We start from the raw sequence: 72,089 nt of genomic DNA on the forward strand, positions 1-72,089 counted from the left end.
CTCTGCAGTGCACAGCAGACCACCACAATTCATGAGACCTTTGCTGGGGCATACTGAAGGGCTTCATTGGGCCAATCTAGGCATCTGAATCTCATCTTCCGCAGCACAGTGGTATGCCCGATGATCACTTGCTTGGACCCATGGCAGGTATTGTACTTCTCCTCTGCTGTAGTGAGTGAGTTACTCACAGGTGTGAGAGGCCTGTCTTCAATGGCTAGCTGTTGACCCATTGATCCCTGAAGGTGATCAGGGTGCCAAAACAGGTCTGGCATCTGGGACTGGCAAAGTATGTAGGTGTTGAGGCCGCTTCCTGGGAGTCAGCTGTACAGCTGAAGGATTCACTTTTGATGGTTGCTGACTAGTTGGATATCGATGAAATGGAATCACTTCCTGTTAATTAAAGCTGCTGGCTGGTCCTTAGGAGCCTTGATGGTGACATGCGTGCCATTGATGACACCTTGCACATGGGGGAATCCAGCAATGGCCCCAAAGTCGATTGGCCTCTCCACCAGACTGGTTTGGTTCGATAGTACACATAGTCATCGGCCCTCTTGTACAAATTATTGGTCACCTCCTTGATGCAGCAATGAGCTACAGCCTGGGAGATGCCTCATATCTCCCCAGTGGATCTGGACAGAGCCAGATACAAAATTGTTGAGAGCTACAGTGATCTTCAGAGCCACTGGCATTGGGTGTCCACCAATCCCTATGGGTCTGAAGCATGGAACAGAGATCAGTGATTACCTCCGTGAAGAACCTCAGTCCGTGCTGACACTGACACTCGGACATCTGGAGATAATTCAGCCTTGTACAGCAGATCGTTTTTCCTGGGAAAAGCCCTTCTTTGAGCAGGAGGCAGATGGCGCATCCCTCAGAGCCCTTATCTGGTGTGCATACCCAGATACTAGCCCTCTTGCTGTTTCTTATTTTCTTGATGTGCCGTCTCCAATGCATAGACCTCCCAATCAGTACTGGCACCTTTACATGCCTCCTGTCGGCATCCGGCAATGCCCTCCATAGACCACACTTCAGGCCACTATATATTGGATCCCTGCATGTCTGGCTGGCAGAAGCAACTGTATTCTCACCTCCTTGCCATCTCCTTTAACCAGGTGAGACTCTGTAGTGACATGGTTCCATAAGGCACTGATAAAATTGGAAAAGTGTCATGTTTAACAAATTTATTAGAGTTCTTTGAAGAAGTAACATATGCTGTGGATAAAGAGAAACTGGTAGAGTACTGTATTTAGATTTGCAGAAGGCACTTGATAAGGTGCCACATCAAAGGCTATTATGAAAAATAAAAGCTCATGGTGTAGGGGGTAACACATTGGCATGGACAGAAGATTGATGAGCTGACAGTAAACAGAGGGTAAACTTATATAAATGACTTGGTTGAAGGTTGAAATGTGGTTGCTAAATTTGCTGATAACACAAAGATAGGTAGGATAATAAGATGTGAAGAAGACACAAGGAAGCCACAAAGGGATATATATATATGTATAGGTTAAGTGAGTGGGCAAAGACCTAGCACATGGAGTATAATGTGAGAAAGTGTGAAATTGTCCATTTCGGCAGGAAAAATAAAAAAGAAGCGTATTATCAAAATAGTGGCTGAGCTCTGAGATGCAGAGGGGTCTAGGGGTCTGAGTGCATGAATCACAAAAGGCTAGTTTGCAGGTACAGCAAGTAATTAGAAAAGCTAATAGAATGTTAGCATTTATTGCAAGAGGAATTGAATGCAAAAGTAGGGAGGTTATGCTTCAGTTGTACAGGGCATTGGTGAGACTACATCTGGAATACTGTGTACAGTATTGGTCTCCTTATTTAAGGAAGGATGTAAATGCATTGGAAGCAGTGCAGAGAAGGTTTGCTAAGCTAATACCTGAAATGGGCGGGTTGTCTTATGAGGAAAGGTTAGACAGGCTAGGCTTATATCCGCTGGAGATTAGAAGAGTAAGAGGCAACCTGATTGAAACATATAAGATCCTGAGGGGTCGATGTGGAGAGGATGTTTCCTCTTGTGGGAGAATCTAGTACGAGGGGCCACTAAAAATAAGGGGTCACCCATTTAGGACAAAGATGAGGACAAATTTTTTCTCTCAGAGGGTCATGAGTCTTTGGAATTGTCTTCCTCAAATGTTTTGGAAGCAGAGTCCTTGAATATTTTTAAGGCACAGCTGGTTAGATTCTTGATAAGCAAGGGGGTGAAAGGTTATTGTTGAGTATGCAGGAATGTGGGATTGAGGTTACAATCAGATCAGCCATGATCTTATTGAATGGCGGAGCAGGCTCGAAGGGCTGAGTGGCATACTCCTGCTCCTAATTTGTATGTTCGTACGTATCTTCATATGTAAAATTCAAGCAAATTGCTGTTTTAACTACCTAACTTAATGTCCCACCACATTTTTGTCAGACGTCCACCCTCCGTGGTTCTTGCCGCTAATAAAATTGGGAACCAAAGTCACAATGTTGAATTTCCGGCCGAACACATTTCCACCACAATTTACTGTTTCTTCAACGTCACACCCTGCTCTCAGTCAAATTCAGGAAAATTCATTGGTCTAGTGATCTCCTGGCCCCTGCAGAAGATGATTTCCCTTCCTGCCCACCACTAAAGTCCCCAATACAGTATCTCAGAATCTGGAAGCCTCCCTCTGACTTGCTCTGATTTTTTCCTGCTCAAAGCTTTTCCTAGCTACTTCCAGCACCTTTTGCAGCCAGACTGCTCATCCCTTTAAGAAGTACAAACTGCCTTTGTGAAGTACAGGCTAGTTATAAGTCATGCTATCTTGCACGCATCTGGTCCCCTGCTGAGTGTGCAGTTTTAACGCTGGACTGCACACCACAATCATGGAGATGAAGTAGGTAACACGAAGTTTGAATGCTCCCTGTATCACTTCCATCAGGCTTGAGGTAAATGCACATCACAATCCCCAGACCCGCTAACGGACCTTATCCAATTTTTAGCCCTGTTTCCTGAAACGCAAAGGTAGCTCCAAATTTGGAAAACTGTCGCTGATAGCAAAAATTATGTCATTCCATATGGTGGGCTTGCCATTCAAGCCCATAAGGAGTCACAAGTTAATAAATGAATATCTATGTAAAGTAGAAAGAGGATATAATATATGGGGATTTGAAGTAGAGTTGTACCTGCAAGACATAGCTACTACAAAACAATTCACGTAAACTGCATTGAAACAGAGAACTTAACAGGCTGTAGCAAGTAAGGTGTTGAAATAAAATTATCAGGGTTATGCAAACATATTATATATGCTACAATGCAAGAGTGAATTCACTGCAGGAAGGAAATGTTATAGACCAAATCATTCTGTCTCAAATCTTAGTGCTCTTATGTTTAAAAGTAACATTTTTAACTAATAAGAATGTGCACTGAAGGTAGCTATGTCATGTAAGGATAAAAACATGTGTACAGTCTGAAATGGACTGTGCCAATGATAAAATCATGCAAATAAGTGGAGGTCATTCAGCCCATCGTGTCTGCACCAGTTCTCTGAAAGAACCACCAATATCTCCACAGCTCTACCTTTTCCCCATACCTCCGAAAATATTTCCTTCTTTAAGTATTTGTCCAATTCTCTCTTGAAAGTTATTATTGAATCTGCTTTCAGCACCCACTTTCAGACAGTGAATTCCAGATCGTCACAAGTAGTTGAGTTTTAAACAAAATTCTCTTCATGTTCCCTCATGGCTTCATTTGCAAATTATGCAAAATTTGCCTTTTCGCTGTCGAGAGTGTGGGTCTGGGGAGTCCCTGGACTAATCTTATAATTTAATCCAATACACCCTTGGAAGACCAGATCAGAAATCTCATCAACTGAGTGACGACATGAGTTCTTATGAGCTACTGTAAAGGACCAAGGATTTAACCAGAATGAGCTAATTAAGGTAATGATTGCCTTAATTAAAGGTCCATTTTTGTTTCTTTCAGAATTGAAGGCTTAAATGTTTACGTTTTGCTTTGGTCTTGGGATAGAGCTCTTGGTGCCTTTCAGAGTGGCTACCAGTTGTTCTCATATCCAATGGCAGGGCAGCACCTTTAAAGTACCTGTGTGGTCCACCTTGACCACATGAATGACTCTGTGATTTGGGATAGGGTCTGCGGCCTTCAGTTTGGAGTTCTGCTCCATCCCATCTGTGCCAGCAGAGCAAGCCCACAAAAATTGTACCACTCAGTCCAAACTTTAAAAAATAACCTGTCAAAACTGCTGTCAAAACCGCCTGAAACAAAAACCTTTACTTTACTTGCTGATTCAATTTACATCAATTGAAAATCAATGGTGTCCCTTTGAATGATAACATTGCTTTAGTGCAAAAACAATCATCTCACCAAATGCTTTCTTGGACAGGGAACAGCACATTCTTGCCAAAATTCGCTAGAAATATTGTTTGTCCAGATTTGCAAAGCATTACATTTCATTTCATTTTAGTATTGTGCTGAATCCTTGCAACATTCTTGTGCTGATTCTCCAAGTCGTAGGAACATAGAAACAAGAGTAGGCCATTCAGCCCATCGAGCCTGCTCTGCCATTCAAACAGATCCTGACTGATCATCTATCTCAATGCCACTTTCCCACGCTAACTCCATATCCCTTGATGTCATCAGTATCCAGAAATCTATTGATTTCTGTCTTGAACATGCTCAATGATTGAGCTACCACGGCCCTCTGAGGTAGAAAATTCCAAAGATTCACCACCCTCTGAGTAAAGAAATTACCCCTCATCTCAGTCGTAAATGGCCTACCCTTTATTCTGAGACTGTGGCTAGAATGTTACCACCCCATTGTAGCGGGGGCAGGGCCGTAAAATGCGGCAAGCCATTCTAAACTCCATTGACTTCGGTGGGAATGTAAAATATCACTGCCGTAAAATTCTGCCCCGTGTCCTCTGGCTCTAGACTCACCAGCCAGAGGATACATCCTATCCACATCCACCCTGTCATGCCCTGTAAGAAATTTTTAAGTTTCAATAAGATCACCTCTCATTCAATCTCATGGTCCCCTTTTGATTTCTGCTCATTGTTGGGAGCCTGGGATCACTGAATTTACTTTACAGTATAGCACGATAGATATACGTCTTGAAATGGCACCATGAAATATTATGGCAACACAAGTAGAATTAAATGAGTTAAGTATATTAATACAAAAGCAAAAACTGCGGATGCTGGAAATCTGAAACAAAAACAGAAAATGCTGGAAAAACTCAGCAGGCCTGACAGCATCTGTGGAGAGAGAAAAACAAAGTTAACATTTCGAGTCCGTATGACCCTTCTTCAGAGTTAGTTCAGAATCAGTATTGTTACAAACATCTAGTTGTATGATTCAATTTTACTTAGGGATATAACTTTTAGTTTGGGGATTTGGGGATACATGTTTATGAGATATGGCATTAAGCTAGTAGTACTTACTTTGTTTAACTCTTGTACAGTAAAGATTTTTGTTTAAATTATGAAATCTTATGGCATAATTCGTTCAGTTAATAACTGGGAGTTTGATTTTTTTTTAAAGTTACTGTTCTCTATCGAGATTTTAACAATATGCTGGTTGAGGATGAGTAGCAGGGAAGGCCAACAAGGTCTGGAGACCCAGAAGGCCATATCTGCTTGAAGTTATGTTAAAGAACTCCTAGAAGGGCTCTGCAGCATCTTCTGTGAAGATTTGCAAATTGCCTCAAGAAACATGCCAGCACATAGTTCACAAAGTTGATACACTGCTTCATTTCTTGGTGATTAGATTCTTCTATAGAGCAATGACTCTTCAGCTGGCTTCTGCCTTGCAAGAAGCAAATTGTCCAGTTACTTATGTTTGATGCAAAACCAGAACTGAGTGAGCAAGCCATTAGTTTTCATCAGACCGCAGTGTTCCTAAGAATGTTTGGATCAAGATCCCAGAAGCTAAAATTTTTCTTAGATCAAAATAGGTGAAAGGGAGATTTAATAGCGGTGTTCAAAACTATGAGCAGGTTTGATGGAATAGATGGGGAAAAACTGTTTTCACTGACAGGAGGATTGGATTGAAGATAATAGGCAAAAAAGCTAGTGGGGAGATGAAGAGAATTTTTTAAATTATTGCTATGATCTGGGCTACCTGAAAGGATCATGGAAGTAAATATAATAGTAACTTCTAAAAGGGAATTAAAAATCTACTTGAAAAGAAAAATGCGCAGAATTGTGAGGAAAAGCAGGGGAGTGGCACTAATTGGATAGCTCTTTCAAAGAGCTGGCATAGATATGATGGGTTGAAGTGCCCCTTTTCATGCTGTGTCAATGTATGATTCTATAAATGGAATGCACTCATGTGGTCAAAGGAACCTCTATTTTTAACATGCACCATTATATGAACTGGGAGGGTTTTCACTGTTTTAATGATTAATGTGCAACTACGGGCACTGGTTTCTGCCTGTCAATGCCTAGCATGCAGGAAGCTGCAGTGATGCCTTCATACTTTGGCAGTCCAGTGTCCCTCTACTCTTACAAATTGAAGAGCAATGTGCTATCTGGCTTCTTGGACACAAAGGGCAATTCTTCTGTGGCCACTGACATATTGAGGAGTACCACCAATGAGCTAGAGAAATGCTACATTGAAGATCACATCTGCACCTAAATTCAAATTGAATAAGCCAGGGGCATGTCAAAATGATGATTCAGGTGCCTAGATTGGGCAAGGGGTCCCCTCTATTATATTCCCATTACTGTGCCTCGAATTATGATGACACACTCTGTACTTCATCATTTCATTCTTCAGTGGGGCACGGAAAATCTGCAGCTAAATCCCCTGAGTCTGAGAAGCCCAGAAAGGAAGAAGAGGCTTCAGGGCCTCAAGCAGTAAGAGACAGAGAAAGTTGAATGAAAGATAGATTCAGGACGCATCAAGCACTGTGTACTCCAACTCTTACCATCCCACCTCTGAAATAACCACCAATTTTCCCCACACAATCCTTCAAGAAACTACTTAAAAGAATAATTCACATGAAAGTCCCAAGGCCATAATATATTTTTTTCATTCCAGAAGCAATTACTGTTTTATTCACAATATTCAGAAACATGATCCAAATCTGACAAATTTTAAGGACTTCAAGACAGTGTGAAAATTAAAAAGTTAAAAACATTTCACTGAAAATCACCTTACACTTACAATGTGACTTTTCTAATTCTCTCTTTACCTGAATCTAACATTTCTCTGTACCATCTGGGGATGGACAACAACACAGCATGACTGAAGTGTCTTAGGACTGTGATGGAGCCCATGACAGTCTGTTTGTCTCTATTTGGAATTTCAGCAACCCTAACCTGCTGACTTTCTTCCTTCAACAAAGGCACTTGTGGAGTATGAGCAGAGAAATCACTCAAGCTGCTTTCCTGAGGGAAGGCAGAGTACTTGGAGTCATCTACTGCTTTTTCATTAGCAATGGAATTAGGATACCGCTTGTCAGAGATCAACAGGAGAACTGACTTTGTGGAATTCTTATTATCCATGAGGTAGATCATAAAAAGAGGCTAAAGAGAGGTGGCTAAGAGTTAAAGAAAGAGAGGGAAAGAGAGGAAAGAGATGAGAGCAAAATGTGTATCAATCTTCAATCAGTAATACTGTGTGGGAAAATCATCTGGCCCTGTCATTTATACCTGCACCATTTGTGGCAAGCACCATTGCTTGAGAATTGGGCTCAGTTATTGCAACATGGCAAAGTGATTGAATTGCTTTGGCACTTGGCATCTTCTTTCAAGTCAGGCAGTTCCATTTATGGTCATGCTAAATATCCTGAAACCTTTACAAAATGGTGCCCTGGTGATTTTGGAATGTGTTATATATTTGTCTCTTCAGTCTTTCCATTTGGCAATTCAAGACTTGAATACCACCTGTCAATTTTTGGATATTACTGGAGATGATCTGCCTTCAGGCTTTTTAAGTTTTGTGGGACACAAACAGGGGACTTTCTCCTCCCGTATCTTTTTTCTCATGACAGAGAAAGCATGAGAATGAAACCTTGTTACTTTCTGGCAAAGGCACATTGATTTGACAGCTGCTGGAGAACTTTTAGCAGATCTGATATGGGGCTTCCATAGAGAGAATGGGGCAAGTTTCCACAGCTATAAAATTTGCTTCTATGTGAAAGAGTCTATTTAAATGGGCATTAACTTCACAAGTTTTCATCCTTATGCATGCAACTGCACTTTTAAGGTGAACATCAATTTGGAGTCTATAAAGTGTCTAAAATACAATAACAACTGCTTGCTGCTATCAAACTGCTTTGCTGATCTTTTGAGGTCATTAAACCGCTTTCTGCACTGGAGACGGCTACTGAGACACATACTGCCTGTGCCACCCAGGCTGGGCTATTCCTATGCCTATTCTTATGTTCTTTTGCTCTAAGAAAAAAATATGCCAATCAATAACATAGCAAGATCTTAGATAGTATATTTGCTTTTATTCATTCATGGGATGTGGGTATCACTGACTAAGCCAGCATTTATTGCTCATCCCTAATTGCCTTCGAAAAAGGTGGTGGTGAGCTGCCTTCTGCAGCCCATGTGGTGTAGGTGCACCTACAATGCTGTTAGGATGGGCGTTCTGGGATTTTGACCCAGCCAACAGTGAAGGAATGGTGATATATTTCCAAGTCAGGATGGGTTGTGACTTGGAGGGGAGCTTGCAGATGGTGATGTTCCAATGCATCTGCTGCCCTTATCTAGGTGGTAGAGGTTTGGAAGATGCTGCCAAAGAGCCTTGGTGAGTTGCTGCAGTGCATCTTGTAGATGCGCGAGATGAATTACTTTCCACAGGACTCCCAGCCTCTCGCCTGCCCTTGTAGTCACAGTATCTATATGGCTGGCCCAGTACAGTTTCTGGTCAATGGTAATCCCCAAGTTGTTAATAGTGGGGAATTCAGCAATGGCAATGCCATTGAATGTCAAGGGGAAATGGGTAGATTTTCTCTTATTGGAGATGGCCATTGCCTGGCACTTGTGTATCATGAATGTTACTTGCCAATTATCAGCCCAAGCCTGAATGTTGTCCAGGCCTTGCTGCATTTGGACATAGATTGCTTCAGTGTCTGAGGAGTCACGAGTGGTGCTGAACATTGTGCAATCATCAGTGAACATTCCTCCTTATGGCCTTATGATGGAGGGAAGGTCATTGATGAAACAGCTGAAGACGGTTGGGCCTAGGACACTACCCTGAGAAACTCCTGCAGCGATGTCCTGGGTCTGACAAGATTGACCTACAACAACCACAGCCATCTTCCTTTGTGCTAGGTATGATTCCAACCAGCTGAGAGTTTTCCCCCTGATTCCCATTACCTTCAGTTTTGCTCGGGCTCCTTAATGTCACACTTGGTCAACTGCTCTCTTGGTATCAAGGGCAGTAACTCTCACCTTGCTCTTGAGTTCAGTTCTTCTGTCAGTGTTTGGGTCATGGCCGTAATGAGGTCGGGAGCTGAATGGCCCTGACGGAACCTAAACTGAATGTCAGTGAGCAGGTTATTGCTGAATAAGCGCCACTTGATAGCACTGTCGACAACATCTTCCATCGCTTTACTGATGATGAAGAGTAGACTGATGGGGTGGTAATTGGCCAGGTTGAATTTGGCCTGCTTTTTATGTACCTGGGCAATTTTCCACATTGCTGGCTAGATGCTAGTGTTGTCACTTTACTGGAACAGTTTGCCTAGGGGCATGGCTAGTTCAGGAGCACGTCTTCAGTGCTATTGCTGGAATGTTGTCAGGGTCCATAGCCTTTGCATAATCCAATGCCTTCAGCCATTTCTTGATATCATGCAGAGTGAATTGAACTGGCTGAAGACTGGCAACAGTGATGCTGGGGCTCCTGAGGAGGACACTGAGATGGATCATCCACTTGGCACTTCTGGCTGAAGCTTGTTGCAAGTTCTGCAGCCTTATCTTTTGCGCTGCTGTGCTGGGCTGCCCCATCATTGAGGATGGGGACATTTGTGGAGCCTCCTCCACCTGTTCTTTGTTTAATTGTCCACCACCATTCACGACTGGATGTGGCAAGACTGCAGGGCTTAGAGCTGATCCATTTGTTGTGGGATCACTTAGCTTTGTCTATCGCATGCTGCTTCCGCTGTTTGGCATGCAAGTAGTCCTGTTTTGTAGCTTCAAAGGATTGATATCTCATTTATAGGTATGCCTGGTGTTGCTGGCATGCACTCCTGCACTCTTCATTATGAAATATAGTATAAATAAATTAACAGTTATTTAGATTTTTCTCTTTCATTTTGCTTTAAAACCATGTACAGCTTTGCATTTTTTATACCCATTGTTGCTGAGTAGTGTCCACATAGTACACCACCAAAGTGAACGCTAGAGAAAGAAACTCAAAAACAGAGTTCAAATAGCAGTAACTTTGAACACAGTCCTGAAAATCTGCCCTCTGTGATTTTGAATGTTATGTTTGCATCTATAGTCTGCTTTACCCTGTGGTACATGAATGACTGAGCTTTGATATATCAAAGAACAACACCTTCAAACACCACGTCCTCTTTTCACTGCCTTTTATTAAGGGAAAAGTAGCTGTAGCATTTGGGATCCATGTAACACAGTGGTGCTCAGCAGCTTAAATAAATTCACTGCTCATCAATTTCTGACTCTTAAGCCTCATTCCCTGAGGTTTTGTCAGCTGGTTGAAAATCACATGATTTTGGGCGCTTCACCTTTCAGTCAGTGGAGCTAGTTGACAACACTGTAATGGATTTCTGGGAAGGCATGAATATGTCAAGCAGGGGAGGTTCTCTGACTTTTGCTCAGAGCTGGAGTCCATGCTGCTAAGTGTTACAGATGTCAAGTAAGCATGAAGTACAATGATGGATCTAAAAATACTCCACCAAATGTCACGCTCTGTGGTACATCATTAGCCATGCCTGCATCCATCAGCTCAACACAGTTTTCATGCATTTTGCATTTCAATTATACACTGTAGAGAGCAAAAGAAAGAAGAATTTAATATGTATTCCTGCACCTGGATCGCGATATAAGTTTACTATGTATCAAATCTGATATGTTTTGTATTGAACAAAGAATTTCTTCATTTCTGATTTGTACAAAGCCTTAAGTATCTTAAATGTATTGCAATCCAGATGACAATACACTTTCTGTAGATATTTTCAAAACATTAGGATAAGCATATATAGGACAGATCCTGAATATTATTAGTATCAAATCATTATCTTTGTTGTATATTTCATGTTCACAAATTGTGATGTTGTAATTTATATCATGTTTTATTATTGAAGAAATTAGTCAACATCAGCAAGCAGAAGCAGAATGCATAGTTAAAAACCAAAAACATTGCTTCAGTGAGTATCGAAGTTTCCATTTTTAATGGATGTAAAGTGTTCAAAATATAAAAGCTGGTAGATAAAAGGTCATCCCTAGGCTCGCGTAATCTGGTCTTGGCTGGACCACTGTTTGGAGCGTTTCTTGCTGATTGTGTCCTCCATGCCAAGAAAGAGAAGGTAGGATCAGGCACAATTCTGCAGAAGCATGCCTTCTGCTTTCCAGACTAATGGCAGCTGTGGCCAGTTTTGTCACTCAGGCCATTCGCCTCTCCTAACTTGATAAAAAAAACAGCAGTAGGGACAACAAAGAGAAAATGGAAAATGTGAAAAAGTGTAAAATGTGCAATGCAATTGCAATGGAATTATCTCCTTGGCCATCTCTGTAAAGTGGAAGTTTACCAGTTACACAGTAATACTGATGACAGGTCTTTATAAAAGCAATTCTAGGTGAATGTATTGCAATTTAAAAAAAATTTTTAAGTATTGTGCAGATATAGGAACGTAAGAGGAGTCAGCTTTTTAATACATCAACCTTGTTTCACCGCTCAATTATATCATAGCAGATTTGCAACCTAACTCTATATGCTTACTTTTTCTTCATAACCGTTGATATCTTTGGTTTACAAAAGCCTATCACTGTCAAACTTAAAAGTGATCTAAAATGAATTCTCATTTGCAGAAGAAAGTGCCAAACTTCTACCATTCTTTGTGTTTGGATTGTTTCCTAACTTCACTTCTGAAAGGCCTAGATCTAATTTTTAGTCTATATCTCTGAGACCTGAACTCCTCACCAGTGGAAATAGTTTCTCTCGATCTACCTACCTATCAATTTTCCTTGAAAAAGCTTCAATCAAATCACCCCATAACCTGCTAAATTCCAGAAAATATGACCACTAGGCTATGGGCCTAGTGCTGGACAATGGGATTAGAATAGTTAGGTACTTGTTTGACCGGCACAGACTCAATGGGCTGAATGGCCTTTTTCTGTGCTGTAGACCTCTATGACTCTATAGTTTGTGTAACCTCTCCTTGTAATTAGCCCTTGGAGCCCAGAGGCTAGATTTTCCTCTTCAAGGTTGAAATCGCGAGTCAGGCCATTTCCCGACATTACATTCCCCCTTCTTAATTCACCCCAGATACTCATCATATTTTCACCCTGCGGAGTCAAGGCCACCTGCTTCCAAAGTCAGCCCAAGGCAGGCGGGTGCCCATGTGGGCACATTAGAAGGCCTGCCTCCATTCACTGGAACATAAGCCCAGTTCTGTATACAAAGGTTAGGCACTGTCCCTTTGCAAGCTTAAATAAACAATCCCTGCTGAGTGGAATAGATTAGTGGGGCTAGGAGCTCACCAAATATGCATAATGGGATTCCAAAGCACAGCTGTATCAACAAAACCTCCAGAGCTCAGTACATGAAAGACTTTTGAAACAGTGGAAAAGATGATCATTTTCTCCCCTGCTTCAAAAAGCTGTAAAGAAGGCTGAACTGATTACATTAAAGTAATGGAACAGATAAGCATCTGCTTCACTGTTTCAAAAGGCTGAAACAATGGCTGGACTGTGCTTTAATCTTTACATCAATTCACAGTGTACAATAACACATCTCAATACTTTTGAATGCAGAAGAGCACTATAGCCACTGGATAATGTACTCTAATGCATCTGGACATTTTCACAATGCTGGTCAATTTAAATTATCTTTTAAGAACAAAGTACCAACATCAATCACCACATTTAAAACATAGACCAAGCAATTTAACTAGCAGCCTTAAAATTATTCAATGACCCTGCCTTCACCAGTCCCTGGGGAAGAGACATCCACAAACTCATGACGCTCAAATAAAAAAATTCTCCTCTCCATCTTAAATGGGAGCAGCCCTTATTTTAACTGTGTTCCCTAGTTCTAGTCTATCCCGCACTAGGAAACACCTTTTCAGCATTCACCCTATCAAGCTCCCTCAGGATCTTATATGTTTTAATAAGATCATCTCTTCTAAACTCCACTGGATACAGGCCCAACCTGTCTAACCTTTCCTCATAGGATAACCCCCTCATCCCAGTAATCAGTTGAGTGAACCTTTTCTGAACTGCTTCTAACACGATTAGGTCCTTTCTTAAATAAGGAGAATAAAAGTATACACTGTACTCTAGATGTGGTCTCATCAATACCCTATTCAACTTTAGTAAAACATCTCTACTTTTATATTTCATTCCCCTTGCAATACATAACAAGGCAGGGTCATTGAATAATTTGCCTTTCTAATCACTTGCTGTACCTGCATACTAACTTTTTGTGATTTATGTACTAGGAGACCCAAATCCCTCTATGCCTCAGAATTCTGCAATCTCTCTCCATTTAAATGCTGCTTTTCTAGTCTTCCTGGCAAAGTGAACAAGTTTACATTCTCCCACATTATACTCCACTTGCCAAATTTTTGCCCACTGACTTAACCTATCTACACCATTTTGCAGTTTTTCCTTTACATGTGGTGCCTGAAACACACGTTCTGACCATTACTCTACTCTCTCCTCTTTTGCTTGTTTAAGACAGGGCTGGGCAACCAACGGCCTGTGGGCTGGATCTGGCCCGCTGCTCAATTTCATCCTGCCCACAGCAAGATTTCTAAAAATATAGACCTATGACAGTAGCGCCTTCAAAATAGCCTTTATCATCATTCTTATGAATTTGCTTTGGGTAAAAGTATCAGTTAAAATACTATAATAATATTTAGCAATATAATATTCAAATTCAGCCATTGCATTAAAAATGTGGGTGTGTCAAACGTTTCTGCAATCCTTCTAAAAAAAATTAAGTTGATTGTTATGTGTGTGTGGCCTGCGACTGATTTTGTCTACGTGTCAGTGGCCCATGATAAGAGAAAGGTTCCCCACCCTGGTTTAAGAGCGTTTATTTACACAACTTTTCCACCTGAGCTCTCCTCCAGCATTTACTCATTTAGTTTCCTGATGATGGTCCTATTTATCCTTTCCAGCATAACCCTGGTCCCAGCCTGGTACAGGCAGAGTCCATCCCAATAGGAAGTTTATTTTAGTCTCAACAAGTGTTGCATGAAATAGGACCCCTCTTTTCCATTACACTCCTTCAGCCACATTTTTATCTTCATAATTTGCCCCACACCAATTTGCATGTGTTTTAGATAATAATCTAAGTGCAGTTTTTTAATTTAGCTCCTGATTCCTGGTACTCTACAGGCAGGCATCCTTGCCTACTTTTTCCTATGTTTTAGGTCCTAACATGAACCACAATCACTGGGTCGTCCCCTCCCTCTTCAATATACCTGCAAGCCATTTTGAAATTTCCCTCACCCTGGCACCAAGAAGGCACTTTGGGTCACTTGATTAGTCCCCCCCATTATTGAATACCCTGGGTTACTACGTTACATCTACCTTCTTTCTTCTCCATGCTTTGGGCAGTTCCTTCTCCAAACTTCCATGATCGGTATTCTGGCCGTCCTTATTCTTATCCTCATTAGGTAATAAGTCTATTCTGCCTGTTGGAAAAGATCAGTTTCTGTAGATCCTTGTTCTCTATCCATTGTGTCTATGCCAGCTGTCTGAGGAGGCAATTCACCTAGTGCCATTACCCCACTCTTCTTAGCCCTGCATATTCTTCCTTTACAGATAATAATCCAATTCCCTCTTGAATGCCTTAATTGAACCTACCTCCAGCACACTTTCAATCAGTGCTTTCTAGATCCGAACCACTTGCTACGTGAAAAAGCTTTTCCTCATGTCACCATTGCTTCTTTTGCCAAGTACCTTAAATCTGTGCCCAATTGTTCCCAATCCTTCAACCAATGGGAACATTTTTTCCCTATCTACTCGGTCCAGACCCTCATGATTTTGAATACCTCTATCAAGTTTCCTCTCATCTTCTCTTCTCCGAGGAAAACAGTCCGAACTTGTCCAATCTATCTATGTAACTAAAGTTCCTCATCCCTGGAACCATTCTCTTGACTCTTTTTTGCACTCTCTCCTTCACATCCTTCCAAAAGTAAAACACCCAAACTGGACAAAAGGAGTGACATCAAGTCAATAATTTCCCTGCTTTGTTGCACTGTTGAAGTCTGCAGAAATGGAAATCTTTTGAAATCAATTGAACTGACAGGAAATTGTCCTTTTACCCAATAGTCTGGCTGCAAAAACTCTTGAAAAAGTTATGCCTTTTTCAAGGAGGTGCACCTGGGCTTTAATGCTATACTGAGTCATATTATGCTGAATAATCTTTCTGATCCTGGAAAACAATATTTTTTAGATGTAATTAGTTGTAATTAAAACTAATTAAAATGTCATTTTTTCCATAATACTAAAAATCCACAGCCTTTTAATATAATAAAAATATTTTAAAATTTCTGATGTTTCAGCTTTGAAATATGTTCCAATTTTTATTTCACTCTGCAAAATTTATAAAAAATGAAGGATAATCAGAACAGGTCTTGCATATCTTGACTTAATATGCCTGAATTTGATAGTGACCTGGATTATGCAGTCAGTGGCGAAGTGACAGCCAGCTCAGTGTTCTTAATTCTGAATGCTGGTGTATCAGACTGCTCCCATTTTGAACCATGTTGATTTCTTTTGATTTTTTCTCAGGAAGTGGGCAATGCTGCAAGGCTGCTTTTACATACCACCAGCCCCACCCCCTTGCACCTAAAAAACACAGCTACCTGACTGCCCCTGTCAAGGTCACAGTTCATCTGACCCTTGAACCCTTACACTAATGTTGGTTCCACAATTGTCCAAACTAGTTTAAGAAGAACCATAATTTGGCTAAATTTCAATGACATTGATGCCACGTAAGTCAATTATACAAAATTGTTCATATTCCTCTTTATACAACTGGAATTATCACTCAATTCTGCTGGTATTTACAAACTCAGGCCAAACAGTGCAAAAAAAACCCAAAGAATTTCAAGCACAAGTTACATTAAGTGTAAATAAAGTTACTGCAATCTCTTGCACGGGGGTTAAAACAAATTGTGTTAGAAACCAGCCCCACCTACAAAACTGGCCATGCCCAGAGATTGAATGAATCACTCTGGTAAGTATCTGCTAATTGTGCTCCTTTGCATGCCTTCAAAAGGCTCTGAAAGTTAAGCAACAAAAAACTACTGTGGATGCTGGAAATCCAAAACAAAAACAGAATTACCTGGAAAAACTCAGCAGGTCTGGCAGCATCGGTGGAGAAGAAAAGAGTCGACGTTTCGAGTCCTCACGACCCTTCAATAGAACTGAGTAACAGTTCCGCCGTCTTCGTCTCCATGCTCACTTCTTTGGGCAGGAGTCCTCTCCCCGTTCAACGGATCCTTTTACCCACCTCCAATATTCTCCCTCCACCTGGACCCCTCCCTCTGGATTCTTACCTTCTCTTGATCTTTTCATTGAGAACTGTCGGCGTGACATTAGCCGTCTCAATTTCTCTGCTCCTCTCACCCATTCTAATCTGTCTCTCTCTGAACTTACTGCACTCCGTTCTCCCAGGTCCAACCCCAATATTGTCATCAAACCTGCTCTTACTCAGTTCTGTTGAAGGGTCATGAGGACTCAAAACGTCGACTCTTTTCTTCTCCACCGATGCTGCCAGACCTGCTGAGTTTTTCCAGGTAATTCTGTTTTTGTTCTGAAAGTTAAGCTGTGTATTTTAGGTGCAAGGGAACTAATAGGCACCTTTTAGAAGCTTGCAATTACTTTTTAAACATTTATTAAGAAACTGACTGCAGTACCCAAATAAAGATAGTAAATGGGTCAGCATAATTTTTAAAGCCATTTTCATTTATCTTAAATCAGGTTATGCACAAGTGGTACACCAGACACACCAATTAAAAATACTTTGTTTTTGTGACTGTTATGACCACAGCCAGCGTTAACTGCTGCGCAAACCAAATCCAAGAGAGAAACTTGGCTTATAGGCCACGACCTTTTTTTTGTATTCTGATAATGAGAAGGCGATGTACAAATCTCAGCAGTAAGAGGTCAAGTAACACTTTTGGGTTTTTAAAAAATAAAAGTAAAAGTTTCATTATCAAAAAAAAAGAAAACTTAAGCACACAAGATTACAGTTACACAATTAAGGTTAGTCTTACAAAACATTCCCGCAATACTCTCTACTTGGTCAAACCCACCTTCCAGGCAACACTCCCTTTTAGATGTTTAAATATGAAAGAAATCCAGTAATATTATATAAGGCAAACTGCTGTAGCTTCAATAAAGGTGTGCCATATGACCTTTACCCTCTTCCACTTTGTGGTAGAATTCACTTCAGAATAGATTTGCTTGCTGCATTCCAAGGCTTGACTGGATAGGTGATTCAAACTGCATTCCTCTTCCAGCCCAGAGCTCCAGCTATCTCCAGCTTAACAGCTTTTCAGCTCAACAGCTAAAACCTGAAGACTTAGTTTCATACCCTTGTGCCCTCATCTCAATGAATTTTGGGCTCGGCACGATGCTGAACTCTTCTTCCGTCACCTTCGTCTCCGTGCTCACTTATTTGGGCAGGAGTCCTCTCCCCTTTCAACGGATCCTTTTACCCACCTCCAATGTTCTCCCTCCACCTGGACCCCTCCTTCTGGATTCTTACCTTCTCTTGATTTTTTCATTGAGAACTGTCGGCGTGACATCAGTTGTCTCAATTTCTCTGCTTCTCTCACCCATTCTAACCTGTCTCTCTCTGAACTTGCTGCACTCCGTTCTCTCAGGTCCAACCCTAACATTGTCATCAAACCCGCTGACAAGGGTGGTGCTGTTGTTGTCTGGCGCACCGACCTCTACCTCGCAGAGGCTGAGTGTCAACTCACAGACACTTCCTCCAACCTCCCCCTGGACCATGACCCCACCACTGAACATCAAGCCATTGTTTCCAGGACTGTTACTGACCTCATCTCCTCTGGAGATCTTCCTTCTACAGCTTCCAACCTCATAGTCTCCCAATCTCGGACAGCCCGCTTCTACCTCCTACCCAAAATCCACAAACAGGACTGTCCTGGCAGACTGATCATGTCAGCCTGTTCCTGTCCCATGGAACTCATTTCTTGCTATCTTGACTCCATTCCCTCTCCCCTTGTCAAGTCCCTTCCCATCTACATTCGTGGTTCCTCTGACACCCTACATCATATCAACAATTTCCAGTTCCCTGGCCCCAACCGCCTACTCTTCACCATGGACGTCCAATCCCTCTACACCTCCATCCCCCACCGGGATGATCTGATGGCTCTCCACTTCTTCCTCGAACAGAGGCCCTAACAATCCTCATCCACCACTACTCTCCTCCGTCTGGCTGAACTTGTTCTCTCACTGAACAATTTCTCCTTAAACTCCTCTCACTTCCTCCAAATAAAAGGTGTGGCTATGGGTACCCGCATGGGTCCCAGTTATGCCTGTCTCTTTATGGGGTATGTGGAACATTCCTTGTTCCAGTCCTACTCCAGCCCCCTCCCACAACTCTTTCTCCGGTACATCGATGATTGCTTCTGTGCTGCTTCATGCTCTCATCTAGACCTGGAAAAATTTATTAATTTTGCTTCCAATTTTCACCCCTCCATCATTTTCACATTGTCCATCTCTGACACTTCCCTTCCTTTCCTTGACCTCTCTGTCTCAATTTCTGGTGATAGACTGTCCACCAATATTCATTACAAGCCTACCGACTCCCACAGCTACCTCGACTACAGCTCCTCACACCCTGCTTCCTGTAAGGACTCCATCCCATTCTCTCAGTTCCTTCGCCTCTGTCGCATCTGTTCTGATGATGCCACTTTCAAAAACAGTTCCTCTGACATGTCTTCCTTCTTCCTTAACTGAGGTTTTCCACCCACGGTGGTTGACAGGGCCCTCAACATTGTCCGGTCCATATCCCGCGCATCTGCCCTCATACCTTCCTCTCCCTCCCAGAACCATGATAGGGTCCCCCTTGTCCTCACTTATCACCCACCAGCCTCCGCATTCAAAGGATCATCCTCCGTCATTTTCGCCAACTCCAGCATGATGCCACCACCAAACACATCTTCCCTCACCCCCCTCCGGCAGCATTCCGCAGGGATCGTTTTCTCCGGGACACCCAGGTCCACTCCTTCATCACCACCTACGCCTCAACCCCCTCCCACAGCACCTTCGCATGCAACCGCAGAAGGTGCAACACCTGCCCCTTTACTTCCCCTCTCCTCACCGTCCAAGGGCCCAAACACTCCTTTCAAGTGAAGCAGCATTTCACTTGCACTTCCCTCAATTTGGTCTATTGCATTCGCTGCTCCCAATGCGGTTTCCTCTACATTGGAGAGACCAAACGTAGACTGGGTGACTGCTTTGCGGAACACCTTCGGTCTGTCCACAAGCATGACCCAGACCTCCCTGTCGTTTGCCATTTCAACACTCCACCCTGCTCTCATGCCCAACTGTTCATCCTTTGCCTGCTGCATTGTTCCAGTGAATCTCAACGCAAACTGGAGGAACAGCACCTCATCTTCCGACTAGGCACTTTACAGCCTTACAGACTGAATATTGAGTTATAAGACCATAAGACCATAAGACATAGGAGCAGAAATTAGGCCATTTGGCCCATCGAGTCTGCTCTGCCATTCAATCACGGCTGATAAGCTTCTCAATCCCATTCTCACGCCTTCTCCCCATAACCTTTGATCCCCTTACCAATCAAGAACCTATCTATCTCGGTCTTAAATACACTCAATGACCTGGCCTCCACAGCCCTCCACAGCAATGAATTCCATAGATTCACCACTCTCTGGCTAAAGAAGTTTCTCCTCATCTCTGTTCTAAAAAGTCTTCCCTTTACTCTGAGGCTGTGCCCTAGGGTCCTAGTCTCTCCTACTAATGGAAACATCTTCCCCACGTCCACTCTATCCAGGCCTTTCAGTATTCTGTAAGTTTCAGATCCCCCCTCACCCTTCTAAACTCCATCGAGTATAGACCCAGAGTCCTCAAACGTTCCTCATATGTTAAGCCTTTTGGTTCAACAATTTTAGATCAAGAACTCGGTCCTCCATCCCCACCCCCTTTCCAATCCCCCTTTTTTCCAATAATTTATATAGATTTTTCTTTTCCCACCTATTTCCATTATTTTTAAGTGTATTTCCATCCATTGTTTCATCTCTACCTTTTAGCCTATTTCGATCCCTTCCCCCCACCCCACCCCCACTAGGGCTATCTGTACCTTGCTCGTCCTGCTTTCTACCCTTAATGTCACCTATTATCACATTCCTTAGATAATATCACCACCTTCAACACCTCTTTGTCCTGTTGTCTATGACATCTTTTGGTTATCTCCACCTATCCCTGGCCTTCTATCCAGCTCTACCTGTCCCACCCACCCCCCCCTTAAACCAGCTCATATTTCACCTCTTTTCTATTTTTCTTTATTTCTGTTGAAGAGTCATACGAACTCAAAACGTTAACTGTGTTCCTCTCCGCAGATGCTGTCAGACCTGCTGAGTTTTTCCAGGTATTTTTGTTTTTGTTTTGGATTTCCAGCATCCGCAGTTTTTTGCTTTTAGCTAAAACCAGCTATCCACATTAACTCTATTATACTTTTTTCCCCTTTCATCTCAGTCCCATTGTTCTCACACCCCTTTGAAATTCAAACCCTTCCAAATATAAGATCTTTCATGTTTCCATCTTATCTTTGCTTTTTGGTCAATAAAAATATATCCCCACCGCTATTTACCTATGAGCTCCTACAGGGTGCAAGCATTTTCTTTGTTACTTCCCACTCCCCTTTGATATTCAAACAGCCTCCCAATTTATGTAAAAATGTAAATGTTAGATCTAATCTATTTACTTGTGCCTCAAGTTAACACCTTCAACCTTTTCATATTTCCAAATCCTGAGACAACCTGACTCCAATCAAACTCTTGGCCCAGCTTAATTAAGTCACACACAGACACCCAGCCTTTTTTTTTTTCACAGAAAACCACAATATTCCCCTAAATATATATTTTTTAAATCCATTCTCACAGCGACAAAGCCATTTTTGGATGTATGAATCAAATTGCACCAGGCCACTTCTAAATACATCAAGGAACATTTCTAATGTAATTTTTTAAAAAGGTTTAAACATGTGGCCCGGTTGTGTGGTTCATGGCAGGTTTTATGTTCGGGAACATGCAAATGGGTTTGAGTGGAAATTTGAGCAAAAATATTCAGTTCAAAAAACTGGAGGAATTTTTGGTGCAATTTGCTCTGGGGTTGCCAATTGGAACCTCTACCCCATCGGGTTTTTCATGGAACTAAGAAGAAATTATATATTAAGAACAAAAGAATCAGGAGCAGGAGCAAGCCAATTGGAACCTCTACCCCATCGGGTTTTTCATGGAACTAAGAAGAAATTATATATTAAGAACAAAAGAATCAGGAGCAGGAGCAAGCCATTTGGCCCCTCAAGCCTGCTCTGCTACTTAATAGGATCATGGCTGGTATGTGCCATTTTAATGACCTATTTAAAATAAACAGGTTTACAACTTATTTAAAATAGTGAACAGCACGGTTTTGTAAGAATAGATTAAGAATTCAAGCCCTGCTCTTGCCAACAATAATTGCGAGCCTGTAGTTATTCTAAAAATTATGTTTTAAACATCAATACATGATGACATGCTAGAAAAATGAATATGAATTTAAATGAGCAAACCTCTGCAAAAAGAATTAATACTGATGCGTTAATACACTGCAAATGTGCATAAAGTATACCATGAAAGACAAGTATGAAAGGAATGGTATAAATCAAGGAGATGGATCATTTTACTTGCTCTTCTGCTTTGGGTGAGTTAAACTGATTTAGGATTTGTTTTCAGAAAGTCAATGAAACAAGATTGAGCTTTTTATCCATTTGAATATTTATGAATGTAATTTTTATCAATTAAGGCAATAAATTACCAGCATGAAAAGAAAACTGTAATACTTAAAGTACAAAAAGCAGTCAGAAATGATATAAGAAGCAATTTCAGAACTTAATAGATAGGAGAGTATGAATCAGCATTGCTAAACATTTTATGTACATGAAAACTCAAAACCGATTTTAAAATATTTTGAAGTGAACTGATCACACCTTGAAGCGATGGGGATTTTAACCCAGGCTGCTCAGTGGAAAACTGTCGCACTCGGATCGGCTGTCCTACTGACACACTGTTCATCTTTACCTCTCATCCGACATTCTGGCTCTCACACACTACCCCTTTCACATGGTGCCCGATTTGATTTTTCGTTCAAAGTGTGCAAATGAAGCAGCTGATCTGATTGCATCAAGTTTCCCATCTTCGTTGAGTTTTGCAAAGAAGCAGGAAATACCTGTTTCTGATTCCTCCTCCCCTGTCCCGTCCCGTTTTATGCTGTAAATAAGATAATTCGCCCAATCGGTCCCAATAGCTGCAAGTGCGCAGAAACTTGTTGCGATTGAGGGCCACAACAAAACCGCAAGTTCCAGGGAGCCAACTTTCGCTGCAACCCAGAACTTGCGGTTCGTCAGAAATAGCGCTGGGGGAGCCCACGCTGATGGTCCTACCGGGACTTGTTAGCGTGTAAACTTGGGCTGTTTTCCTGATAATTACACTGTTAAGTACTCTGATTTACTTTTGAGCTGCTCCAGTGGGGCAGCGTCCTTTAGGTCAGTAAAAATGTCAGAACAACGCTGAACCCCGGCTCTGGCTCCTCCCCACCCCCCCACCCCTCCTCGCCACCCCAGCACTCGACTGCAAAAAGTTTAAAAAGTTCAAAAACTACCTATCAGAAAACTGCAACATTACTGGACCTCAAGGGGCGTTCTTTACATTGATGACATCAAAGGGTGTATTCCTTAGTTGTTTAATTGCCCAACACAATTTACAACTGGATGATTTCATATGAAAAGTTGGGTTGTGTGATCTCTTAGCTCTGCCTATAGTATGCTACTTTTGCTGTTAAACATGAATGCAATCCTGTGCTGTAGCTTCACTTGTTTGGTACCTCATTTTTAGGTATGCCTGGTGCTGCTCCTGGCATGCCCTCTTACATTCCTCATTGAACCAAGGATAATCTCTTGGCTTTGTGGTAATGGTACAGTGAGGGATATACCCACCAGTCTCTACTTCCTATTATGGGCTACCTTGTTCGAGGGAGAGGAAGGAATGTCACTGAGTACATTGCAATATATTTGGATCATGAGCTAGCTGAACAGCTGGAGGTGTGGGAATGCTGCAAGATGTGGAAGTGAGGCTTGCAGCAGTGATAAGTGCATGAGGGTGAGATGAGGCATATTAATGTTAGACATGATTACTGGTGGGAGAGTAATGAGGGTGTGGTGCATTGAGCAGTGTGTGAGTTTGGTGATGCAGTGGGAGGAGATGGCATTTGACCTTGAATACTTGTGTGAGGCTATTGAACTTTTTGCGGCACTGCAACCCTTTCGGGCAAGACTTCTTGCATTAATCTCCCTGGCTAACTATTCCCCTTTCCTTTGAAATGTCTGCAGAAACATGAAACCTCTTGTCCTTTCCACCTTCTGGAATATATCAGTGAAACCAGGAGCCCTCTCTTTGGCCTGCTGCACCACTGGTGCTCTTTATTCCCTGTGGGATACCTCTTTTGAAACAGTTCTAACACCTGCTGCAACCAGAATATACCTCAGCTGTAAAAGATGCAGACTAGCTGGGCCCTCCCTAGAGTATTGCTTTAAGTTTTGCACACCCCTCAGAAAGGATATATTGGCCTTTGAGTGGGTGCAAAACAGGTTCACCAGAATGATGCCAAGGCTAAAATGCTTAAATTATGAGTACAAGTTGCAAATTAGGTTGCTATTTAAATATAGAAGAGTAAGAGGTGATCTAATTGAGGTGTTTAAGGTGATTAAAGTGTTTGATTTGGTAGACAGGGACAAATTATGGACAAGTGTGCATAATCTTAAAATTAAAGCTAAGCTGTTCAAGGGGTAATGTCAGAAAGCACTTTGTCACAAAAAGGGTTGAGGAAATCTTGAACTTTCTCGCCCGACGAGTTGTTGAGGCTAGGTCAATTGAAAAGGTTATGGAACCAAGAAAGAGTTAAGATACAGATCAACCATGATCAAATATGAATGGTCTCAAGGGGTTGAATGCCCTACTTCTGTTTCCTATGTGACAGAACAAGAGGGCTGGCCAGCTCAGGATGAGCCACCAAAAGTGTCAGGCACGGAAAGTTTATCCAGTAAGATGACAACTCGGCTTACAAGCTGTTAATTTTCTATTGAGTTCACAAGGCTCCCCATGTAGGAAAAAAGAGTTTAAACTTATAATTGGTGTATCAACAAATAAAAAAAATCTGTTCTTATGAGCAAGAAAAAAAAGGCATGTCTTAACCTTCTGTATGCTAGAGAGATAAGAAACCAAAGTAACATAGGAGTATGGCTTTATTTATGTATGGCATTAAAGCACTCCAGAGTTAAAAATAACAAAATTTATTGAGCCTTCCTTTCAACACTTACAATACTTTTCATAAATATTTCATGCACCAGCATTTTAGAGCATTTATATCCCCAACAAAATGCCACCTTCCTCAGTTTTCAAATATATAGGCACAATGATGATGGTCTTTAGCCTCAACAATTTATCCAGTCAAGACTGTGTTTTCCAGGAGAAAAAATCCTCTTTAGTGTCTTTCGCCTATTTGAAGATCATGTTTTATTTATGCAATAGTGGACATGAGTGATGTTCAGCTACTTTCTGTTTACCACCGAAAGCAATTAATCAGTTTATTCTTAATAATGAGATACCAATGCAGTATGTTGTTTTTTTTAATACAATTGTTTTATGAAGATGCATGTCACAGCTCTCAAGGTTGTCAATAGCCGAAGGAAAACTAAAAGGTTCCTGGGAAAGAATACCAAAGTAGAATTGTTGGAGTCTAAAATGGAAAGGGGGGAAAAAACCATAATAAATAGGTTTGTGGAGTATTTTTAAAGTAATTGAAATATTTACATGCATTATTATTATTCAAATTATTAAATTAGAAAATTAATAAAATTTTAATTATGTCTCTAAATTTCATGTTGCTAATCCATTGAATGACATGTTTTAAATAGATAGATTGTAGACTTTCTCTCAATGGAAAACTGCACTGAATAAAATGTGCTAGATTCCAACAAACTACTACACAGACAGTGACAGAAACCATAATCACCAGTAATAATAAAGTTTTATTATCTAAGGCAAATTAAACAAGCCATTACAGAATATATGCACAGTACAACCAAACTAACTCATTAAAATGCTTGGCCAAACTAGATCTTTTTAATGTTATTTGATGAGACCCGTAGTCTCATCCTGATAGTCTCATTACAGGTGGTGCAAACAGGATTCAGTGCAACTCCTACCTTTCCTTTTAGAGCCTGAGATGTGCATTTCTTTGATTCTCCTTCTCTGCAATTCTTAGTGGCTGGTGTTTTGATCTAGATGCTTAGCCTGGACTGGAACCAGCTTCTTAATCTTAAATAATTGCGATGTTTTTGTAAAGTAGAGAACGGTTGAAATTGTTTAATAAAGAAAGTAAAATTACATTAAATATAAGCTGAAAATTCACATACTTATGTATTGAGTTACAAAGAAATACTGTGTTCAAGGATATGGTCAGATTCAGTGACAATGGTTTGCATTAGGCTTTAACAGTGTGTGGGCACTGGACTGGTTGTGGAATTTTATGCCTCTATGGTTTACAGTGTACAGCCTGGGGCTACAGTCTATTCTTTCAGCTGCTTAGTTCCTGGCAGCCAATTCAAGCATCGTGTGAGGCCTCATTGTCGCAGAAATGCAACACGTGTGCAAATGGTACTATGTATTATGGGTGACAAGATTGATTTGAACTGTCTGAGATCCTGGGAAGGAATGAATTAGAATAGCTTAGCTTCTGATTAATTCTAAAAATAAAAGAAAGGCTCTATTAACTGTACATAATACAAGAAAGAATATGAAAAGTAGTCGTTAATGGGGAAGATATAATTAATATGTTTATCTGGGTAAACATAAACTCAAGCCTGGAGCCAAATATTCTACAAACTAGGAACTCCTGAAGACAGAAAGAATTAGACTCAATATAAATTACACAATTTTTTGTGCCATCTCCAACAGTTAATTCTTGAGCAGTAGTCAAGATTTAAAAGGAAAGATGAGCCCGGAATAGAGCACAGCTCAAAGATTATACAGCTCAGTTGAGTAAGTACTGAAAATATATACATGGAAAAGACTCTTGCCATTACAATAGATTTTGATTACTTCTTTGATGGCATGAAGGTGACTGGGGTATTTTATATTTAATCACAGGTCTAAGTGTAATTATCCAAAGGGTATTTCTCATATCTTGTCTCTGATACAGATTAAGAGTGTCGCACAACATTTCCTCAGTGGTGTTTCTCTCTTCCCTCAATGAAATCCCTTTCTTCACTCCACTAATCCAATTTCCTACCAGTCCTTTTTTGGCAGAATAGTCTGTTGCTAACTGTTATCCATATTGCAAATAAGATTACAGCCTATATTTAAAATAATGTCAAAGGGTTCAATTCCAGAGATGCCAGTTAAAAGTAACAGTGTTAAAAGAAATTTGGGATTGAAGACACAACTTTTTTGCCCTTTTTCCACCAAATCATTTGTGTCACAGCCCCATGGGTAGCTGCTCTGTTTCATGCCTTGCCCAACTAACCATCCTTTGTCAAGGTGTCAGCCTTGGCTCAGTGGCATCACTCTCACTTCTAAATCTGAATATTATTCAGTGTTATGCGGTTAACCATGCCCCAGAGTTTTGAGCTCATGAGCTAGGCTGATACTTTAACATAATTGTGAGGGTGGGTGGAAAATGCCTTAGGCGGAGCTGCCCGTGAATGCTTGATGAACATTGTAACATGGTAAGAGTGCAAGGGGCGAGGGGAGAGGGGTGTTGGTGGGGGTGAGATCAGTTGAGTGAAGGTGAGAATACCTATGGGGGAGCAAGAATACTTGAGGCCAGAAATTCCAAGGCAGTGTGAGGTTAGCTGGGGAAAGCCAAAAACATTAGAGAAAAAATAGCAACTGGAACAGCTGGAGGATATAAAACCAGTTGCGAGATTATAGGATTTTGGCAGCACTAGAGGAAGCAGCAGCGCAAGGTTGTCATTCTAATGAAGGTAACCCAAGGCATACGTTAGGAAGATGGATATCCATGCCCTCTGAATAGAATGGAGAAAGGGTTGGGCAAGTTGGGGTTGGGGATATGAGAGACAGCAAGACTGTGGTTTGCACTTTGCAGAAGGAGCTTGCTATGATAGTGAATGCTACCTCTTCAACACCTAGGCCTCCTTTGTAGTGCAAGCAGAGGTTTAATGATTTCATGAACTAGGTTGATAAATTAACGTAAAAGTGATGGTGAGTGGAAAACACTTGTGGGGGCATATACTTGGGGAACAGTGTAACAGGGGCAACAATGCAAGAGGAGGGTGAAATCAGCTGAGTGAAGGTGAGAATACCTTATGGAGGAACATAGGTAAGCCACCACCTTCCCCCCTCCAACAGAAGTACTGTTTCTTGCAATCTCTTATATTAATTACTATCAGTGTACCAGAAGCATCAGTGATGAATCCAGATATGACAGTGATACCTAGTTCTAGATTCTCCCACAAGAGGAAACATCCCCTTCACATCCATACTGTCAAGACCCCTCAGGATCTTAAAGGTTTCGATTAAGTCATCTCGTACTCTTCTAAACTCCAGTGGATACAAGCCTAACCTGTCCAACATTTCATCATAAGACAACCCGCCCATTCCTGGTATTAGCCTGGTACATCTTTCCTTAAATAAGGAGACCAGTACTGTACACAGTACTCCAGATGTGGTCTCATCAATGTCCTGTATATCTGAAGCATAACCTCCCTACTTGTGTATTAAATTCCCCTCACAATAAATGATAACATTCTGTAAGCTTTCCCAATTACTTGCTGTACCTGCATACCAGCCTTTTGTGATTCATGCACTAGGACGCCCAGATCCCTCTGAATCTCAGAGCTCTGCAATCTCTCTCCATTTGGATAATATGATTCTTTTTTACCCTTCCTATCAAAATGGACAGTTTCACATTTGCCTACATTGTACCCCATTTGCCAGATCTTTGCCCACTCACTTAACCTATCTATGTCACTTTTTAGCCTCCTTACGTCCTCTTCACAACTTATTTCCTACCTATCTTTGTGTCATCAGCAAATTTAGCAACCATATCATCTGTCCATTCATCCAAGTCACTTATATAAATTGTAAAGAATTGAGGCCCCTGCACTGATCCCTGTGGCACACCACTCATTATATCCTGCCAACTAGAAAAACACCCATTTATGGCTACTCTCTGTTTCCTGTTAGCTAGTCAATCTTCTACTTTCTATCCATGCCTATGTTACGTTCTACACATGAACTTTTATTTTGCACAATAACCTTTGGTGTGGCACCTTCTGGAAATCTAAGTACAGTACATCCACTGGTTCCCCTTTGTCCACAGCACATGTGACTCCTTCAAAGAACCCCAATAAATTGGTTAAACATGATTTCTCTTTCACAAAACCACATTGACTCTGCATGATTGCCTTAAACTTTTCGAAGTGCTCTACCATAACATCTTTAATAATAACTTCTAACATTTTCCCTATGACAGATATTAAGCTAACCGGCCTGTAGTTTCCTGCTTTCTTGCTCTGTTTTGGAATAAAGGAGTTACATTTGCTATTTTCCAATCTAATGGAACTTTCCATGAGTCAACTATCTCACTAGCCACTTCTTTCAAGACCCTAGGATAAAGTCCATTAGGACCTGGGACATTGTCAGTCCACAGCTTCAACAGTTTGCTCAATACCACTTCTCTGATTATTTTCCTGAGTTCCTCCCTCCATTCCATTTCCTGATTTTCAACTATTTCTGAGATGTTACTTGTATCCTCTATAGTGAAGACTGATGTAAAATACCTGTTTAATTCATCTGCCATCCCCTTATTTTCCATTATTAATTCCCCAGGCTCACTTCCTATATAACCAAAGCTCACTTTGTTAACTCTTTTCCTATTTAAATATCTATTGAAACTCTTATTATCCACCTTTATATTTCCAGCTAACTTTCTCTCGTACTCTAATTTTTCCCTTTTTATTAATCCTTATGTCATTCTTTGCTGTTTTCTATGTTCTGTCCAATCGTGTGACCTGCCACCCATTTTTATGCGATTATATAACTTTTATTTAATTTTGATATTGTCTTTAACTTTCTTCGTTAACCTTGGATGATGGGTTCCTCCTTGGAGTTTTTCTGTCTCATTTGAATGTATCTATTCTGCATATTCTGAAACATCGCTTTAAAAGTCTGCCACTGCATCTCTATGGACCTATCCCCTAACCTCATTTGCCAGTTAACTCTAGCTACCTCTGCTTTCATACCCTCATAATTACCCTTATTTAAGTTTAAAATGCTAGTCTTGGACCCATTCTTCTACCCCTCAAACTGAACATAAAATTCAATCATATTATGATCACTGCTATGTAGGGCTGCTTTCACTATGAGGTTATCAATTAATCTCATCTCATTGCACAGTACCAGATCTAATATAGCCTGCCTTCTGGTTGGCTCCAGAACATGCTGTTCCAAGAAACTATTCTGGAAACATTCTACAAACTCTTCATCTATGCTACCTTTGCCCATCTGATTTTTCCAGTCTACTTGTAGATTAAAATCCCCCATGATTATCGCTGTACCTTTCTGATAAGCTCCCATTATATCTTCCTTTATACTCTGTCCTACCATATAGATATAATTAGGGTGCATGTACACCACTCCCATAACTGACTTCTTGCTTTATAGTTTCTCACCTCAACCCAAGCTGCTTCTACATTCTGGTTTCCTGAACTTATGTTGTCCCTCTCTAATGCACTAACACCACCATTTATTAACAGAGCCACCCCTCCACCTTTTCCTAATTTCCTGTCCTTCCTAAATGTCACATGCCCTTCAACATTCTTGTCCCAATTTATGTCATCCTGAGCCATGTCTCTGAAATGCCTATCACGATTTAAATTGCATTTTCGAATGGTTGCCAGTGTAGAGCAATTGCCCATTGGAAGTTTGAACTTCCTGGGCAATTGCCGTATTATCCCTACCTAGGAACTTCTGGGGCGGTTCCCCAGCGCATCTTTGGGGTACCCCGGGATACACTACCATGAAGCTCATAAGTTATGGGCCATTTTTTCAAATGTTGCCCTGTTGCATTCTGAACTCAGAACCTTAGTGCTGGTCAGCTACTGCCATAACCCCTAAACTGGAATAGTGCATCAAGAAATGCTGTAAATGACCCTTTTTAGCTTTTGTCTGTGCTGTAGATCTGCCTTAGTAGTTTTGACAGCAGATCGGGAGAAGCGCTCAAGAGTTTCAGAGCCTCAAACAGATGGTAGCTTAGGTTGTAAACTAAACAAGCAGATATATTAAAAATAAACTGTAAGTAACCAGCAGCAAAATCCAACAGCAGATTACACTAACACATAGGACAGAATTTTCCGTGCCCGCGTGCGTTAGGCATCATGTCATCATGGCGTCATGGCGTCATGAGCAGACAATATGGTGGGAAGGCCAAAGATTGGTTTCACACCGTCGTAAAACACGTTTGCAACCATCCACTCTGCCCCTCAATGACGGGCTGAGTTTCCAGCCTCCGCACATCGGGAACCTCATTGTAATACATCTGCATGTCATTATAAGCACAGCTCACCAGAATCATGCCCCCAAGCTGGATCATCCGAGTACTCACGCCGACATGTTTCACAACTGAACGTAAGCGACGTGCGCTTAGTGAGCTGCACTTCACTCGGGACTTTGAGGTTTGTTTGCTTACCTCACTTCGGGCAGCACTTGCAGTCAACAGCGCCAGAATTCATAGACAGCACCACATCACTTTTAGATGGGATGGCGGCCTGGTCTCTACCTACCAGACCAGCCGTAAGGCAGGGGTGGCTTTTCAATGGCGGCAGGACTTTGGTCTGCTTGGGGAAGAGGAGACTGTCCTCAGAGAAGGGAAGAGGCTGCAGGGCTAGGGCATTACTGGGGAACACTGTTCCCCAAGTATGCCCTCCCGACAAGTATTTTCCACTTACCCTCATTTTTACATTAATGTATTGACCTAGTTCATGAAATCATTAAACTTCTGCTTGCACTACAAAGGAGGCCTAGGTATCACAGAGTGTGTGTGGGGACACATGTTGATCTGTGCAAATAGCCTCAAGAGGGTGAGGGCTGAAAAGGCAGTCTCCAGAGGAGATGAGGCCAGATGGAGATATGAGGGCGTGTGAGAGTGAGTGGTGATGTCCCTTGAGTTGGCAGTGAGTGAGATGAATATGTGAAGGCCTCGTGAGTGTGTGAGTTGAGATTGATGAGATGGTTGCCTCACCCTCACCCTTCCATGGATGAGATCATTCACCCTCTTTATGCACTGGATGGCCAATCTCTTCTGTGCAGAATTGGCACTGACCATCTCTGCTATTGCCTCCCAAGCCAGCGTGGTGACACTGATGGGCCTCCTGCAGCCAGAGCGGGAGCAGAGGACATTGCGGCGGGCTCCAACGATGTCCAGAAGTCATCCCAGGGATGCATCAAAGGTTTGGGGGAGCTATAGTCTTCTTGCTTTTTGGGGCCATGTCTTCTGTGCAGCAGTCCTGGGCTGGAAGCACTGAGAGGTGTGCATGCGGCTGCACTTTAAGTATGACGCCTTGCGTGAGTAAGCAGTGAGGTGACAGCGTGGTGGGTGAATGTGAGCCCTTCCGCCATTGAAACGACGTGTTCCCTGGGACTGCACAATTAATGAGGCAGGATTGGGATGATAATGACGTGAAAAGCGGCCATTGCAGCCAGCGGGTAACAAGTTCTTATTCCCGCCTGCTATACCACACTGAATGCAAATTAGGGATGATTCCACCCATAGAACTGAAGTATCACTTCTTGGAATGAAGAAAGTAGCAAGCATTACTGTCTCCTACGCTGAAACATCATAGCCTGAATTTCACACTTGACATGCTCGCCAAGTCAGCGGGAATGGAAACGGATGTGGAATCCCCTCCCAGTCGCGGCCGTGTTGCAAACACGATTTCACGCTGGAGAGCCAATTAAGGGCCCAGCCAGGGGCTGCCAGGGGAGAATCTTTGGAGCCTGTCCAGGAAACCATTTCATTTGAACAATGGCCTCACCAGCGGCTGGAGACGTCAGGCGGGAAGGCAAGTTGGGTGGACACTCAGCCCCTCATTTCTTGGATGAGTGCCTGACGGCCTTGTGGAGGAGGTCAGTGTCAGGCGGGACACTCTAGTGCCCAGGGAAGGCAGGAGGAGGCCACTGCACCTGACCAAAAGAGCCCGGGAGGAGGTGGCAGCTGAGCTCAGCAGCCATAACATTGTGCGGCACACATGGCCGCTAAAGGCCGCAAAAGATCTGCTGTGATCAGCAAGGGTGAGTACTAAGGTGGCATGGATCAGTGTGGATAAGTGTTAAGAGCTGACCGTCCACCAATGGGTTTCTGGAGTGTTAGAGCCTGAGTGCCAACTGTCGCTGACACCTGTGCTGGCCAAGGGGGTGAGCCCTGGCTGCTTGGACTGAGTGCCTGGCAGGTCGAGGGCCACAACTCGGATGTGTCCTGCAAGATGTCCCAGAAGGGGGGTTTGCCAGGCTCCAACGGCACTGCAGGTAGAGAGTGGGCAAATTAATGCTCCTCTGTCATTTCAGGAGAAGGGAAGCCATAACACCAACGAAAGAACTAAGGCAGGCAGTGGCCCCCCACTAACCTCCTCATTCTGATGAGGTACGAGATGGATGCCTTGGACCTGGAGTGCCACCACTCACCTCGGTCAGCCGGTCGTGGAGAGGCAGAGGTCTCTGACAAAGGTAAGGGTGCAATGCACAGAGGTGAGAGTGTTGGAATGTGCAAACATTCTTGTGTGTCTCATTATTGAGGGGAGGCAGTGGGGTAGTGGTATTGTCACTGGACTGGTATTCTAGAAACCAAGCGTAATGCTCTGGGGGCCTGGGTTCAAATCCCACCATGGCAGATGGTGAAATTTGAATTTGATAAAAATCTAGAATCGAAAGCCTGTTGATGGCGATCTGGTTCACTAATGCCCTTTAGGGAAGGAAACCTGCCATCCTTACCTGGTCTGGCCTACATGTGACTCCAGACCCATAGCAATGTGGTTGACTCTTAAAATGCCCTCTGGAACAAGGGTAATTAGCAATGGACAATAAATGCTGGCCTAGCCATGTCCACATCCCATGAACGAATGATTTAAAAAAATTAATGGGAGCCTCAAACCTGGAGTCCCCAGTGATCAATGAAAGATCTGCATCATGATGCACTTGGCAGGCACAGTGACAGTGACTTGGACTAATGACCTGTTGTTGTTCTCCCCTAGAATCGCCAGCTTGCCTATGCCTTGCCCAAAGAACCACCCTTGCCGTCACAGGGCCACTGGGCTTTAGATGCACCTGTGTCACACCCCCTCTCTGCACCAAGCACAAGTGCAGATACCAGCACCTCGGTGCACCTTAGATCATTGGCTAGAATGTCGCCGCACAGCGGTGGGCACTTCACACCCAGGGCAGTTGGAGAACTGTTGAAGGCCAGGACGATGCTGATTTGAAGGCAGATGAGCCTCTGGAGTCATCCATTAGGTGGTAGATGCTGGATGTCCAGCTGGATGTGCAGGAGGATCTGGCGGAGATCCATGAGGGTATGGATGCCATGGTCTCCGTTGTGAAGGAGTCCATGTGGAGCATGAGCACTGCGGTGACCCTCATTGCAGAGTGCACCGCCTCATCCATTAAGAGAGTGGTGTCTCTCCTGAAGAGGTACCTCCAGGGACAGAACCAGGGGTTCCTAGGCTTGGACCTGCAAGCCCTCACACAGGCACTGAGCTCAGGTGGTCAGTCCCAGTGTAGGAGATGGGTGAGGCACCCAGTATCCCAGCTAGGTGCCTGTCCATTAATGGCGAGCAGGGAGGTCCACAGTGACCTCACATGGCACACAAGCTGCTTGTCGTCTCTGCAGGCTCCTCTCAGGGTGCTCTGGATGATGAAAGCAGCTCCTCTGCCAGTGACCATCTAATGAAGCTGTGGCTACTGGGGAGAGGCCAGCTGTGGTACTGGCCGCACCATCCCAAGCGGGGCCAGTATAGGCTCCACTGGCCAGAGGACAGCACGGTCAGCAGGCAATCTCCAATGCCGCTGCCAGCGAGGGAGGGAGGGTGGGGGGGCACCAAGACGTAGCACTCGTAAACTTTAGTTTAAGGCATCATGAGCACAAGAAGGACTGTTCATGGGTGACCTTCTGTTCTGCCATGTTTTGTTAATATGTTTGCTGGTGTATTAACCATTAACACCAGATATTGTTATGTTCGTTTGATGTGAGTGCCAACATGATATTAATTTTGCTTTTGTCTTAATGGCCTGAGTATACTTCACTTGTTTTGTAGGTGCAGGGCATGCCTGTATATCAGGCTGGACGTGAGTGGCTCTAAACTTTATTGCACAGGCACTGAGTGGACTTTGGGCTCAAATGAAAGGGTCATCTCAGACATCCAGGATGGAGGCAGCAGCCCTGGCACAAGGTGGAAGCAGATCTTTGGCAGCCTAACTGGAGGAGCATTGAATCAAGGTGTCCCTGGTGCCTCTGCCTCCCTGAAGGATCCAAAGGTCTGCCTCCATGTCCTCACTGGGCTCCTCTTCTGACTCACCACTGGATGTCACTGAGCAGCTGCAGGACATTCTGAAGGGGAGAACAGCCGGAAGTCGTGGTCCATATTGGTACCAAATCATTACCAATGACATGGGTAAATAGAGGGATGAGATCCTGAAAGCAGAATATAGGGACCTAGGAAATAAATTAAAAGCAGGACATCAAAGGTAGCAATCTCAGGATTGCTCCCAGTGCCACATGCTAATGAGAGCAAGAATAGGAGAATAGACTGAATGAATGTGTGGCTGAAGAGATGGATTAGGAGGGAGGGATTTAGATTCCTGAGGCATTGGACTGATTCTGGGGAAGTTGGGACCTGTACAAGTTGGACAGGTTGCACCCCAGCAGGTCTGGGACCAATATCCTCGAAGGGGTACACTCTAGTACTGTGGGGGAGGGTTTAAACTAGAGTGGTAGGGGGATGGGAACCTGAGTGGGGGGACATATGTGAGGGAAACAAAGATAAAAATGAAAGACAGAAAAGTAAAAAGTGGAAGGCAGACGAAACAGGGGCCATCAACAAATAGGGCCATAGTACAAAAAAAAATGTGTGAAAAGACAAAAGGCAGTGTATCTGAATGCACAGAACATTCACAATAAGGTGGATGCATTAACAGCACAAATAGATGTTAACGGGTTCGATATGATTGCGATTCGGGAGGCATGGCTGCAGGGTGACCAAGGCTGGGAACTGAATATCCAAGGCTATTTGATATTAAGGAAGGATAGGCAAAAATGAAAATGAGGTGGTATGGCGTTAGTTAAGGATGAAATCAGTGCAATAGTGAGAGAGGATATTGGCTCAGAAAATCTAGATGTAGAACCTGTCTGGGTGGAGCTAAGAAGCAACAAGGGCCAGAAAACATAAGTGGGAGTTGTATATAGGCCTCCAAACAGCAGTGATAAGGTAGGGGAAGTATTAAACAGGAAATTAGAGTTGCATGTAACAAGGGTGCTTCAGTAATAATGGGTGACTTTAATCTACATATAGACTGGGCAAACCAAATTAGCAATAATACTGTGGCAGATTAATTCCTGCAGTGTGTATGAGATGGTTTTTTAGACCAGTACATTGAGGAGCCAACTAGGAAACAGGCTATCCTAGATTTGGTTTTGTGCAATGAGAAGTCGTTAATTAATAATCTTGTGTGGGGTCCTTTAGGGAGCAGTGACCATAACATGATATAATTCTTCCTTAGGTTGGGAAGTGAAGTAGCCCATTCTGAAACTAGGTCCTAAATCTAAACAAATGAAACTACGAAGGTATCAGGCATAAGTTGGCTAAGATAGATTGGGGAACTTCATTAAAAGGCATGATGGTGGATAGGCAATGACTAATATTTAAAGAACGAATGCATGCATTGCAACTGTTATATGTTCTTTTCTGGCACAAAAACATGACAGGAAAAGTGGCCCAACCATGGCTAACAATATAAATTAAGGATAGTATGAGATCCAAAGAGGAGTCATATAAAATTGCTAGAAAAAGTAGCAAACCTGAGGATTGGGAGCCGCTTAGAGTTCAGCAAAGGAGCACCAAGAGATTGATTAAGAGGGGAAAAATAGAGTATGAGAGTAAACTTGCAAGGAACATAAAAGCGGACTGTAAAAGCTTCTATAAGTACGTAAAAAGAAAAAAGATTAGTGAAGACAAATGTAGGCACTTTACAGTCTGAAACAGAAGAATTTATAATAGAGAACAAGGAAATGGCAGAGCAATTAAACAACTACTTTAGGTCTGTCTTCATGGAGGAAGACACAAATAACTTCCCAGAAATACCAGGAACCAAAGGTCGAGTGAGAAGGAGAAATTGAAGGAAATTAGTATTACTAAAAACACAGTGCTGGAGAAATTAATGGGACCTGACAATCTACATCCCAGGATACTAAAGGAGGTGGGCATGCAAATAGTGGGTGCATTGGTTGTCATCTCCCAAAATTCTGTAGATTCTGGAACAGTCCCGGCAAATTGGAAAGTGGCAAATGTAACCCCACTATTTAAAAAAGGAGCAAGGGAAAAAACAGGCAACTACAGACCAGTTAGCCTAATATCAGGAGTAGGGAAAATGCTGGAGTCTATTATAAAGGATGTGATAGCAAGACACTTAGAAAACAACAACAGGATTAGACAAAGTCAACATGGATTTATGAAAGGGAAAACATGTTTGATAAACCTACTGGAGTTTTTGAGGATGTAACTAGCAGGATAGGTAAGGCAGAACCAGTAGATGTGGTGTATTTGGATTTTCAGAAAGCTTTTGATAAAATCCCACATAAGAGGTTAGTATGCAAAATTAAAGCACATGGGACTGGGGGTAATACATTGGCATGGATTGCGAATTGGTTAGCAGACAGGAAACAGAGTGGGGATAAATGGGTCTTTTTCAGAATGGCAGGTGGTGCCTAGTGGGGTACAGCAGGGATCAGTGCTTGAGCCCCAGCTATTCACAATATATATCAATGATTTGGATGGGGGAACCAAATGCAATATTTCCAAGTTTGCCGATGACACAAATCTAGGTGGGAATGTGAATGGTGAGCAGGATGTTAAGAGGCTTCAAGGCAATTTAGACAAGTTGAGTGAGTGGAAAAATACATGGCAGATGCAGTATAACGTGTATAAGTGTGAAGTTATCCATTTTGGTAGGAGAAACAGAAAGGCAGAGTATTATTTAAATGGTCATAGATTGGGAAATGTTGATGTACAAAGTGAGCTGGGCATCCTTGTACATCAATCAGTGAAAGCAAGCAGGCAGATGCAGCAAGCAGTTAAGAAAGCAAATGGCATGTTGGCCTTTATTGCAAGAGCACTTGAGTACAGGAGCAAGGATGTCTTACTGCAGCTATACAGGGCCTTGGTGAGACAACACCTGGAGTATTGTGTGCAGTTTTGGTTTCCTTACCTAAGAAAGGATAAACTTGTCAGAGAGGGAGTGGAGAGAAGGTTTACCAGACTGATTCCTGGGATGGCAGGATTGTCGTATGAGGAGAGAGTGGGCCGACAAGGCCTGTGTTCACTGGAGTTTAGAAGGATGAGAGGGGATCTCCTTGAAATGTATAAAATTCTGACAGGGATGGCTTTGTCAGTGGGAGGTCATGCCTAAAAAATTTGATTGAACTTTTTAAGGAGGTGACCAGGTGTGTAGATGAGGGTAGTGTAGTTGATGTAGTTTATATGGATTTCAGCAAAGCCTTTGACAAGGTCCCACATGGGAGACTTATAAAGAAGGCAAATGCACATGGGATACAGGGTAATGTGATAAGGTGGATTCAAAATTGACTTAGTTGTAGGAGACAGAGGGTGATGACAGAAGGATGCTTTAGTGACTGGAAGCCAGTGTCCAGTGGCATACCACAGGGATCTGTGCTGGGTCCCCTATTATTCGTCATTTATATAAACGACATAGATGACTATGTGGAGGGTAGGATTAGTAAGTTTGCGGATGACACAAAGATTGGCCAGGTGGTTAACAGTGAGGTTGAGTGTCTTGGGCTACAGGAAGATATAGACGGGATGGTCAAATGGGCAGATAAGTGGCAGATAGATTTTAACCCTGAAACGTGTGAGGTGATACACTTTGGAAGAAGGAATTTTACAAGGAAGTATTCAATGAATGGTATGACACTAGGAAGTTCTGAGGAACAAAGGGACCTTGGCATGTGTGTCCATGGATCTCTGAATGCGGAGGGGCATGTTAGTGAGATGATGAAAAAGGCATTTGGGACACTTGCCTTTATCAATCGAGACATAGATTACAAAAGTAGGGAGGTCATGTTGGAGTTGTATAGAACCTTGGTGAGGCCACAGCTGGAGTACTGTGTGCAGTTCTGGTCGCCACATTATAGGGAGGATGTGATTGTACTGGAGGGGGAGCAGAGGAGATTCACCAGGATCTTGCCTGGGATGAAACATTTAAGTTATGAAGAGAGGTTGGATAGACTTGGGTTGTTTTCTTTGGAGCAGAGAAGACTGAGGGGTGACCTGATTGAGGTGTACAAGATTATGAGGGGCATGGACAGGATGGATAGGGAGCAGCTGTTCCCCTTAATTGAAGGGTCAGTCACAAGGGGACATAAGTTCAAAGTGAGGGGCAGGAGGTTTAGGGGGGATGTGAGGAAAAACTTTTTTACCCAGAGGGTGGTGAGAGTCTGGAATGCACTGCCTGGGAGGGTGGTGGAGGTGGGTTGCCTCACATCCTTTAAAAAGTACCTGGATGAGCACTTGGCACGTCATAACATTTAAGGCTATGGGCCAAGCACTGGTATATGGGATTAAGCAGGTAGCTCAGGTGTTTCTCACATGTCAGTGCAGACTCAATGGGCCGAAGGGCCTCTTCTGCACTGTGTGGTTCTGTGATTCTGTGATGGATAGACTGGGTGCAGAGATGATGTTTCCTCTGGCTGGGGCATCTAGAACAAGGGGTGACAATCTCAGGATAGGGGGCAGACCCTTTAGGACTGAGATGAGGAGAAACTTCTTCACTCACAGGATGGTGAACCTGTGGAATTCTCTACCACAGAGGGCTGTGGAGGCCAGTGAATATATTTAAGAAGGAAATAGATAGATTTCTATACTCTAAAGGCATCAAGAGTATAGGGGGAGAGCAGGAGTATGGCTTTGAGATAAAGGATCATCCATGATCATATTGAGTGGCGGAGCAGGCTCGAAGGGCCGAAAGACATACTCCTGCTTCTATTTTTCTATGTGTCTATGTTTCTATGGATTCATCATCTGTTAGCTATGGAGCTGCCTCAAGATCCTCTTCCTCCAGTGGGTCCATCCTTGCCAGAGCCATATTGTGAAAAGCACAGCATGCAACCACTATCAGTGACACCTGCCCTGGGGGGTATTGTAGTGCACCCCCTTAACAGTCCAGACATTGGAAGCTCATCTTCAGAAGACCTATGGTCCTCTCTATCACTGCCCTTGTGGAGGCATGACCCCTATTATAATGCTGATCTGCCTCTGATCTTGGGTGGTGGAGAGGTGTCATAAGCCACTTTTTCAACAGATAGCCCTTGTCACCCAGCAGCCAACCATCCAGTCGAGCTAGAGCATCAATAGCCTTGGCACCTGTGAGTGTCTGAGGATGTAAGCATCATGGGAGCTGCCAGGGTACCTAGCACAGACTTGCAGAATCTGCATCCTGTGATCACAACCTATCTGGACATTCATCAAATGGAATCCCTTCCCATTGACGAAGGCACCGGCTGACCCAATGGTTACATGTGTGTCATCGATTGCACCCTGGATGCGGGCGAACCCAGCAAATGCTGAAAACCCTCTGGCTTGCTCAGCCTGGCTGGCCTCATCTGTAATGAAATGAATAAATGTCAGTACCCACCTGAACAGAGCTTCTGTCACCAGATTGATGCAACTGTGGACAGCTATTTGGGATACTCCACAAAGATCCCCCACTGACCCCTGGAAAGAGCCGGAGGCATAAAAGTTGAGGGCCACTGTGACCTTCAGAGCCACTGGCATGGAGTGTCCACCCACACAGCTAGAGGTGATCTCAGACCCAATCATCAGACAAATGGAGGTCACTGTATCCCTTGAGAGGCGGAGCATCTTTCAGCATTGCACCTCGGACATGTTGAGGTAGCTGTATTGCTGCCTATCAACCCTGGCAGCAGGATAGTGGCATTTTCTGCGGCTCCTTCCATCTTGTACTACCTGTTGGCCCTGCGCCCCTTGTGCCTGTGACTCTTCTCCCACAGGTCACTACCCTGGAAGCTGCATTGGAACATGTGGCCTCCTTTCATTTCTGCCCCACCCTTCTCAGAGGAGGTGCCACCAACGGAGGCCACAATCCCCATGACCAGGTTTACAGAAGGCTACCTGATACCTGGAAGGGTCCACATGGTCAAAATCCTCCAGGGGCCTTGGAGACTCCAATGAGTCCTGAAATAAAGCCTCGAAATGATAAGACTGAAGCTCAGAACAGAGATGAAGCTGTCAGACAGAATCATAGAATCACAGTGCAGAAGAGGCCCTTCGGCCCATCGAGTCTGCACCGACACATGAGAAACACCTGACCTACCTACCTAATCCCATTTACCAGCACTTGGCCCGTAGCCTTGAATGATATGACGTGTCAAGTGCTCATCCAGGTATTTTTTAAAGGATGTGAGGCAACCCTTCTCCACCGCCATCCCAGGCAGTGCATTCCAGACCCTCACCACCCTCTGGGTAAAAAAGTTTTTCCTGACGTCCCCTCTAAACCTCCTGCCCCTCACCTTGAACTTATGCCCCCTTGTGACTGACCCTTCAACTAAGGGGAACAGCTGCTCCCTATCCACCCTGTCCATGCCCCTCATAATCTTGTACACTGTCAAGTTCAAATAAGCAACCAGTAGCAAACTATCTCCTCAGCTCCTCACTACTCACAATGGCAATGCTGCTGACCCTTTTTATCCCACCCTTGGATGAGGTGTCGTTAAAATTGGGCTGTCCGCCTGCCCCTTTTGCCCATGTGACAAGCATGAAATTACACGGGCAACGTAAAATCGGATCAATTGCTTTTTTAATGGCCTTAAGTCACCCTTTAATTGTTGGCTAGCACGGCTCCAAAACCTACGCGCGTCCTTTGACCTGAGATTGTTCGCATGCAGGATGATGTCGGGATGCTTGCCCAATGTCACCTTGTGCTATTTCACATCTGTTCGGGTCGGGCGCTTGCCCACCTGCAAGACGTAAAATTCTGGCCCGTGGAAAACTGGACATGACCCAAAATCCTTGACCATAACTTTGCATAGAGATTTACTACTAATTTCCTGTAAACCTACTGACTCCCTTCTGCTGCCCCTCTTTCTCTGATGGTTTCAGAGGGACTGGATAAGTGGAACGGATTGTACATCAAATGGACTGTAAGAAATCATGGCTCCCTCTTTGCACAGACCTGACTCATGTCTGCACTTGACTCCCAACACAAAAGAGAATGAAAATTGTGTTTTTCCACATAATCACAGCTGTCAATCACTAGTGTTCAATGACATTTGACTGATTCTCCATCTATTTGTCACTGCCAAACCAAGGTTTAAAGCTAACAATCAGTTTGTTGGAAAAGACTGATCTCTAAACATATAGGGCAGTACAACATTTTTTTTGCTCTATAGGCAATAAGATGTTAAAATTACCTCTTGTTACAATACAGCAAATGATTGGCACAGCATCTCAGTTCCTGTATTCATATCATCCAGGCTGGGTCATTGTTTTAATCGAATCTGATATTACTCCAAAGGTGCCCTAACAAAAGACATAACAAGCAAAATAAAATTATGCTCTGAACAGGAGATGTTATGAACACAAGAACACCTTTATTCATTTATGTACTGCATTGTTACAGGTATTATAATGCATTTGTACACAATGATGAACATATGTGTACATTCCAGCACTCACAAAGCCTTCAGTTACTGCAGCCTGAAAGTCTTTAGGAGTTTCCAAATCAAATACATCCATTATTCTCTATATATATTCACACATTCCACCCTGTGCCTTGAGGTTTCTGGAGTTTAGCATTTAAGGAAAGAGCTGTATGGATTGAGGCAGGATAGTTTGCCCTGAAAATTCATGCAGCATGTATCAAATAACTTAATTCACTGTGTTATCTTCCTTGTTACATGCTTGCAAACACTTCTTTGGATCAGTACAGCATTGTTTGCCTATATATCACATCTACAACATTTTTAATCTCCATGTATGTCCTGCTCTATTCATTTATGAGCAATCTCTATGCCTACTCTTCATGCTTATGAAAAATTGGGGACTTTCTTCTGCACCTCCCACTAAATAATCAAAAGTGGCACACAAGAAGTTTATGAGTTATGTGACAAATTGCCATGCTTGTTGCTCTGTCGAATGTTTGGGACCATCCACCGACGTTAGGGCATGTCATTTCCCTAGAACATAGGAGACAAGGACATGAGCTTTACCAACTCACTGGTTAGACATGTAACTAAAATACTATACACCTCAAGGTTGGTTATCCTCAATTTTCTTTAGGTTTATGCACGATGAACCATTATTTGCCTGAGAAATGTTAACGTAACACTATTACACATGCATTATGACAGGCTGCTGTTTGTTTGAGCCACTATCAAAAGCACATTCAACAAAATAATAATATTCAAAATAGTCCATTTCCACTATTTAGGTCATTAATAGCAATGAAAATGCAATTTTTAAATAAAAGAGCATAGTCTATTAAATGTCTTCGCAAAGATGCCACCTTTAATTATATATCTTCTGCCTTGAGAATGAGCTACTAGTCAACTGTCTCCATACAAAAATACTAACTCTCTTCACTGTAACTGAAAAACATAACCTGTATGAAATATAAATGTGGCCTGTTAAATTGGCTTTTTTACTCTAAAAAGGTCACATACATCCCCAAGGTAACTTCTACATATTTATTTGTTTTCAGCACTCACTGTTTGCATTGTTAGCTCGCCTCATAACATGGATTCTCTTCCACTGAACTACGCTCACCCAACATTCTTTAATGGCTAACACTGACTGAAATGTCAACATTTGCAATTCTGAAGCTTTATTTAAGCAATAAAAAAATAATTAAAAGGGTAGCCCCTTGGAGAGATTGTGTCAATTTTATCTGGTGCAAAGAAATGCACAGACGAGACAAATTCAAACAGAGTGCAAAAGAATTAATTTTTGATTGCTTAAGCTCAACAAACTGTGCAAGTTAATGAAGTCGAACAAAAATGTCTTCCCTGAGACCTGAAGCTATTTAGACTGTGATAAAATAGACTCTTTATTTCCCTCCACACTAAACTGTTTTAATCCCTGCTTGAAAATCGATGCTAATGACATTGATTCAGTGGGAAATGCAATAGAATAATAACATGAAAACTAACGTGTTTAATGGGGTTCAGTTAGATGTTAGTACTCTCGTATGTCTCAGCAGGTTTCAGTTTTATAAATCTCATGCTTCCAGGGAATGAGAAAGAAAATTTAAAATTAGCAGTATTGTTATAAAGCAGCCATGGATATACTAAAACCCATAACTAACACGCAGTGACATTTTGTGTTCATTGTTATTTAACTTTCTCTCATCTAGAAATTTTCCAATATGGCTTCCCAATTTCCAAAATATAGAGCTGCCTTTGCTCAGTCGCTGCATCACTGTCAACATTTGTAAAAACAAAAATTTTCATAAAGCCAGTGAGCTGCACCTTGCAACAAGAAAATTGTCAATTGGCAGCAGAGTTTGAAAGTAAATTCAATCCGCTCATCTGTACCTGCCTTCGCCTTCTGTGTGGCAGTCTTTCTCTTGGCTGTTCCAAAGGGAGTTATTTCAACACTGGGGGTAGAGGAAGGATGTTTTAACCAGAAGGTGCTATATCAATTGAGTGTGCACAGTTATCTCTACCCCATTTTTCACCAATGCTCAGCACTGAATCATAGAATCATAGAAACATGCAGCATAGAAAGAGGCCTTTCGGCCCATCGTGCCTTGCCAACTCTTTGAAATAGAGTCATAGAGGCATTGAGTCATTTATGGCACCAAAGGAGCCTATTCAACCCATTGAATCTGTGCCAGTTCCCACAGAGCAATCCAGTCAGTCCCCTTCTCCCACTTGGTCTCATAGCCATGCAAGTTTATTTTGTTTAAATATCCTTCCAATTTCTTTTTGATATCATTGATTGTTTCCACTTCCACCACCCTCAGGAGCAGCAAGTTCCAGGTCATTATCACTTGCTGCAGAAAAAAGTTCTTTCTTACATTCCCCCTGCATCTTTTGCTCAAAGTCTTAAACCTGTATCCCCTAGTCCGTGTCCCATCCGCTAATGGGAAGAGCTCTCTTGTCTACCTTATCTCAGTCTGTCATAATCTTGTACATGTCTAACAAATCTTCCCCCAATAGTCTTTTCACAAAGGAAAACAACTCCAACCTTTCCAAACTGACCATGTAATTAACCTCCACCCCTGCCACCCTGGAAATATTTTGGTAACTCTCCTCTGTATCCTGCCAAGGGCCATAGCATTTTTCCTAATGTGTGGTGACTAGAACTGGATGTAATACTCTTGTTTGAGCCTAACTATAGTACTTAATGATTTAATTGACCTATGTTTGATTATATTAGTCTGTTCACTGATCTATGTCCACTGTACCTGATGGCTTAAGCCTGCAGGTAGAGCTAGACAGTTGAGTAACTGACATCGTACAGAACATTCTGGAGTCTGGCTGAGACCATGGCCAGAATTTTTGCTCAGACGGAGAAGCGAAAATGGCGACAGAGGCCCGGGTCCAGAAGTCCTGCCCCTGAACCCAGTCTCTGCCATTTTCATAAGGTGGGTGGAAAAGGGGTGAGTTCTAATGTGCACATCTGTGGTCCACAGAGGTAACTGCGCATGTTAAAGTGTAGCTGCCTCAATCAGATCTGATTTTGGCTAGTGGGATGTCCAAAATACAACTTGTGCACTTTAGACCTGGTAGGAGAAAGATCTAAAGCTGCCAAAGTTCTTTGAAGAGGTAGGATATCCTTTTGGAATGTATGGTACCTTTTTGGATATGGTCCCAGGATGCATTTGGAGAGGTCATATGCCCTTTGGGATTGTTAAAAGTATACATGATTCTCTTTAAAAAGTGCATGTACTCATTGGAAATGTTAAGCTCATTGCAGCTGTCAAGAGAACTGTCAAGAGAAGTGTCAATTAAACAGTCAAAGGAACTTTCTAGCTGTAAAGGCATTTAAATGGACCAACATTTAAATATTAGGAAAAGAACTGTCGATGGTGTTAAAAATATCAGTGCTTGCTATTTCACTCTGTCTGTTGACATAAGCCTGAGTGCTATCACTGCAGGATTAGTGCTGCATGACTGATTTTACAACCTATTATTATGACAGTGGGGTGTCTGTCAGTTCACAGTTTTACTGACAGCTCCAAATTGTTATAAACTCTTTGATGTGGAACTATGAACACAAATATTTGACTTTGTAAGGTATTAAAGAAAGTTAAATGTAGTGAACAGGTTTTTAAATCAATGAGAATGTTTCTTCTTTGAAATAGTAAATTCATCAATAGACATTTAGGAAGCATGCTGAGATTAAATAAATTTCTTGAGGCCGGCCCATGGTAGATACTGGGTGAGTTGGCATGGCAGGTGTTAGCACAAAGCATGGTGGGTGGAGGCATGGGTTGGCATGAGTTTGAATTAAGTTGGCATGGGAGTCTGAGATAAAGCAGATATACAATATAGACAGCATACTGGTAAATATATAACAAAACTGGTGACAAGGATGGTTGTGAGATATTAACTTTACCAGCTCCAGAATCATTTCTTTCACTGCCAGGAGATTGTCCCATGTCCAGGGTTCAATGGATTTCAGGGTTCAAGAACTACTTGCTCGCTACAGGGATGGATAATCCTGATGTAGCTTGTATATTGTTTCAGAGCAGAAGGCCAGTGAATAATCAGGCAACTCACGGTAGGTACATTTACATTTGATATGGTGTTAAGTGCTCTCGAAAAATACTTTAGACCAAAGAAAAGTGTGATGATTGATACATTTCATCAGAGATGCCAGGGAAATGGTGAGCCCATTAAACAATATTTGGCAGCGTTGTGGCAATTGGCTTCTACATGTAAATTTGGCACACTAACCAACGAACCAATTTGTGACCAATTAATTGAAAAGATTTCAATCCCATGAATTATGGAATGTCTCCACATGGAGGATGATGATTTAACCTTGGAAAAAGCCATGACCTTGGCAGTCAAAGTAAAATATGCCATGTAAGATTCGAAGAGGTTACACAGAGATGTACCCTTAGACTCAGTGTTGCAGACACAGATTTCCCAACCAGTTCAAATCCAAGGGTTACAAACAAGGAGATCTCAGCAATCTTATCAACAGCAGCTCATCACTGTCAAATACTTTTGAAACTGTGCCCAAATTGTGGAAATGCTCATCGAGTCACAATGTTATGACCATCTCCACGGAAACAGCACAAATCATGCTTAAAGTTTACAAAAATTTTCAGGTTGTCAAAGAAGACTTCATCGGTTCGACATGTGGAGGAGCCGCTTCCTGAGAGTGAAGTATGACACCTGTACACCATCTCAAAAGGTAAAGCACCAGGTAATTTTAAGGAGTGCTCAGCCAGGATCGATAGCATCTCAGTGTCACTTTGTATTGAGTTGGCACAAAGTATTTATTTTGAATGACAAACTCTACCACCAATAATTGTTTCAACTTTCTCTTACTCCTACGACAGGCATTCTTTAAACTAATGACAATTCGATCCTTCCAGTTTTGGGAACAATCACAGTTCTAGTCCACTCCAAAAATATCACCCTAGACAGGTTCACTTTCTATGTAACCAAAGGCGTCCCTTAAGAAAGTAAACTTATTCACTAGGCTTGGATTCAAACTTGAAGCTTCCACCAGAGCACACGTTAACATGGGTTAACGATGTAGACTTTATACATTGGTATCCTTCCTTATTTACATGATTTGGGGAGATCAAGGAGTACTGTCTCTTTAAGTTGACACATTAGTTCCACAAGTTTCATAATTTTGAAATGGTTCCCATTTGCAAATCGATGCCAAAGTGTCACAGGAGCTGAAATAAATAGAAGCAAATGGTAAAATTGAGTGAATCAACTCATCACCGTGGATATCAAATCTAATCATCACACAACGAAAAAATGACAAACTTAGACTAGGGGGCGGGCTGGTTGGGAGCGGGTGCAGGCGGGCGCAGAGCCAATCGCCGCCTGCGGTCGGCTCTGCATACTGCCATTTTATGAGGGCGGGCCAATTAAGGCCCACCCAGCGTGATGCGCACCTGGAAGCACTCAACGCTACCTGTGCGGGTGGGGGGAGGAGGAAGAGTCAGGGCCTGCATGCATGTCCATGCCTCAGGAGATTAAGTTAAGTGCAAAAGATGTTCAAAATAAAAAAATAAAATTATTTAGGCATGTACCCTCATGTGACAGTGTCACATGAGCTGGGAAATGTTTATGAATTTCAATAAAAAAATTTATTTAAGTTATAAACCCTTCATGAAACCTCATCCCGCCTGTGGATGAGGTCTCATGAGAAATGTGGAGGCCGCCTGGGCTCTTCGCCTGCCTGCCAACCTTAAGGTTGGACAGGCAGCCCTGACAATTGCTTTAATTAGGTTATTAAGGGCCTTAACAGGCCTTTGACAACTCCGTGGGCGCACAGCCGACTCCAGTGCGTGCCTGCCGAACGGAAGACCAGAATGACGCCCGGTGATGCACACCCGATGTCACCGCACGTCATTTTACGCGTCGGTGTGCGGGGCCCAACCAGAAGATTCCGGCCTAGATGTCAACCTTAAGGCAGTCAACAAAGCTATCACTCCAAATAAGTATCCACTTCCTACAATCCAAGAACTGTCAGCATTATTTCATGACTCCACAGCCCTCAGAACTCTCGATATGTAATGCAGCAATCTTCAGGTATCTCTAGAAGGGCAAAGCAGATATCTAACAACTTTTGCTACTCATGAAGGTGTGTTTTAGTACTGCAGAATGCCCTATGGACTAAGTTCAGCATCTAGCACATTCCAGATGATTGTTTCTTCGGTCTTGTCAGATGTTGAGGGGACGCTCAACCTATTTGATGATATTGTTGTTCAAGGAAAGGACAAAACAGAACATGATCAATGATGATCATTATCAGCAGTGCTCACTTGACTCATGCAACAACATTTGTCCCTCAAGGGCGTATGCACATTCTTGGCATTCGAGTTTGACTTTCTAGGGTACAGAGTGAGAGCAACTGGAGTGATGCCCACACACAAGAATGTCAAAGCCATTCATATGCTTCCAACACTGTCTAATGTGAAAGGGTTGGCATTGTTCCTCGGTACCACCAATTCTCATCACAAATTTGTTCCTTAGTACGCAGAGATTGTGGAGCCTCTATAGAAGAAATTGCACAAAGATGCACAATGGGATTGGAAAATCAGACACCAAACAGCGTTTGAAATGTTAAAGGTGAAGATAGCATCTCTATCTGTCCTCACGCATTTCAGCCCATACGCGGAAACGTATGTCACAACAGATGCATCAGGAGCTGCAATTGGAGCTGTACTCTCTCAGTACATTGAAGGAAACAAATGACCAATTACTTATGATGACTTATGTGACCAATCATATCATGTCTGTTGTCAGAAACTGAACACAAATACTCTACTGCAGAGTGGGAAGCATTAGCTTGCATATACGCATGTGAAGGTTGGCACATGTATCTCTATGGTAGAAAGTTCACTCTCCGCACCAATCACTAAGCACTGACTACATTGTTAGCCACATCAGGATCTGGTCATCGACCTCTGTGCATCTACAGATGGATAGATCGTCTTGATCAGTATAACTTTGAGGTCGAGTATCTTGCAGGTTCACACAACCAAGTAGCTGACATACTTAGATGCATTACTATGCACAACCTCAAATTTGGAGATCTAATTGCAGACCTAAGAGACCTTTTTATTTCAAAGCCTATTTATGTCCTTAGGGAAAACAGCCAAGTTGAACTCTAAGAAATGACTTGATATATATATGTTTGTTCTTTAGAATAATTTAATTTAAAATAATGTGTTTCATTAAAAGGGGAGGGAATTATTTAATTAATCTGTGTTTAATTATGTTAGTTTGTTCACTGATCTATGTTCACTGTAGTTGATGGCTTAAGACTTCAGATGGAGCTAAAGAGTTAAGTAACTGACATCATACAGAAGGTTCCAGAATCTGACTGAGAGCATGTGTGGAAATCCTGTAAGTGCAGAGATATTTTGAAGTATTGTAAATAAGCCTGTTGTAGATTTAGAACTAGCATCATTTCTGCATTGCTCTTAGATAAACAAGATATACAAGATACACAGCAAACCAGTGAATGCATAACACTAACTAGAGCTTTATATAGTTTCAGAATAACTTTTGTATTCAGTGCCTTTATTTATGAAGCCAAAAATCCCATATGCTTTGTTAACCACTCTCTCAATATGACCTTCCCCCTTCAAAGATTGATGTACATGCACTCCTAGGTACCTCAGCCTGCACACTCTTTAGAATTCTGCCATTAATCACAGAATCTTAACAGCACAGAAGGAGGCCATTCAGCCCATCATATCTGCACTGGCCTCTCCTAATCCCTTCTGCCAAAATGTATCATCTCACAGTTCTTTGTATTACATTCAATCTGCCACTTGTCTGCTCTTTCTACTAGTTTTTCTATATTCTGTGGCAGGCAATTAGTATCATCCTCACTGTTTTCCAGACAGTTAAACAAATAGTCCCACTCCCCTGACCTTCCCACATATCCTTGCAAATTTTTGCCTTCTAAGTACTTATCCAATTCCTTTTTGAAAGTTATTATTGAACCTGCTTCCACCACTCCTTCAGGCATACGTTCCAGATCTTAACATATAACTGAGTTTTTAAAAATTCCTCATTATGTCTCTGGTCCTTTTGCCAATCACCTTAAATCCTCTTAGTATCGATGCTTCTGCCACTGGAAATAATTTCTCCCTATTTACTGTATCAAAACCTTTCATGATCTTGAGAACTTCAATTAAATCTCCCTTTAACCTTCTCCGTTCTAATGAGAACATCCCCAGCTTCTCTAACCTCTCCACGTAAATAAAATTACTAAGCATTAATGAACTAATGAAGGAACTTTAGACAATAAAAAACTGCGGATATTTTCATTCTCAATGTTAAGCCTGCTTTTCACACTCAAAAAGCTAAGAAATCTCTCACGCTTGGGTTTCATTTTACACTACTGAGACCTTCAAAAGGGTAATCATGCTTGTGATCCTTTTACAAGCACCAGTAAAGAATATTTCAACCTCAAAAAGTAAGTCTTCTGCAGCAGGTGACATCTCTATTTTGTCACAATTATTTCCTGTAACTATCATATGGAAATGATTCATGCGTATCTTGTATGTTCTTCACATAATCTTATTAAATTGCACTGTTTTTTTTTTAGTATTACTTTATGACAAGTTAATTAACAGCTACAGAGGAAATTGGGTGGAACACTAAGTTAACATAATGCTGACTCTGCGTGGAGGTTAGTCTCCAATCCTGATGCAGAGAGAATGTCTCTCCTCTCTAATGGCTGAATCTACTAAGTGAAATGGGTTTAGATAAGTCTCAAATCAGTTCCTAATGGAGCTTAAACCTCACCACAAACCTTCTCGTAATTCAGCGATAATTTGTATTAAATTGGTATTCTCACTCAGACAGGCCATAAAGGCTCTGGATTGGGGAATGAAAATATTTTCTGATGTTTAGCAGTGACCTTTACTCTTTATTTAATTCCATGCTGACATTAAGTGACATAAGTGGAAAATTGTTTGGTTCCCCAATACTAACGTTCTTTAACTTGATAAGAGACATTGTTTTATATAAGCGAGAAAAGTAAATGCAAAACTCTAAATAGATATTAATGAATACTACTATTGAACTGTGGGGTCCACAGATGCATTAAAAGATCCATTATCCCGCATATGCCCTGGCATAGAAAACTAGCGAAAATGATACCAGTTTATTCCAGTGATGTCTAAAAACATTTTGATCACTAACTCTCTTATCTATCAGTATATTTTCTATACCATTAATTATCCACTGGTTACATTCAAGTTCAATGTTCAAAAAGATGTATCACTCACATTTTCTACAGCTTTTGAAAAACAATTGATTGCCTTTGACATGTCAGTTGAGTAACACTCAAGAAAATTATTTTCTTAATGGAAAAATAATTAAATTTGACAATGTGACACACACTGCCTTTTATTGATTTGAGCAAAATAAATTGTATAGAATTTACAGGGAAACAAATTGTCTTTAGCCAGTAACTCCTGGGGCTGATTTTTTTCCAATCTAATAGGTGTGAAAAAGGACTTTCTGAGTTAGAGCAGAGGACACGTTACTTTCTATCTAGTCCAAGTTTTATTTGCCCTTAAAGAACTGCAAACTGGTATTGATTCTTAATTGTTGCTGAAATAAATCTACTAGTTCCAGGCTCCTTATGCATGCTAACCCTATTGCTAAGCCTTGGTGTCAATGACAACTCTCTTACCTTTGAGTTGGAAGGATGTGTTTGCAAGTTCAACTCCAGAGATTAGGTCGGTACTTCAGTGCTGTACTGGGGAGCTCTGCATTGGCGAAGGTGCCAGTTATTAAATGAGACATTTGGTCCTATTCGAAGAAAAGCAAAATAATTCTACACATCTTAATTCCTCAACCAACATCACTGAAACAGATTACGTGGTCATTAGCTCTTTATTCTTATTGGGGCCTTGCGTTGTGCAAATTGGATACTAGGCTTTCTACATAACCACGTGATTACACATCAAAATTACATAAGCGGCTATAAAGCACTTTGGAGCATCCTGAAGTGGTGGTAGGTACTCTCTAAATGGAAATTCTTTTGCTATTTATTGCTCACTACAAAGAAATGGGAAAATGAATCAAATCTGTTTGAGCGCATGTACAGAACAAAAGATTATGCCAAACATATTATAGACAGAAAGTCCTGTAGCATGAAATAGTGGAATGTAGAACTATAATCAAAAATTCCTCAGCTAAGAGACTGATTTCCAATGGATACTGTGTGTAGCAAAATCCATTCTTTATGAAAGTGTTTATGTTTTGTTACACATAGCTCACAATGTAAATCTTTCCTATCAAAGTCAGGTTAGAAACATAGAAAGTAGGAGCAGGAATAGGCTATTCGGCCCTTCGAGCCTGCTCCATCATTCATTATGATCATGGCTGATCATCCAACTCAATAGCCTGCTCCCACTTTCTCCCCATATCCTTTGATCCCTTTCGCCCCAAGAGCTATATCTAACTCCTTCTTGATAACATACAATGTTTTGGCCTCAACTACTTTTTTTGGTAGCAAATTCCACAGGCTCACCACTCCCTGGGTGAAGAAATTTCTCCTTATCTCAGTCCTAAATGGTCTACCCCGTATCCTCAGACTGTGACTCCTGGTTCTGGACTCCCCGCCATCGGGAACATCCTTCCTGTATCTACCCTGTCTAGCCCTGTTAGAATTTTATAGGGTTCTATGAGATCCCCCCTCATTCTTCTGAACTCCTGCGAATATAATCCTAACCGACTCAATCTCTCCTCATATATCAGTCCCGCCATGCCAGGAATCAGTCGGGTAAACCTTCGCTGCACTCCCTCTGTAGCAATAACATCCTTCCTCAGATAAGGAGACCAAAACTGCACACAATATTACAAGTGTGGTCTCACCAAGACCCTGTATAATTGCAGCAAGACATCCCTGCTCTTGTACTCAAATCCTCTCACTATGAAGGCTATTTGCCTTCTTTACCGCCTGCTGCACCTGCATGCTTACCTTCAGCGACTGGTATACGAGGACACCCAGGTCTCGTTGCACATTCCCCTCTCTCAATTTATAGCCATTCAGATAATAATCTGCCTTCCTGTTTTTGCTACCAAAGTGGACTACCTCGCATGTATCCACATTATACTGCAACTGCCATGCATTTGCCCACTCACTCAGCTTGTCCAAATCACACTGAAGCATCTCTGCATCCTCCTCACAGCTCACCCTCCCACTCAGCTTTGTGTCATCTGCAAATTTGGAGATATTACATTTAGTTCCCTCATCTAAATCATTAATATATATTGTGAATAGCTGGGGTCCCAGCACCGAACCCTGCGGTACCCCACTAGTCACTGCCTGCCATTCGGAAAAAGACCCATTTATTCCTATTCTTTGTTTCCTGCCTGCCAACCAGTTTTCTATCCATCTCAATCCACTACCCCCAATCCCATGCGCTTTAATTTTACATGCTAACCTCTTATGTGGGACTTTGTTGCAAGCCTTCTGAAAGTCCAAATAAACCACATCCACTGGCTCCCCCTCATCAACTCTATTAGTTACATTCTCAAAAAATTCCAGTAGATTTGTCAAGCATGATTTCCCTTTTGTAAATCCATGCTGACTCTGTCCGATTCTGCCACTGTTTCCCAAGTGCTCAGCTATTAAATCTTTTATAATGGACTCTAGAATTTTCCCCACTACCGACGTCAGGCTGACTGGTCTATAATTCCCTGTTTTCTCCCTACCTCCCTTTTTAAATAATGAGGTTACATTAGCTACCCTCCAATCTGTAGGAACTGTTCCACCGTCTATAGAATCTCGGAAGATGACCACCAATGCATCCACTATTTCGAGGGCCACTTCCATAAGTGCTCTGGGATGTAGATTATCAGGCCCTGGGAATTTATTGGCCTTCAATCCCATCAATTTCCCCAACACCATTTCCCTACTAATACTGATTTCTTTCAGTTCCTCCCTCTCACTAAACCCTGTGTTCACCAACATTTCTGGTATGTACGCACTAAGGTTCTGAGTAAGGGAAAAACGGTTTCCTAACAGTTGGTCAATTTGTCATCATGAGGAAACAAAGACTATCATTGCTACTTCTTTCAACCTGGCATGAAAATATGCCTGCATCATACAGGGATATTTTAAACAGGAAGCCAATGAAGAGGAATTGACATGGTTCCTGATTAGTGATGCCAAGTTGCCAATCCACCTTTTCCTCTTGATGTCAGTGTTGTCGTGAAGATGACATAAGAAGTGCTCGCTCTTACCTCTGTTGGAAGATTTTGTTAGGAACAAAATGAATTGGAGGCTCTTTGGAATCAGGTCAATGGCAAAGTCCCACGCTCCGCTTTCCCACTGGACTGAAGACTTTTATGTCCTCCATGTTCGAATAACGTTCTGTGTAAATAAAAAAAAGCTCTTTAATTCTTGTAATGATAGTCTTGTATCAGTGTGCCCTTGTTACTGATTCACCAACCAATGGAAATAACTTTGAAACACCCCTTAACCTCTGTTACAGTCAAAAATAATTCTTAAGCCTTTCTTTCCTGGCAGCATTCTTATGAATTTTCTCTGTACCATTTGTTCAATATCCTCCCTATAATGGAGTGTTCAGAATTGCACACCGTACTTCAAAAAGAAAACAGAAAATGCTGCAGTCAGCAGGTCTGGGGACCTCTGTGGAGCATGAAACAGAGTTAGTGTTTCAGGTTATCAGAAGTGAAAGAAGTTAGAGATGAATAGTTTTCTAATCATTGTTCAGCCAGGAAAAAGATGGGGGTTGGGGAGCTTTTTTTTTCATGGTGGGGTGTCGGGGGTTGTGGAGCGGTGAAGGGGACAGGAAAAGACCGAAAGGAAGATCTCCGATAGGACGGGGTGGGGGGGGCAGGAGTGGTTAAACAACCAAGGTGATGATGCTGCAACAAAAACTAGATGATAATGAGACTCCAGGGTATGCCTTCATTCAGCTTTATAAGAGCAATCAAAACGCGTCTCACTGCCCTGGTCTCTCCTCATACACTCTTTCTTTCTCTGCTTCACATATTGAACCACCTTTCTCTTAAAAGATGCAATGGTCTCATCCCACCAGATCAGTGAGTGCAAGAAAACCTTAACTGTTGTCTGCTAGTAAATTGGAGAGAGGGAGCGTGAGACTTGGGGTGGGATTGTCCCTTTGGAGATGGAAAACAGGATCCGGGTCTGTTTTTGTGTCAGAAACCTGCCTTTGACAGGCAATTGGTTGTGTTTCGGATTTTCCCCAGGGTGAGGGCGCCTTTAATTGATTTTAAGATGGGTTTCCTGTCCAATTAAAGCTAGCGGGGGCAGAAGTGGAGGCAGCTTTCAGACACCCATAGGAGCCATCACTGAGATTGCTAGTTGTCCTAGGGGAGAGAGTTTGTGCCAAAGCCTGCTACACTACCACAGGGAGCTGAGATATCATAAGGATCTGGAGGCCTGATGCCCATGAGGTACAGGAGGGAGTTCCTCTTTTTGGAGGATGAGAGAAGGAGGTCACCTCTTTGTCCAGCAGGGTTACCTCCCTCCTCAGCGTCATCTCCCTCTGCCTCCAATTCCTCTTTCTCTCGTCCCTCCTGCTCCTCCCCCAATGAGCTGCCGCCTTCTCGGGCCTCTCTGTCCTCAAGGTTCACACCTTTCACAAGGGCATGTTATAGGCAGGGCAGCAGACCACGAAAATTACTAAGACTTCAGCATTGGTTCTCAGTCATCTCCGGTTATCTTTCTCCCTGCCTGTAGATCCTGTGCTCAGGGTACTGCCTCCTTCTCCTTCATGCCCCTCTCCCCTCTTTAGCCTCCTGATGTCCGGGCCTTTGCCCTTCCTGTGCACGATGATGCTGCTTCTCACCTCCAATGGCCTCAATTTCTGAAAATGCGGCATCCATTTCTGATTGCAGCCTTCCTGGTGCTTAGATGCAAACAGCCATGCCCACTGCTCCGATGCCTATGCAATGCCAGTCGGGTGACAACCCCTTGAACTGACTCCTCTCCTGACCAGTGATAGGCTGCTGGTCTTCAAAGGGTTAATCCCATTAGCCTTTGAAAAGCATTAATATTTACCTTTTAAAACTCTTGCCACCTTTGTGATGCCCCAGATATGGTCCTCACCTCCATACAGCTAGTCTGGCACAGACAGCTGCTAAACTTTGGCTACTCTGGGAATATTGGAAAAGTTTTTGGAGATGGGCTTTTAATAAGCCCACACTGATCTTAATCGGCCTCAGGTGCAAGCCTGTTCTGAAGCCCCCACTCAACCCCACCCTACCCCTGGGGAAATTGAAGAGGGTGGTAATGGAGGCAGGACTTCTGGTCATGCGACGTCATGGTTGTTTTGTTTTTTACTTTCCCACCTCTGTTCTGGCCCAATCAAGGCCACTGAAATCCAGCCCTTGGTGTCACAGTTCTGTGGATTTTTGATGTAATGCCACTGCATGATCTGAGACTTGGTGCATGTACAACACAAGCACTCCTTTCTTTTCAGTCGGCAGCATTTACTGAAGCCTACCTTAACATCTTTCCCTCAGTCCCAAGAATTCCTTGCATATATTTCCTCAAGTGACCAATGAATGCTAGAGACTGCATTGACTTTGATTCCACCTCTTAGTGTATAGTTACTTTGATATGAGGGTTTCCTTCTGACCCCAAAATGACCACTTCCGTAATGATATCTCCTCTATGAGAACCTTCAGATTTTCTTCAGTGAGGGGATAACTAAAGCCATCATTACAAATGCCAAAAGGGCATTTCAGAAAAGAAGTATGGACCCATGTGATAGTGATGATGAAGCTTTTTTTTTCATTAGGTCAGAAGCCAGAAGATGATTTAAGGTGGCATAGATCCTTTATGAAATTTAGCAGGGCAGGTTAAATTTGAAGACTAGGATATGGCTGAGGTAATACTTAGCATCAGTTTCACTATTGAAGATAACGCTGAGGTACCAGTGGTGCTGGATTGAGGTGATTTTGTCTGTGATTCAATAAATTTGGAATGATCGTAACTAGAATTAAGACACTCAAAGCTGATTGGGTTGCTGAAGGGAATAGAAGAGGTATAATGTAAGCCATTGACCCATGCATTTAATAGTCATTGGTTCATATATTTAACAGCCTTTTGAGGTCAGTGTTAGTTCAAATAGACTGGTTGGAAGCTCATGTGACCACAACATTTTGAAAGAGAAAGTAAGCAGCTCTGAGAATTATAGTCCTGTTAATTTGATGTGCATTGTAGGAAGGATGCTGGAAGGCGCTATAAGGGATTTGACCTATGATTACCCGGAATGGCTGGCACTTATCAGAAAATCACAGAATGGCATTAGGAAATGAAGAATCTCTTTCAGATCTCACATCAGCTGTGAGTGAACGAGTGAAATTTTAATTATTTGTTGTTGAACAGAAAACACTGGAAGCTATATAAGGTAATTTTCTTAATACATTAATCTAACAACATTACCATCCTGTTGTTCTCATGCTCTTAATCCAAAGATGGTGCGTTGGGGCTTTGAATAAATAATGGGATAGATTTTAAGCATTGGCTGTCTCACAGATGGAGTGCCGCAGATGGCCAACCATTCTGGCAGGATGACCAATCCATATGAGGGCTCATTAACATATATGTGGTGAGCTGCATGCCTCAAATGAATATTCAAGTGCAGCTTTCAGCTTCTCGTGGTCCCACAAAAATACTTTGCCATTTACCTTTCAGGACTCTTGTGTTGTTCGGCTAGAGTTTTTTTTTCTGAGCAGATGGTCAACAGTTGACAGTTAAAATGGCATTGCATCTTCTGTATGTCATAGCACCTTGATTTTCATAGGTTAATGAGGATCCCACTTGATTCAGGAGAGCACTTGGACAGCTCAATCAAAGGCCTGGGGAAAGACTGCAATGGAATAGTGGGCGGAATCTTCCTAGAAAGTCCCGACACCAGGGAGCTTTTTTGGTAGCAGCATACCCGGGCAGGAGGAGAGTCTTACCCTGCAATGTTGCCAGGAGGAGGCAATCAACATCCGACAGATATCCAAAAAAGGAAAGCGGGGGGCCTTCCATGCGACAGCCCCAGTCGGAGGGCTGGCAGCTCTTCAGCCTCTGCAGTGCCACCGAGAGAGGTAGCCATTGCTAAGGCAGCAAGAGAAACATGAGGGCGCCTCCATTTTGAGGCGCCCTCCGGTGTGTTGGAGAGTTGCATTGTTTTTGCTAGGGCTGAGCAGACAAGTACAGGTGATCAGAGGGGAAAACCCTCCCTCAGTACCGTTTGGGCCACATGGGCCTTGGAGTCTCTAGCTCCGATGGATCTCACCAACTTAGGGAAGGCAGAAAGGCCGCCTCCTTACAGCTGATGGTTTCTCCACAAGGCAAAATGTCAGTAGCTCATGCGAAAATGACCCTTACTTGGGTTTTTGTCTAAATTGGCCACTCGCCTCCTGTCAGCGGGCAGCTAAGTTAATATTGTTCCCACCACTGCATAACTTCCCTGGCAGCAGGACTGCATAGGGAAACTGTCCTGATGTGGTTCCCTGGCATTTTACCCTCGATCCTCCTCCTAGCCCACCATCAGGAAGCGGGCAAAATTTCACCTCCATTTTAACTCTGCTACCAGTCAATTGCCATTGAATTGAGGAAGTTAATATCTCCCCTACTGTTACCAGAGGCTATTTTGACACATATTTATGTTTGACAGGAAGCCTGGCTGTTTATAAGGGATGGTTTGGGTTAAGAGCCTTTGTCAAAACTAGATGAACAGCATTTAAAAAGGAACTACATAACATAATATTCATTTTTGTTTGCTTAAAATCTCTAACCCAGCATGAGAAATGCCTTGGGATATCAGCTAGTCTATATAAACCATCATGTTTAATCATGTCTTTGACAGAGGACGATAAACACCCAAAGCAACCCTCCAACAGACACCGCTGAAGTAGCCTGCTGGAGGCAACAGATAAAGCTACCTTCATACTAAGATAAATATTAGTAGTGAATTCTACCTATTGGCAAGTTACTCGTTTCCATGTAGTTAATTTCATGGTCCCTACCACCATCTTGGTTGAGATCAGCTACCTCACTATAGATCAGGGACTGATCATAGAGATGTGTGGCTTAATGCCACACATTACTCATCTACTTGGGTGTTGTCATATTTCTCAGTGAAATAAATCTAGATAAATACCCAACGATAACTTCAATTTGATCTTCAATGAAGACAGGTTCAGGAGTATGGATCTTCACTTAGCTTTCTCTGTCTGATGGCTCTCACATTATTAATAGATTCATATTGTAGAGTCACTTTGTCATTGGAGTGACATTTCCCTTAACTTTTAATTGGGCTGAACACCTCAACTTTACAGAAAAATATCATTACATGGTTTCAACAACTTCTCCCATCCAATTTTACATACTGAGCACACTGAAGAACACCTGTTTATTTCTGAAATACTAGTTTTTTTTAAAAAGTTACATTCTGAATTGAAGTTAGCATAAATTGTGGTTGTGGCCACTCCAGGTTAAATATATGAAATGATTTCATCACTCTGATTCCATTACTGAAACGTTAATTGCATTTTCTAATGTCTGACCAAAGTAATATACATAGCAAAGAAGTACAGGACAGAAAGTAGATGTTATAAATGACCTTGCTGTATTCTCAATTTGCATAATCAATAGCCAGTCAATAGATTAATATGGGTACATTAACCTGGGAAAACATTTTCTTTATTCTAGGTACGAGAAGGATACCATTTTCATTTGGTAAATAGCTCATGATTTCTCAAGTTGTCTGCAAAAACAACTGCACAGATCCCACCCAATATTTATAATAGTTATTTCAGCACAAAATGATGTTGAGATTTACTATGTGGTTGCAAACTGAAGTAGCTATGAATAATAATTAAAACAGTGAAGAGCTAATGGTTTATGATGGAGGAGTATTTTTGAGTATCTCCGTGCTTATATATTGGTTTCAGGATAAATATTGCAATCCTCAAGTTGAAATTCCATAGCCTGCTTGAGTTTCTTCCTACAGCTGCTTAAATGTGTAAAATGCCAGAGATACTCCTAATATCACAAAACTGCTTCTGTATTTCCGAGTTGTTTTTGTATATCACATCATGTAACAAAAGGGCAGAGCCCAAGGCTAAAGCAAAAAAATGTTTCATGAATTAGCTCTGGCGCAGAGCACCTTGAGAAATTGTACAGTGTGTGAGTGGTGAAATTAGATTTACTAAGTCAAATGCATACTTTAACAACCTTGATTCTACAGGTCTTGCATTTCAAACACAAAGGGTCAAAACCCAGGAATCAGAGAATTTTACAGCACAGAAGAAAACATTTGGCTGTGTGAGCTCTTTGATTCCATTGTGTCCCCTTTCCCTTTTCTTTCCCCAGATCAGTTCAGATTTTTCTTTTAAAAATATTTAACCATTTCTTTCTTTGGCTATCATGGGTTGTAGCTTCTACACTTGTTTCTGATAGAGCTGTCCGTGTTCTAAGAAGTCTGCTTTATGAAAGTTCACCTTACCATCCCCCTTGTTCATTAGTGATGATCTTAAGCTGATGTCCTTTGGCTTCTAGCCCACCAACCAGTAGAAATAACTATTTCCTATGTAGCTTATCACAACCTGTCACTGTGGGATTTAGAATTAATTTCCTCTGGGCTGTTAGTTCACTATCATAGCCAGTAAGGTACTGATGCAATGAAAAATAAGATTGCTTTATTTTTCAGTTTTATCAACTTGTTCTCCGATTTTAACAGTGCTGTCTATCTGTTTATCTTTATTATTTAAATATTTATTTCTTTCATTACCTTTCTTCCTCAAAATACATAACATCACATTTTTCCACGTTAAATTGTATGCAAGATTTATCTACAGAATTTATTAATCTATCTATTCTCCTCAAGTCGCTTGCAGTCCCCTTCGCATGCTTACCATGCTTACTACTGTTATGTTGTCAGCAAATTTTAATATTGTGACCCATACCTGAGCCTAGGCCATTTATGTATATACATAGATATATATTAAGAAGATCAATGGTTATAACAACGTGTGGCATCAGGAGGAATTCATGAATCTTTACTCTGTTTTCCGACCTTTAGCCAACTCCCTATCCGTGATGCCACATTCCCTTGGATACAGTATCCCTTAATTATTTTTATCCAAAAACCTCTTTTGTGGCACTTTATTGAATGCCTTTGAAAAATCCATATACATCACAGAATCACAGAATTCTTACAGCACAGAAGGAGGCCATTCAGCCCATCATGTCTGGACTGGCCCTCCACTTGAGTTATTCACTTAGTGTCATTCCCCCACCTTCTCCCTGTAACTCTGCACATCCTTCCTTTTCAGTTAACAGTCTAATTCCCTTTTGAATGCTTCAATTCAACCTGCAGAGAAAGAGATGGAGTTGAAAGCACACATGTAGTTGCTGCTGGCTGTAGTGTAAATAAACCTAATGGGCTGAATCTTTGGCTCGGTGAGCCGGGGTGGGGCCCGCTTGCTGAGGCGTAAAATGACGCAGGGTGACCTCGGGCGTGTGTCCCGACGTCACCGCGCGTCATTTAGATTTTCAGTTTGGCTGCACGCCCGCTGAACTGTCAAAGGCCTGTTAAGGCCATTAATGAACTAATTAAGCCTATTGAGAAAGCCGCCCATCCAACCTTAAGGTTAGCGGGCAGGCGAAGAGCCCAGGCGGCCTTTGCATTTTTCATGGAATCTCATCCATGGGTGGGATGAGGTTTCATGAATGATTTAAAATTTTCAGAAATTTTTTTATTAGAATGAATGCACATGTCCCAGCTCATGTGACAGTTCTACATGACGGGACATGTCATTAAAAAATTTACAACACTTTATTGAACTGTTAAAACTTAAAACTAATCTCCCTGAGGCACCTCTGACCCTCAGGGAGATTTCTGCGCTCTTTTGCGCGCACGCACGAAAGAGTTCACTCCCGACTCAGGGAACTCCCTGCCGCCCACAGAGGAAATTGACCCCTACGCGCTTCTGGGTGCGCGACACGCTGGGCGGGTTTTAAATGGCGGTGCGGACACAATCGGGGGCGGCGATCAGGTCCGCGCCCATCCCCACACAACTCCCCGACGGGGGGAAAGTTCTACCTAATGTATCCACTTAGACTAGGCCAGAAGACAACACCTACTTTTGCCTTTCGAGGAATATACCTTGACTGTGCCCAAAATACCTCTTATTTGAAGGTAGCCCATTCAGCAACCATTTTTCCTGCCAACCTTTGACTCCAATTTATTCAGGCTCTATCCATTATTACACCATTGAAGTTGGTTTTCCCCCAGTTAATTATTCTTACTCTGGATTGTTATTTGCCCTTTTCCGTAGTCATCCTAAACATAGAAACATAGAAAATAGGAGCAGGAGTAGATCATTTGGCCCTCCGAGCCTGCTGTGCCATTCAATATGATCATGGCTGATCCTCTATCTCAACAACATACTCCCGCTCTCTCCCCATACCCCTTGACACCTTTGGAGTTCAGGAATATATTTCCTTCCTAAATATATTCAGTGACTTGGCCTCCACAGCCTTCTGTGGTAGAGAATTCCACCCTCTGAGTGAAGAAGTTTCTCCTCATCTCAGCCCTAAATGGTCTACCCTGTATCATGAGGCTGTGACCCCTTGTTCTAGACCACCCAGCCAGAGGAAATATCTTCCCTGCATCCAGTCTGTCCATCCCTGTCAGTATTTAATATGTTTCAATGCGACCCCCCTCTCATTCTTCTAAACTCCAATGAATACAGAACTAGTCTCCAGTGAATACAGGCCAATCTCTCCTCATATGAAAAACCTGCCATCCCAGGAATCAGTCTGATGAACCTTCACTGCACTCCCTCTATGGCAAGTATATCCTTTCTTAGGTAAGGAGATCAAAACTGCACACACAACTCCAGGTGTGGTCTCACAAAGGCCCTGTACAGCTGCAGTAAGACATCCTTGCTCCTGTACTCAAGTCCTCTTGCAATGAAGGCCAACATACCATTTTCCTTCTTAACTGCTTGTTGCTCTTGCATGCTTGCTTTCACTGATTGGTGTACAAGGACACTTAGGTCCCTTCGTACATCAACATTTCCCAATCTATCACCATCTAACTAATACTCTGCCATTCTGATTTTCCCACCAAAGTGGATAACTTCACACTTATCCACATTATAATGCATCTGACATGCATTTGCCCACTCACTCAACTTGTCTAAATCCCTTTGAACCTTCTTAACATCCTCCTCACCGTACACATTCCCAACAAGTTTCATGTCATCAGCAACTTGAAAATATTACATTTGGTTCCCTCATCAAAATCATTGATATATATTGTGCTATGTAATTGTGTAACCCCATCCCCTTATCCATATTTGTCGAAGCTAATTCAATGCAAAGTTTTGATTGGTGCCCTGTTTGTGAGGTGACAGATTTAAATATTGCACAAATGGATCAATTTCCTTTTCCCAGAAACACATCCAAGGTAAATATCTCTCCTGATGGTTTCCCTCAGTCTTTTCCCCTGCTATCCTATTGAAGTTGCTGAAATCCTAGCTTGGTGACACCTAATCACTACTTTCTGATTTAACTCATCATCTATGCTACATTGCTGGATTTTCAATCTTAGTTGTGTCCTTCACCATGGGCTTTGACCCTAACCTTGGTTTCTCAATGAAGAAAGATGTTGCTGTAGCTCACTTGAATTGTAAAGCACTGTGGTAAGCTTGTGAAGGGCTTTGCTTTCATCAAGCAATGATCATTTTGTTAACATAATTAACATGTACCACATACATAACCCTCTATAAGCACCATGACTTCTTGCTTTTTGTCAGAGTAACTCAAAATATTATAATCTGATAAATTTGATAATAGAGTTGCAATCATGGATTATTATGTAAAATAGGTAAATGTTATTGAAAAGGAATTGCAGTTGCATAAAAATCTAATTTGTGAATTTAATAGTTCCAGAAATTGTTTGCTAAAAGTATGTAAATTTGCTAAATTAAAGTCAGTATATATTTGGGTAGTTGGGGGCAGAACTATTGGGGCATGATTTTACCTCAATGGATAACAATGGATTTTCAACAGCTTTTTTATTGATCAACAGGCTAATGTGAAAATTTGTATTGTATCTCAATGTTAAATGAAAACTGGCTTCTGTAAATCTTCAACAAGGTGTCCATGCCTGAAGGGCATATTTTTCACTTGGGAGCAAAGCTTGCTTATGTGATAACTGATAATGTGTCTGAAAACATTTTTAAACGTGGAAAGGAATATGCACACACTATGCACAACTGAAGCTCTGTGTCACTGAGGCCCTCACCATTGAGTGGAGAGAAAACAGAAGCTCAACCACCACCTCCAGGTAAAACATTAACCCCCAAATTTCCGTCCCTGGGTTGGGTTCACAGAGTTGGGAGATTTCCAGGCTTTGTGAATCCGGCCTTTAAAAATGGCTGTCTGCAGGTCATATTTTTGGCCGGGGTGGGGTCGGTGGGGGAGTGGTCTGGTGCAGGCAATCCCAGGTGGAGAGTGGAGGCTGTCAGGTGCAGAGGCAGGCTTGTTATAGGGCCTGCCTCTGTGCTCCAGCACTGTGTTTAAGGGCGGAATCATCCCAGATTTGCAACAAATACGGTAGCAGCTGCGATGGCAGGTTTTCACACCGTATCGACCCGCTGTATTACTTATGCATCCCCAGGAAACATGCCATTCCAGGGGTGGGCGGGCTCTCATTCACCTATCACACCATCACCTTCATCACGCCGGATGCCATATTTCAAATCCAGCCGCATGCACACATTTCAGTGCTTCCAGCCCACGACTACTGCAGGGAAGATGTCCATGAACAGCAAAAAGACAGCAGCCCCCACATTTAATGACATATCACTGGAATGCCATTTGGACACAGTGGATGCCCACTGTGATGCCCTGTACCCCCATTCTGGCTGCAGGAAGGGCAGCGGCATCACCAATCAGCATGACAGGGAGCGGCCAGTGCCAAGAAGAGCTTGGCCATCCAATGCAGATAGTGGATGAATGATCTCATCTGTGCAACCAGGTTGAGGCAACCATCTCATCACTCTAAACGCACACACTCAAGCCCATCACATATTCACTGACACCTAACTCACTGCCAGCTCAAGGGACATCACCACCCATTCTCACACCCATTCTCCCTCACATGTCCACCTGGCCTCATCTCCTCTGGAGACTGCCTCCTCAGCCCTCACCATCTTAAGGCCACTTGCACAGATCAACATGAGCCCCCAAACACATACTGGATACCCTCTTTCCCCAGTACAGCTCTCGTCCTGCGGCCTCTTCACTTGCCTGAGGCCACTTCTCTCCCTTCGCCAAGCAAGCCCTAGCCCTGTAGCCATTGAAAAGCAACTCATATATGGCTGATCTGGTAGGTAGGGACCTACCCATGAGCCCCCTCAAAATGATATGGTGCCGTCTGTGAAGCCTGGCACCAATGACTGCGAGTGCTGACCGAAGCAAGGTAGGGAAACAAACATTGAAGTCCCGAGCGAAGTGCAGCCCGCCAGTTGCTTGTCACTTATGTGTTGTTGTGAAACACGTTGGTGTGTTTTTCCCCCGATGGGGGCGGGTGATACAGCAAAGGCGGGTGAGTCCAGCGGGCTGGCCTTCTAATGATATGCTGATGTATAACATTGAGGTTCTCGATGTCCGATGGCGGGAAACGTGGCCCGCCATCAGCGGGCGGAGCAGATGATGCAAACTTGTTTCATGATGTCGTGAAACCGATTTTTGGCCTTCTCGCCATATCGTCCACGCATGCCACTGAACACGTCCAACACTGATGGGCAAGGAAAGTTCCGGCCCAAATTAAAACAATAATAAAACAAAAGAAATCCCTCCAGCCCTCACCCCCGTGACACACTTCCTATGCTCCATTCATGCCAACCTAAGCTAACACATACCCCCCTGATTTCTCATACAGCTTATGCCAGCCCATGCCCCTCTGCCCACCCTCTAACTCTCCTCATACCCTCTACGCCAACTTAGTGCCAACTCATAAAACATAAATTGTGGGATTTACAAACTGGAAGGAAAGATATAAACCTGCTGGAGTTCTTTGGAGAGGTCAAGTACCCTTTTGGGAAGGTTCAGGTAACTCTTTAGGATTGTTAAAATTATACACGAATGTATGTAAAAGGAAGGGAAGCAATGAATGCAGCAGACCAAATTGAAGGAGGTGCAAGAGAAGTGCTTCTTCATCTGGAAGGAGTGTTTGGGGCCTTGTATGGTGAGGAGGGAGGGGGTAAGGGGGCAGGTGTTGCACCTTCTGTGATTGCATGGGAAGGTGCTGTGGGGAGGGGATGATGAGTTAGGGTTATGGACTGTGGACCAGGGTGTCCCGGAGGGAATGGTCCCTATGGAATGCTGATGGCAGGGCAGGGTGGGTGAGGGGAAGATGTGTTTGGTGGTGGCATCATGCTGAACTTGTCGGAAGTGGTAGAGGATGGTCCTTTAAATGCGGATGCTGGTGGGGTAAAAAGTGAGGACAAGGGGGAGCCTGTCATGGTTCTGGGAGGGAAGGGAAGGATGAGGGCAGAGGCACGGAGATGGGTGGGACACAGTTGAGGGCCCTGTCAACCACATTGTGGGGGAAACTCGGTTAAGGAAAAAGAAGACATGTCAGAAGTGCCGTTTTGGAAGACTGTATCATGGGAACCGATGTGACAGAGGCGGAGGAACTGAGAGAATGGGATGGAGTCCTTACAGGAAGCAGGGCGTGAGGAGCTGTAGCCGAGGTAGCTTGGGAGTCGGTGGTCTTGTAATGAATATTGGTAGGCAGTCTATCACCAGAAATGGAGACAGAGAGGTCAAGGGAGAGAAAGGAAGTGTTGGAGATGGAGAGAGGGGTGGAAAGTGGAGGCAAAAATCAATATATTTTTTCAGGTCCATCCAGAAATTCAGGAATTTGTGCCAAACTCCAGCAGTGTAGTTGCTCCGCTGACTGGATTATTACAAAAGAACAGAAAATTCCAGTGGAAGCTATACTAACAACTACACCTGTTCTATCAGCACCTGATTTTACAAAGCAGTTTAAGTTGGCTATTGATGCCAGTAATTTCAGTATTGGTGCCGTATTGCTACAAGATGATGGACTAGGAACTGAGCAACTGGTAGGATATTTCTCACGGAGTTGAATGTACACCAGAAGTAATATTTAACTACAGAGGAAGAGACTTGTTTGTTTGGAAGTTTGTTGTTAGCTTTTCAGCATTTTGAAATGTGTATTGCAAACAATTCTTCAGAGACAGTTATATGCATACAGACCACAATCCTTCGAAGTTTCTGGAAAAATTTTGAGACGGAAATGCAAGACTGTTTCAGTGGAGTTTATTATTGCAGCCATTCCATTTATAAATTATACATGTGGCTAGACATGAAAGTTTAATTGCAGATGCATTGTCAATATCTTAAACTTCAAAAGAAGTTGGATATTGGCAAATGGAGAATGGACTGTAATGAACTTTATTTTTACAAAAGACGTGTATATATTTTCCTGGATGATGCAAATACACTGTAGTGTAATAGTTTTGTTTGTATAGTTAAATGTAGCAAGGAGTAAGAAATGGGTTGAAAAATGGAACGATCTTTTTGGAATTATTGACTTAATTTTTGTTAAGGAGGGAGATGTGAGAATGGATTTTTTTTAATATTTTGTTGAATATTGCATTATTCTGTAAAGAAGGCTTGGTGTTTGTGTGTGTGTAATTTAATTAAGCTGAACAAGTGTTGATAGGAGTCAGGCTGTCTGGGTGTTTGGAAACATGAAAAGGTTAAAGTTGTCAAGTTTGAGGTACAAGAAAATAGGCTAGATCTAACATTTGCATTTTTAGATAAGTTGAGAGGTTGTTTGAATTTCAAAGAGGAATCAGAGGTGTAAAGAAAATGCTTGCATCTTGCAGGGGTCCATAGGTAAATAGTGGTGGGGATATATTTTTATTGACCCAAAAGCAAAGACAAGATGGAAACATGAAAGATCTTATATTTGGAAGGGTTTGAGTTTCAAAAGGGTGTGAGAACAATGGGACTGAGATGAAAGGGGATAAAAGTATATTAGAGTTACTGTGGATAACTGTTGAGATAGAGAGAGCTAGAGATAGCTATTGAGCTGGATAACTGTCAAGCCGTTAAGCTGGTGATGGCTGAAGATACCTGGAATTGTTTGAGCTGTTGAGAAGTCTTGGGCTTCAGCAAGCAATTTGATTCTGAAGTGAATTCCACAGCAAAGTGGAAGAAGGTACAGGTCATGTGGTACTCCTTTACTGGAGCTACAGCAGTCTACCTTGTGTGATATTACTGGATTCCATATTTAAATATCTACAATGGAGTGTTGCCTGGAAAGTGTTCACTTGTGCATTTAACCATGTAGAAAGTTTTGGGGGAATGTTTTGTAAGAGTAACCTTAATTGTGTAACTGTAATCCTGTGCGCTTAAGTTGTTTTTTTTTTGTTAACAAAACTTTTACTATTATTTTTAAAAACCCAAAAATGTTACTGGACCACTTACTGCTGAGATTGGTACGTCTTCTTCTCATTATTACAATATTAAAACATGGTTATGGCCTATAAGCCAAGTTTCCCTTTGGGATTTTGTTTGCATAGTAATTAACATCGGCTTTGATCATAACAGATCCGCTTGTCCTCACTTTTCATCCCACCAGCTTTCACATTCAAAGGATCATCCTCCACCATTTCCACCAACTCCAGCATGATGCCAGCACCAAACACATCTTCCCCTCATCCCCCCAATCCCCACCCCCCCACCGTCAGCATTCCATAGGGACCATTTCCTCTGTGACACCCTTGTCCACTCTTCATCACCCCCAATGCCTCATCCCTTTCCCAAAGCACCTTTCCATGCAATCGCAGAAGGTGCAACACGTGCCCCGTAACCCCCTCCCTCCACACCACCCAAGGTCCTAAACACTCCTTCCAGGTGAAGCAGAGCTTCACTTGCACCTCCTTTAATTTGGTCTACTGTATACGCTGCTCTCAATGCGGTCCCTATATTTGGGAGACCAAACGCAGACTGGGTGACTGCTTTGCAGAATACCTTCACTCAGTACACAAGCATGACCCAGACCTTCTTGTCGCTTGCCATTTTAACACCCCATCCTATTCTCATGCCCACATGTCCATTCTTTGCCTGCTGCAATGTTCCAATGAAGCCCAGTGTAAACTGGAGGAACAGCACCTCATCTTACGATTTTTAAAAAATTCATTCACAGCATGTGGGCTTTGATGGCTGGGCCAGTATATATTGACCATCCCTTGTTGCCCTTGAGAAGGTGGTGGTGAGCTGCCTTATTGAACTACTGCACTCCATGTGGTGCAAGTACACCCACAGTGCCATTAGGAAGGAAGTTCCAGGATTTTGACCCAGTGACAGTGAAGGAATGATGATATAATTTCAAGTCAGGATGACTTGGAGGGGAGATTCTAGTTGGTGGCGTTCCCATGTATATGCTGCACTTGTCATTCTAGATGGCAGTGGTTGTGATTTTGGAAGGTGCTGTCAAAGGAGGCTTGGTCAATTCCTGCAGTGCAACTTGTAAATGGTACAACTGCTGCTACTATGTGGCAGTGGTGGAGGGAGTGAATGTTTGTGGATGTGTTGCCAATCAAGTGGGCTACTTTGTCCTGGATGGTGTCAAGCTTCTTGAGTGTTGTGGGAGCTACACTCATCCAGGCAAGTGGGGAGTGAAGGGTTCTCAAAATTCCCACATTTTTCATATCATCAACAAGGATATGACTTTTGGACTTTTAAACTGCTGAGTTAAGTGTAAAACCCTGGAGACAGGAGGTTGGGCCCATGAAGGCCTGGGGCTGCACATGCCCGGGCTTATTGAGTGCAGTATGGATTGTTTTGCCTGAAACCAGACAACGAGAGGAGACAGAATACACATTCTTCCCTTTAATACAATCAACCCAGAGAAAGACTTCACCTCACATGAAACTGAAGCCCATCAAAATCTTGCATAAATAATCACTACTAACTACTAAGGCAGGAAGGCACAATCAATTCAATTATGTGAACCCATCAATACTCCACACATACAATGGCTTTCAATTCAAAACTAGTTACTAGGCAGGAAGACAATGATAAACATCATGCGAGCCCATTAAAAACAAAGAGACAACAATCACCGGGGAAAACCCACCAAAGTCAAACAAAGAACTAACCTTGATTTGGATTCCGATAAGAAATTCAAAAGACAGTATAACTGGCCCAGTCAATTGCGAAGGAGAGAGAGGGAGAAACCAGCTAACAGAAGGATGAGCAGTTTGAAAGCTGACACAGGGCAGTGAGCAGTTGGGAGCGGTTGAAACAGTTTAAACAAGAAGATCTGGAGGTTTTGCAGGCCCGCAGGCGATATCACGGCGAGGGGCACGGGGTGGCAGACTCAACCGAAGACAACAAAGCCGCAACCGCAGCCCTCCACGAAGATCGACCACCAACAACCGCGTCCCCCACTCAACTGAAGAACCGTCACAGATTCCACAGACCAGGACCATGTAGGGACGGCAGGCCCCAGAGGACACAAAGAGCGTACCCCAAAGCTGCAACCGGCTCACCTGGCTGGATTTCGAACTGTCAAGGAACCCTGGGTTGGTGAGCATGATCCCTAACCTCCCCTAGTTCAATTTAGTTAGGTTTTGGGGGTGTGACAAGGGTAAGGGGATTAGTAGCGTGATTTTTCCCTCATTATGCCGTGTGTACCCCATTCTTAACTAAGTGTACTTTGTAAGTCTGTATAACCTCAGTGTAATTCTAATGTTATAAGTTCATTTGACTTCAATAAACTCAGTTTTTCTTGCACCAAAACCAGTTGTCTGCTGCACTTTGTCACAACCTCCAGATAAGTCCAGGGAGTGGGAGTGATTTGAACCGCTCAGAAGTCAGAAGTGAAACTGACACTCACCACCACCCCCTACAGGAGTATTCCATCACACTCCTAACTTGTGCCTTGGACATGGTGAATAGGCTTTGGGGAGTCAGGAGGTGAGTTACTTGTCGCACAATTCCCAGCCTCTGACCTGCTTTAGTAGCCAAAGTATTTATATTGCTAGTCCAGTTCAGTTTCTGGTCAATGGTAACCCCCAGGATGTTGATAGTGGGGGATTCAGTGCTGGTAATGCCATTGAACATCAAGAGGCGATGGGTGGATCCTCTCTTGTTGGTGATGGTCATTGCCTGACACTTGTGTGGTGCAAATGTTACTTGCCACTTTTCAGCCCAAGCCTGGATATTGTCCAGGTCTTGCTGCATTTGGACATAGTCTGCTTCAATATCTGAGGAGTCACAAATGGTGCTGAACATTGTGCAATCATCAGCGAACACCTCCACTTCTGACCTTATGATGAAAGGAAGGTCATTGATGAAGCAGATGAAGATGGTTGGGTCGAGGACACTACCCTGAGGAGCTCCTGCAGTGATGTCCTGGAGCTGAGATGACTGACCTCCAACAACCACAACCATTTTCCTTTGTGCTAGGTATGACTCCAACCAGTGGAGAGGTTTCCCCCTAATTCCCATTGACTCCAGTTTTGCTAGGGCTCCTTGATGCCACACTCAGTCAAATGCTGCCTTGATGTCAAGGGCAGTCACTCTCACCTC

This window comes from Cetorhinus maximus, chromosome 1, assembly GCF_964194155.1.
Source record: "Cetorhinus maximus chromosome 1, sCetMax3.hap1.1, whole genome shotgun sequence".
NCBI lineage: Eukaryota > Metazoa > Chordata > Chondrichthyes > Lamniformes > Cetorhinidae > Cetorhinus > Cetorhinus maximus.